This window comes from Arvicola amphibius, chromosome 1, assembly GCF_903992535.2.
Source record: "Arvicola amphibius chromosome 1, mArvAmp1.2, whole genome shotgun sequence".
NCBI lineage: Eukaryota > Metazoa > Chordata > Mammalia > Rodentia > Cricetidae > Arvicola > Arvicola amphibius.
Window position 1 is genome coordinate 184,930,324 of NC_052047.1, and position 71,287 is coordinate 185,001,610.

Here is a 71,287-nt window from a genome sequence, read left to right on the forward strand (position 1 = left end):
TAGACCAGGTTGGCCTCAAACTCACAAAGATCAGCCTGGTTTTGCCTCTCAGTTTTGGGATTGAAGGCATTTTAGTTTTTTTTTCTAACTCTCTCTCTCTCTCTCTCTCTCTCTCTCTCTCTCTCTCTCTCTCTCTGTGTGTGTGTGTGTGTCTGTGTCTCTGTGTGTCTGTGTCTCTGTGTGTCTGTGTGTCTGTGTGTCTGTGTGTCTGTTGTGGGGGTTTCTGTCCTGCCCAGTTCCCACAGTCATTAAGTTCCAAAGAAATCACACAGAGGTCTACATTAATTATAAACTGATTGGCCCATTAGCTGAGGCTTATTAACTCTTATAGCTTATATAGCCCATTATTAGCCCATTATTCTTATCTGTGTTAGCCATGTGGCTCAGTACCTTATGGAGAGAAACATCTTGTTTCTTCTGTGGTTGGATCAGGACTGCAGAATAAGCTTTCTTCTTCCCAGAATTCTTTTGTTCTCATTGACCCACCTCTACTTCCTGTCTGATTGTCCCGCCTATACTTCCTGCCTGGCTACTGGCCAATCAGTGTTTATTTAAAATATAATTGACAGAATACAGACCATTATCCCACACCATGTGTCTGTGTGTGTGTATGTGTGTGTGTGTCTGTGTGGTACACATGAATGCAGGTGCCCGCAGAGTCCAAAAGGGGGAGCTGGATCACATAAAACTGGACTCCAGGTGGTGGTGAGTCACCTGATGTGTGTGCTGGGGAGAAACTCTGGTCATCTGCAAGAAAAGCACACACTCCTAATCACTGGGCCCTCCCTCTAGTCTTCCTTTTTTTGTTTAAAAAGAAATGTAAGTTGACACATAATAGTTCTACATAATTCGAAGGAAGGTTCGATAGCTCAGTGCATGTTTGCAATATGTAAATGATCTTTGGCATTAATGACATTTCAGGTAAACTAAATAAAGAAATATTATTTAAACATTATGACTAATAAGCTCAGATGAATAGGTAAGTGTGAGAAAAATTAACTTCTCAATATTTGTGGAGCATTAGTACAATTTCATTGTACAGTATGTGACCAATGAGCTTGAATGAACTTCAAAGACCCAGGACCATTGAAAACCAGTTTCTGGCTCGGAGAGATGGCTCAACAGGTGTACACTCTAGTTTGACATTGTCTTGATGCACACTAAGGTGCTTTTGGAAGAGGGAACCTCAAGTGAGAAGATGTCGTTCCTACATTGGCCTATGGGCAAGTCTCTAGGGCATTTTCCTTTCTTTTTAAAGATTTTATTGATTTAATGTATATATGTGTGTCTGTGTGAATGCCCTGTGTTAATGCAGGAGGCCGTGATAGCCAGAAAAAGGCACTGGATCCCTTGGAGCTGAGTTACAGTGTGTTGTGAGCCACCTGATGTGGGTGCTGGAATCCAAACTCTGATTCTTTAGAAGTGCAACCAGTGCTCTTAACCACTGAGCCATCTCCTCAGTCCCCAAATAAATAATATTTTTTAAAGATTTATCTTATTTGGGGGGCTGGAAAGATGGCTAAACAAGTAAGAGCACTTACTTGTTTTGAATGACTTTCAAAAATTGCTAGGAGACCCGGGTTCAACTGCAGTTCCAGGAGATCCAGTGCCTTCATCTGACCTCATGGACACAAAGCATGCACATGGCATACATACATATCTTTGGGCAAAATAGTCACACATCAAATAAAAATGAAAAAAATCAAACATTTAAAACCACATTAAAAATATTTGTTTTGTTTTTATTCATGTGTGTATGTGTGTGTATATACCACATGTATGGGACACCCTTGGAGGTCAGGAGAGGTTATTGGGTTCCCTAGAGCTCGAGCTACAAGCAGCTATGAGCCTCCATGTAGATGCTAAGAACAGAACTCAGGTCCTCTGCAAGAGCAAGAAGAGTTCTTAACTTCTGGGCCATTTCTCTCCAACTCTTAAAGAAATAGCTATTCCTAAAAAGCTAGTTCTCCCCCTCACAGAGTGTGGCTTGAGCTTCTGAGATCTCAAAGCCCACCCCCTAGTGACACACCTCCTCCAACAAAGACACACCTACTCCAATAACGTCACACCTCCTATACTGCCACTCCCTATGGCCAAGCATTCAAGCACATAAGTCTATGACTTACTCCTATTCCTATTCAAACCACCACACCCCATCACTTGGCAACAAGCAGCCTAACCATGGAGGGAAGTTGGGGTGGAGGGAGGGCAGAACTAACGTGGTGCACAGGCAGATTAAAGGCTCAAAGTGGGGAAAAATAGCAGGATGCTTCCATTCAATGTGCTTTTGTATGATGAAAATGTGGTTGGTTCATGCGAAAGAAATTGCACCTGACAACATTGTACCATTAAAAAGGCAGTCATGGCTGAAGCAATGGCTCAGCGGCTAAGAGCACTGGCTGCTCTTCTAGAGTTCCATACCCAGCACCATATGGTGGATAAAACCATCTGTAACTCTGGTTCTAGGGGATCTGATGCCCTCTTCTGCCCTCCAGGGGCACTGTGTGCCTGTAGCACAATTTCTAATTGGTCTTAATAAATAAAGCCTGCAGTCAGTTATTAGGGGACAAAAGCTGAAGGATCAGAGAAGCAGAGCGACCAGTCACTAGAGAGACCTTTTAACTCTACTGAATCCTCAGACCAAAAGCGTGATCCTGTCCTCAGACCGTCTCCTCAGACTGATTGCTTCAGACTGCTGCCTCAGACTGCATCTCCAGACTTCACTGAACTCCTGTCTCCTCTCGCCTTATATTTATCTCTCTGCCCAGCCATATTCCTTCCTGTCTCCACCTCCCCAGTGTTGGTATTAAAGGTGTAGGACTCCCAAGTACTGGGATTAAAGGTGTGAGTCACCACCTCCTGACCTCTAGTGGCTTAGCTCTGCATTCTGATCTTCAGGAAATCTTTATTTGTTAAAACACAAACAAAATATCATTACAATACTGTATGTATATTTCTACTCTTGTTTACGATATTTTGTATACTGATACAAATTTAAGGTTACTTTGTTAGAACATGCTGTATATATGTTTCTACTCTTGTTTAAGGTATTGTACCTATGCAGCTCATTTAACAATGTAATGTAAATTTCTAGTCCTTGAAAGTTATCTTTACAAACTATTTAGCATAATTAAGAAATACAGGTTAATAGTCACCTATAACTAGAAAACTTAAAGACCTGTTAAGTTTTCAAGGTCATACAGAGGTATACTTCAGATAGCTAGGCAATCTTCAAACACTTCAAAGACCTACAGAATATATCATTTAAAATGTTTTAAGAACTTAGACTTCCCTTGACATAAAACATGTTTGCTCCTGACATCACTGATCTACTTCAAAAGATGATGATGGGCATTGAAGAAACTCCAAATGAAGTTTGCTTTCCTTGTGGCAAAAGCTAGTCATTAGGACAAGAAACTGCCCTTGCCTTGACTGCTGACAGTATGCATCCTAACTGGACAAGCAGGAGACAAAGAGAAGCAACTGCCTAATTTTGTCAAGACAGTCCTTCATAATTTCCTGCTTCTGAAAAAGTCAGATATTCTAGGCCTGTATGCCAAAGATGGGTGTCACAATGTTGCAGAGGAACTTTGAATGTCTGTCTAGGCAGCCAGCTATTTCTGTCATTTCTCATATTTTTTGGAAGTCACTTGCTATGCACTTCCTGCTTACTCAGGTAATGTTATTTCCTTCTCAGGTCTTTGATGGGGTTGAAGACTAGACAGTTACCATTGCAGTTCTCTTGAATCTTGGCAAAAGGTAAATTAGGAACAAAACTTTGTGTAAGCAAAGACTGTTAATTCGTCTCCTGGCGGCCCAGACCTGAATAATAACACAGCAACTATATTAATTACACTGTTTGGCCAATAGCTTAGGCATATTTCTAGCTAACTATTGCATCTTAAATTAACCCATTTCTATTCATTTATGTATCACCACAAGGCTTGTGGTTTACCAGTAAGGATCTCAGCATCTGTCTCCTTCAGCAATTACATGGTGTCTCCTTGACTCCACCTACTCTCCCTATATCTCTGTTCAGATTTCCCACCTGGCAATATTCTGCCCTGCTAAAGGACCAAAGGAGCTTCTTTATTAACCAATGGTAATAAAAAATATTCATAGGATACAGAGGGAAATCTCACATTAGTTTGGACTCTTCAGGAGAGGTAGCTAATGGAATAATCTCTATAAATTTTCCAATTACTTAGGAACTGGACATTAAGAATGTATTTCTTTTTTATACATTTTTATTGATATTTATTGAGCTCTACATTTTCCCTGCTCCCCTTTCTCCCTGCCTCTCTCCTCCCCCTTCAATCCTCCCCTAAGGTCCCGTGCTCCCAATTTACTCAGAAGATCTTGTCTTTTTCTACTTTCTACATCCTATGTAGATTCTATCTATGTAAGACTCTCTTAGTGTCCTCATTGTTGTCTAAGTTCTCTGGGATTGTGGTTTGTGCCTGGGTTACCTCACTCAAAATAATGTTTTCTAGCTCCATCCATTTTTCTGCAAAATTCAAGCTGTCATTATTTTTTTTCTGCTGGGTAGTACTCCATTGTGTAAATGTACCACATTTTCTTCGATAGAGGGGCATTTAGGTTGTTTCCAGGTTCTGACTATGCCAAACAAAGCTGCTATGAACATAGTTAAGCACGTGTCCCTGTGGCACGATTGAGCATCCTTTGGATATAAACACAAAAGTGGTATTACTGGCTCTTGAGGAAGGTTGCTTCCTAATTTTCTGAGAAATCACCACAGTGACATCCAAAGGGGTTGTACCATCTTGCATTCCCACCAGCAATGCAGAAGTGTTCCCTTTTCCCCACATCCTCTCCAGTTGTCATCAGTGTTTTTGATCTTGGCCATTCTTACAGGTGTAAGATGGAATCTCAGAGTTGTTTTGATTTGCATTTCTCTGATGACTAAGGATGTTGAACATTTCCTTAAGTGTCTTTCAACCATTTTAAATTCCTCTGTTGAGAGTTCTCTGTTTAGGTCTGTACTTCATTTTTTTATTGGATTTTGTGATTTTTTTTTTGGTGTCCAATTTCTTATGTTCTTTGTATATTTTGGAGATTCAGACCTCTGTCTGGTATGGGGTTAGTGAAGATCTTTTCCCATTCTGTAGGCTGTCGTTTTGTCTTGTTGACCATGTCCTTTGCTTTACAGAAGCTTTTCAGTTTCAGGAGGTCCCATTTATTAATTGTTTTTCTCAGTGTCTGTGCTGCACTGGTTCTATTTAGGAAGTGGTTCCCTGCACCAATGTGTTCAAGTATACTTCCCACTTTCTCTTCTATAAGATTCAGTGTGGCTGGATTTATGTTGAGGTCTTTGATCCATTTGGACTTGAGTTTTGTGCAAGGTGATAGATATGGGTCTATTTTCATTCTTCTACATGTTGATATCCAGTTATGCCAGAACCACTTGTTAAATATGCTTCCCTTATTCCATTTGATATTTTTTGCTTCTTTATCAACGATCAGGTGTTCAAAGATATGTGGATTGATATCTGGGTTTTCTATTTGGTTCCATTGGTCGCCCTGTCTGTTCTTATGGCAATACCAGGCTGTTTTCAGTACTGTAGCTCTGTAGTAGAGTTTGAACTCAGGGATTGTGATACCTACAGAAGTTCTTTTATTGTAGAGGATTGTTTTGGCTATCCTGGTTTTTTTGGTTTTCCATATAAAGTTGAGTACCATTTTTTCAAGGTCTTTGAAGATTTTTGCTGGGATTTTAATGGGAATTGCATTGAATCTGTTGATGATGTATTTCTTATTTGATAATTGTTCTTGTATGTAGTTTCAGTTTTGCTAAGTTTATTACCTTTCCTTTCTATTTGAACAATACTTGATAATCATTCTTATTGTACATAATTTTACTATATGTTAGAGTTAGAACCTTTCCCTTTATATTAGACAAAAAGGGGGAAATGTTACAGTTTCTGCTTCTGTCGCCTGTCCATTGTTCAACTGAAAAGAGGCAGAGTGTCCATTCAACTGTCCCAAGTGAACCAATGAATCTTGTAGGACTGAGACAAGAGAGAGTGACCCAAAGGGAAGAGGCAGACTTGAAGGTGATGCGGACTTTGTTGAGTCAGAAAGTGGTGGTGGCAGTGGGGTTTTTTTCTTTAGTTTTATAGTAAATAAACTTAAAAGAAATCAGTAACAGCTATGCAGAGAAATCCTGTCCCAAAAAGCTTTAATAATAATAATAATAATAATAATAATAATAATAATAATAATAATAGTGTTTTTAAATTAAAGTTTTTTAAAAGGTGGGCTGGAGAGGTAGTTCAGTGGGTAAAAGCACTTACTACACAAATGGAATTGATGCAAGTTTATGAACCAGCATGAATTTCATAGCAGCAAATCTCAAACAAGGTAGAAATGTGAGTGGATTGTCTTCTGATCTTTTCATGTGGTTGTGGCATGTACACCACATCTGCTGTGGGATAATGCTCTTATACACTCTAAAGATTTGTCACTCATCTTAGTTTAATAAAACACTGATTGGCCAGTAGCCAGGCAGGAAGCATAGGCAAGGCGATTAGGCTAAGAGAATTCTGGGAAGAGGAAAGGCGGAGAGTCAGTCACCAGCCAGACACAGAGGAAGCAAGATGAAAATGCCTCACTGAGAAAAGGTACCAAGGCACGTGGGTAAACATAGACAAGAATTATGGATTATTTTAAGTTGTAAGAGCTAGTTAGTAATAAGCCTAAGCAATAGGCCAAACAATTTATAATGAATAAAAGCCTCTGTTTCTTTGGGACTGAATGGCTATAGGACCAGGCAGGACAGAAAGTTCCATCAACACACATCCCCACACAAGAGCATGTACATGGCATCATACATTCACACCTGATACACAAATTTAAAACTGGAAAGAAGGGAAGGGAAGGGAAGGTGTGGGGCGTGTGGGGAGAGCAGTGGGTCTGGCTTTGCTCCTAGAAGAGAGAAAACTTGGATGGCAAAAATCTGGGTACTCCTGAACTAACCCACAGAGGCTATGGTCTTGAACCACACAGACATCGGTGTTAGGGGAGATTTGTGTTGATTGCTCCAAGACCATCAGCAGAGTCCAACCTCAGTGAGGAGGGCAGAGTCCATATTCAGCTGGCCGGAGTGGACCATAGAGTTCCCTGATGAACTCAGAGGGAGACTGAAGGACACACAAAAGAAAAAAAAGGAGTTAAGAGATTGGGCACCCTCTTTAATTCAGGAAGTAGGGAGAGGCAAGTGTTCATGGCTCCATTGCTCCATGGATCTCTCGAGTTTATTCCCAATATTTACTCCCAGGTTTTATTTCACTTTTTAAAAGATTTATTTATTTATGTGATTTAAGTATATGAATGCTCTACTTGCATGTATGCCCACATGCCAGAAGAGGGCACCAGATCTCATTACAGATGGTTGTGAGCCACCATGTGGTTGCTGGGAACCGAATTCAGGACCTCTGGAAGAGCAGTCAGTGCTCTTAACCACTGAGAAATCTTTCCAGTCTCTCATTTTATTCTTTTAATAAAATGAAAAAAGAAATCACTATATCTGGTGTCCAGCTGGGCAATACCATGTGGAGGCTTTTAAAGCTGTTGCTTCCCTGTGTGTCCCTGTGCCACCATGAGTCACTGGCTTTTCACACCAAGATCTTTTCCTGTTGCAATCTGTGCAACCAACCACCAGCTCTGCAGACACCTGAGTCAGACACTCATAGCAGACCCTGTCATTCAGGTGGCTTGGTGTCTCCCCCACACTGTGTCCTATCCAAGAGGGCTCTCCTGCCCATTTTCCCCTTGTGCCTGCTTCTCAGGCCACTCCCTCCCTCTCCCTGCATAGCTGGGACAAATACCTGGGCAGAGTGGAGCAAGCCAGCCACTCCCCTCCCAGGCCAGTCCTGTGTAGACAGAACAAGCACCAGACTTGAGTAACTAACTAGTCCAGCTGCCTGGCCACCCCACAGCCCCCACAGCCCCCACAGCCCTCAACTGCTGTGCCCCTGCTAGGGTTTGGGGTTTTGCTGTGGCTGCCATGACTGCAAGCTGCCATGATTGGACTTGTACCATCATGCTGAGCAGCAACAGCTAGCACTCACTAACAACAGGCAGGGTGGTCCTGTCCCATGCTGCTGTACCCCAGCCTTGTGGATTTATCCTACTGTTTTCCTTATCTTAGCTCTTCAGACAGCTCACCCCTTCCCTGCAGACTGAGAGAGCAACCGCAGTGCCCTTCCCATCCCTTCTCCAGTGCTTGCCCTCTATGTTGGCACCACCACAACATCACTGCCGCTGACTCCCCACCACCTCATCTCCATCTACGCTTTCAGCAAGATCAGAGCTGGTGAGACACTTGGGAACTTTTAAAGAGGGAATTAGTTTTTTTTTTTTTAAAAGAGGAAAATTTTTCCCATAGTAAGAATCAAAAATATCACAATGCAAGGAGTTAGGGCACTGTTTAATGCTACTATAGATGGCTTGCAAATGGAAAAAGTAAATGAGGGAATAAACAAACAGCTTGGGTTGACATGATGCTGGTCTTAATTATTATCAATTTGGTAATTCATATTTTATCCTAGAAAAGTGGTTTGATAACTGTGCCAAATATGATAATTTGACTAATAAGATACAAACCTTAAAAAGACTTAATATTGATAAGATACAAGGTGATGGAGGATGGTCATCTATGTGTTACTTTCATTGGTTAATAAAGAAACTGCCTTGGTCCTTTAATAGGACAGAAAATTAGGTAGGCGGAGTAGACAGAACAGAATTGTGGGAGAAAGAAAGGGAGTCAGGCAAACGCTTCAGGCAGACGCCATAGCTCTTCTCTCTGAGACAGATGCAGGCTAAGATCCTTCCCTCCCGGTAAGACACCAACCACCTCATGGTGCTACACAGATTACTAAATATGGGTTAAAGCAAGATATGAGAGTTAGCCAATAAGAGGCTGAAACTAATGGGCCAGGCAGTGTTTAAAAGAATACAGTTTCCGTGTAATTATTTCAGGGCATAAGCTAGCCAGGCAGCCGGGAACAGGGCGGCGGGAACACAGCCCACCCACCGCTCCTTCTACAACAAGGTTTAGAAGGGCTTACTACTGATAAGATAAAAGCAAATAAGAAAAATTTGGCTGATAAGATACAAGCCTTAAATGCCTTTAATCCCAGCACTTAGCAGACAGAGGCAGGTGGATCTCTGTGAGTTCGAGACCGGCCTGGTCTACAAGAGCTAGTTCCAGGTTAGGCTCCAAAGCTACAAAGAAACTCTGTCTCAAAAAATTAAAAACCAAAACCCAAAAAACAAACAAACAAAAAAGATACAGGCCTTAGAAAGACTTTCTATTGATAAGATACAAGACTTAGAAAGATTGTAACTGATAAGATACAAGTCTTAGAAAGACATACTAATGAAAATAAGAAATATATTCAAACACAGACAGAGGAAATTAGAGCAAAATATACTGCACCATTGCATTATAAAATTTAAAAGAAGTTGCCCAAGATTATTTAGAAAACTAATCTTAGCTTACAGTTACCATTCAAGAACAAGCACCAGATGACAGGCATCCCCAAGTCTTTGCAGAAGCTAACTGGCATCCTGTCAAAATGTGAGGTTTGAGGAGATTTAAGAAAACAGTAATTTCATCACCTTTTGTGAAGCATATGTTAAATTAATGGGCTATTTGGAATGGAATCATTCCTAAAAACAGTGCTCTTTCTAGAGATAATCCAATCAGAAGGCTCTAGCCTTCTGGAATGCAGAAAGTGCGGCAAAGACCAACACTGGGCTCATGACTGCATCAACAAGGGACAGGCAAGGTAACCTTTGCCATTGGGAACTGCCTTAGGGAACCTCTCGCATGCCCCAATGTCAAATTTGGTTCAACCACTCCCTGACAGGATTGGAGAAACTCCTCCACAGAATAATTAAAGTACATAATGCCTGTTGTTAAAAACCATACTGCGCTGAATGACAGAACAGCTTCAAAAGATAAAACAACATTTTCAGGAGAGACAATAAAACAAGTGTTTTGGCAAACCTCTATAAATGGCTAAAGACCAAAGCTAAAAATGTAGATAAATGCCACTGTAATTGAAGGTTTGGTTGACACAGGTGTAGATATAACAATAATTTCAATATCTTGGCATCCAGATTGGCCTCTTTAGGAGGTAAATGTTCAACTTCTTGGGTTTGGAACTTTATCTTAGGTAAAACAAAGTGCAAGATGCATTGAATATACAGAGCTAGAAGGACATGTAGGAAAATTAAAGCCATATGTGGCTAAATAGCAATGAATTTGTAAGGACATGATTTGTTATAGCAATGGAAAACACAGATTAATACTCCTATAGTCTCAGAAACAAACCATAAAATAAAGAGTGCTTCTGAAAGAAATATTTAAAGGTATTATAAAGAACAGTCACAGACTGTTCAGGTTGTACATAAGCAGGGCTCAACAGCTGGTGGCCTTTCAAAGATATTAATAACCCTGTCATTGAAATGGTCAACTAATGAGCCTGTCTGAGTGGAACAATGGTCTTTGACATCAAAAAATTTACAGGCACTAGAATGGTTGATACAGAAGCAGCTAAATATTCAACATATTGAAAAATCAACCAGAAATTCTCCTATGTTTGTCATTAAAAAGAAATTTGTAAAATGGAAAATTTTAAGAGATTTAAGAGCCATAAATAAGGTGATTCAGCCAATGGGCCCTTTACAGTGTGGAATTCCCTTGCCTCAAATGCTGACAGTATGTGGTTCAAATTGGACAAGCAGGACACAAAAGAAGACAACTGCAAACTTTGCCAAGACAAGGTGGGACAGTCCTTTGTAGGCCAAAGATGGATGCCTCAATGTTGCAAAGGAACCCTGGGATGACTTTCCAGGCAGTCAGATGTTTCTGTCATTTCTTAGTTTTGGAAGTTGCTTGCTCTGCATTTCCTGCTTACTCGGGTAATGTTATAATCCTCAGATCTTTGATGGAGTTAAAGACTAGATAGTTATAGTTACAGTTTTACTTAGTCATTATAGAAAGTAAATTATATACAAAACTTTGAACTCATCAAAGAGGATAGATATTGGAGTATTTTCTCTGAATTTGCCAATGCAAATGAACTTGATTTTGTGAATGTAATTCTTACTTGATAATCGTTTTACTGCATATAGTTTCATTTTGTTAAAGTTAATACCTTTCCTTTCTATTTAGACAATACCTGATAATTATTCTTATTGTATATAGTTTTATTATGTTAGAGTTAAAAAACCCTTCCTTTTTATTTAGATAAAAGGGGGTAAAATGTTGGGAGATATTTGTTTCTGTTGATTGCTCCAAGACCACCAATAGAGTTTGACCTAGGTTCAGAAGGCAGAGTCCCCATTCAGCTGACTGGAGTGGACCACAGAGTTTCCTAACAGACTCAGAGGGAGATAGAAGGGCACACAGAAGGGCCGGGAGATTTCATGCTCTCTTCAGCCCAGGAAGTGTGAGGAGGGCAAGTGTTGTGACTCCATCACTCTATGAACCTCTCAGGCTTATTCCCTAATATTTACTTCAAAGCTTTATTTTTTAGTTAAAAAAAAAAGAAATCGCAATGCATTTACATCCAACACCCCTGAGAAAACAGTTTCCCTTACCTGGACAAAAGACATGGACTCCAGATGACTTTCAATGACTTCACCATGCACTCAGACTTGGGAATATCTTGTTAAGACAAAGATTTGGGCTGGCAGATCCAGATGGGATCTACTCCTAGATGCTGCTGCTGCTGCTGGTCCCTGACCATACTCTGAGGTACAAGAAACTGGAAAGTTGTGGGCCGCCCATCACCTAAGAGGAGGGGAAAGATGCCGGTAAGTAGAGGCTGTGAGCTGGAAGTTGTACATCATCAGGTTTGGTGACTGAGGTGTGCAACATTATAACAGCACTGAGTAAAGAGAGCCAAACAAGTCTCCCAGCCTTGTAGAGCAGGTCCAGTTCTGATTGACCCCATGCAAATTATCACACTGGACAAATTCCACCCCCACCCCAAGTCTCACACTGCACAGTGGGCATTGTAACACCTGACACCCATGTTTCTGCCTTGTTCTGGATCTTGGACCCAGTGACCACATGCAACAGACTCCTCACACAATGGGGCTGCTTATTGAAATGTCCATAGCACCTGCCAAAGGATCTGCTGACTTACAAGGATTCTGTTTCTAGGAAATTTTTGGTTTGGGGACAGCATTGAATGTAGCCCTGGTTATCCTCCCATTCAGTATGTAGCTGGGGATGACCACATGGAAACTATTTTGTGTTATTTAGTCAGTCAGCGGACGGGTACAAGTGAGAGGCTTTGTGCTTCTAAGTGGACTGAAGAACAGCAGCTTTCTGGAAGAATTTGGACCTCAGAGAACTGGCTGCCTGATATTTTCTGTGTAGAATCCAGATGTGTAGAGGTCAGGAATGAGGGGAGGCCTGTATCTTACCTCCATCCCCTCAGACAAATTCCTCCTCTTTGCTATCCCTCCCTCCCCCACATCCTCCTCAACCCAGAGTCTGAGGAAGAGATACAGAAAATTCCCACACCCCACAGCTGCCTCTTCTTCCTAAGAGCCTCTTGAGGATGGCCACTTCAGTCCACAGCTCCTCCCTCCTACCTGATGATAGCCTTCTGCCCTGGCCACAGGGCTTCCATGCAGCCTCAACCACAAGTACCAGCTGTCCTGAGAGGGGCAAGGGACCAAGAAATTCCAGCTCACCCTTGGGCTGAACTTCTGGAGTTTAAAATAAAGTCTAAGTATTTTGTTTGTTTGTTTGTTTGTTTGTTTTCATAGAAGATGGGGAAAGAAAAGGGACAAGACTATACCCTTGACCTTCCCCAGGCCAGAGGCACTACTGATCTGGTAAAAAAGAGATGTCACTCCCCACAAAACTATGATTTATTACGTTTCCCCCAACTCTGCTCCAGGTACAAGGTATTTTAGATACCATCTGAGTCTGAAAGCTTCTTGGAACTAACAGCTATTTGAAAACACCACCAGAGAGCAGGGTAGGGTAAAGTCAGATGACGTCACTTCTGTATTGCAAAATGACCGGATGTGCTCCCCCTGGCAAGGGTCCCAGTTACCAGTGCCATCACTACTGTCTTTGGGCCCTCAGGTCCTCAGGGGCCATTCATTCTCATCCTCCTGGAATCCCTTGAACCATCTTCTTCCAGCTGTGGAAACCGAGTGGTCCAGGCTAGACACCACTAGCTCATTGTATCCTTGGCTGAGCTTCTTTCTCCCTAATGGTGGTGTCTGAACCAGGGACTCTGGGACCCACTCTCCCTGCTTGGAGCGCCCCCTAGTGTTACTCTCTTAAATCTTCATCTCAGGGTCCAGACCAAGATGAAAACAACTTTTCTCTCAGCATGGTCTAGAAGTGAGAGCAGGAGCTGGCGGCGCCACTTTGAGCTTGTTGGTGGGGATTATCATAAGCCTAGAACAATGACCATCCTTAACTAACTATGCTGAATAAATACTGGGGGACTTAATTTATCTAAATCCTGAGGCAGGTGCTATTACTACCCCTACACACACACACACACACACACACACACGCTTTAAGAAAAGGAACCTAAGACACAAAGAGGTTGAATAATTTCCATAAGGTTACCATGGGTGGGATTTGAACCCAGTGAGTTTGGATCCAAAGTCTATGTTCTTTATAATGGCAATGATAGAACAGAGATCTATATGCTGTATTGTCAGGGCGAGTAGATGCCTTCTCCAGTATACTTTTTAATTTGGAGGCTTCTTTGTTATAGCAGCTTGGATATATACCCCATCTCTTCCACCAGAGAAACCAGCCAGGTATTCCCACCTCCAGACCCAGAGTGTGAACCCCTCTGAGACCAGGGACTAAGCAGGAGGCTCCTGAGGAAGCTTCCTAGGGACAGAGAATTCCCATTGGCTCCATTTGTTTTCTGTTTGGGTTGTATATTATTAAAAGCCAGAAAGAGGCAGGCGGTAGTGGTGCATGTCTTTAACCCCAGCACTCAGGAGGCAGAGGCAGGCACAGCTCTATGAGTTCAAGGCCAGCCAATCTACAGATTGAGAGCAGGACAGCCGGGCTACACACAGAGAAATGCTGTCTCGAAAAACAAAACAAACAAAGCCAGAAAGTCTACATCCTAGTTGGCTGCCAGCCCCTACATCACCTCTGCTTACCCATAAGGGTCTCTGTCCTCCATGGGGTCCGCACAGACTCTCCCCATCCCAGCTCACACTCTGCCTTCAACCCAGTGAGAACAGGACCCTTCACCACAGTGTTCTGTGGTTAAGTTCTCATTCCAGGAGTCTGCCATGTAGCCACCAGACGGCTTTCTCCTGTGGGCACAGTGGGCGAGGGAGAAAAGGAGGAGCTGGGAGGCCGAGACACCCACACATGCCCACATGGAGAGATGAAAGCATGGACCTGCCTGTCCTCTAGCCTCAGGTGTGCCTGTTGTCCCCAGAACCCACTACTCAGGGCCAGAGGAGGCATTCCTGGGCTTCCCAGCTCCCCTGCATGTGGTGGTGGTTTTCCAAGTGGTCACCAGAACTGACATTGAACTGTGTTTTTGTAAAGCACCCCATGGGGACATGAGCCTTTTCGGCCCTACGCCTGTGATTTTAATTATTGTCCTTCTCTCACGGGTGAGGAACTGAGACTCAGGCTGGGCACTATGACACCAGACTGAAATCCAGCACTAGGGAAACTGAAGCAGAGACTGTGGCTCGGAGGCCAGCCTGGGCTACGCAGCAAGATCCTGTTTCTAATCAAGACCAAGAAACGGATCTGAGGCTTGGAGAGAAAAACTAGAGAGTTACAGACTTAACCCGAGTGGCAGAGTGGGGTGTAAGCCACAGTGACGGGGGGCGGGAAGGTTCACTGGTGTGCATAAGAGCTAGAAAAGCAGGAATTTGTAGGAACACGGAACAGTGAGTGAGCTTCCCAAGAAAATGGCCAAGAATGAACTAAAAAGCAGAGGTCCAGGGTGGTATTTCACACAGCCAAATAGAAAACCTTCCAGGCTAAAAACAAGGTGAAACTAGTTACGACTAGTCCTAACAAGATAAACCTGAGTGCTGAGAGAGTGCAGAAAGACCAGAGCTTTGGTAGATATCTGGAAGGAACTTGCAAACTTCTCAAAAAGTTTTTTTCCGACTGTGGAGAAAGAGCTGACTCCTCCGTGCACCGGGAAAGCGAACCAGCTAGTGCTGACCAAGCTACAGGATCGATGGCTCAGCTGTGAGAAAGCGACATATCAAACTCCTCCCAAAGAGCAATAAATCCAATGTTTTGTAAAAATAGTTTTTAAAAATTGGGAAAGAGGCCATATGTGGTGACCCATGTTTTTAATTCTAGAGCTAGAGAGGCAGAGGCAGGAAGATCTCTGTGAGTTCGAGGCCAGCCTGGTTTACTAAAGAGATATTTCCAGGACAGCTAGGGCTGTTGCACAGAGAAACCCTATCTTGAAAAAAAAAGTAAACAAAGAAAGAAAGAAAAGAAAAGAAAAATTGGTCACCATGAGTGGTGACCCATGTCTTTAAGGCAGAGGTAAGTGGACCTTTGTGAGTTCAAGGCCAGCCTGGTCTGTGTAGAATCCCCAGCCAGCCAGGGCTACACTGACAGACCTTGACTCATGAGTGGAAAAAACACTGGAAAAGGAGCCAGGGGTTATACGTGCCCATAATTCCAGCCTTCAGGAAATAGAAGCAAAGGGATCTGGAGTCCCAGGCCAGCCAGGACTACATAGACCCCGCCTAAAAGCAAAACCAAACAAAATAGAATTGGAAAATGGGTAAGGAAGGAACCTGTCTCCAACCACATCAGGGCATTTCTCGGTGTTATTCCCAGCGATTTCTTTCTGTGGCTCTGGAGTTGGGTCCTGGAGTCCAAAGTTTCTGTAGCTCAGATTAGCATTCGAATGGGCCTGTGTGCTGCTGTCTGCTTCTGTCTGCTGCTCATCCATGGTGGTGGAGGTGACAGGGTGTGTCTTATCTTCTGCTCCCCCATAGGGGAGGGGCTGAAGGTGTGTGCTGTCTCCTATGCTTCCATGGTGGGGGGACAAGGTGTGTGCTGTCTACTGTGCCCCCATGGTGGGGGGGGGGGCAAGGTGTGTCCTGTCTCCTGCGTCTCCATGGTGTGTGGGGGGCAAGGTGTGCACTGACTCCAAAGACACCAGGTCCACACCAATGAAACCATAGAAATGCATGGAAGGTCCTAAGAGGGAGGAGGAAACCGTGGAGGGAAGATGGAGAATCCTTTCATCGTTTTCTTTGCCTAAGGCCTGAGGCTCAGGACTTATTTCTGCTGGCTGAGAAGAACACAAGATGCCCACTACAATTTGATATTCTGGTCATCACCTTCTAGAACTTGGCTCTGAACACAGTGAGCGGGACCAAAGTGAACTGGTCCAGAGCTCTGGACCTATTCACAGGCATGGAGCATCAATCCTCATGGACGGTTGTCACAAGATCTTAGGTCACAGAGAAACTTGGAAGCCCAGTGCCCCTCCTGTCACACGCATGCACATACTGTCTTCCATCTCTCTTCAATAAGGACAGGCCCAGAAGGACAAAGACCCACAGTGACCTTAACGGACTACTTCATTCTTTACCTGCCCCAGGCATCCTGCCCACCCTGGAGCCCTTGTATCTCCTAATGCACAGGCCTGGAGAGTACCCTGCAATGCAGTGGGGCCAAATCTCAAGGGTGGAACCTTGGAGAGGGTAGCTGTGCAGGGACACTGGGGAAGTGTTAATGGATAGTGGCCCTCTGGGCCAGTATGTGTGGGGTGTGGTGTATAGGTTACTGAATACGTACATACATAATACATACACAATACATACATACATCATACATACATACTTGACAATAAAATTGTGTCTGTTCACGGTGTACAATATGTCGTATGGGAAGAAATTGCTAACCTTTCCAACCGTGCTGGCACACTTGTTAGTTGGGCATAGTAGGGACAGCAGTAGAAGATGAAAAGAGATATGGTGAATGACGGGTTGGCGCCGAACTCCGAGCCTTTGATTTCCTGCGCAAACTCATGAAGTCCGTGAAGCCTTTCTTTCTGTTTGGAAAAGGGTCCTCTTTCGTAAAATTAGAGGTGTGTCTAAGACCGCAGATCTGGACATTCACAGTCTTGTAGCGCGGTGGCCCAAGCAGTGCCAAATTATGACCAGCAGAGAGAGCTCTTGCCTAATCTTTCCAAGGCAGAGGCGGGCGCCAGGATCCGGATTTAGGGATTTAGGGTCTTTGTTACCGGAGCCGGGCCTGACTGAAGAAGGAACCAGTAAGAGAAGGGAACGTTATAAACAAAGAACTTTCCCTTTGGGCGCTCAACTGCAGGAGCGAGTTGTCTTTTCCCAGTGTCCAAGAAGGACCTTGCCTTTGTTGTTGTTTAGGGTTTTGTTGTTCGGGTGGACCCCTGACTCCAACTAATATTCAGTACTGAAAGTGAGTTCCCCACACCTGCGGGTTCCAAAGGAAGGCCCGCAGAAAGATCTAGTTGTTCCTTGCTTCAGTGCCTCTTAAAGTGCTAGGAGGAGGCAGCGACAGTTGCTCAAATAAGAGCTTTTATTTTGATCTTGGAGCCGCGACTACGTGGGCTCGCAGGTTCCAGAGGTACCGGAAAAGAGAGGGTGAAGGGTGCTTGCCGCTGAGTGTCTCCACAAATGCCGCTAGGTGGCACTCAAAGCCCGCGTCATGGCGAAGCGCGGGTTTTTAAAGGGGCGGGCTGGAGCGACTTCGAAACCCTAGAGGGACAGGAGCCAGGGTCCGAGGACACTGCCTTCCGAAACAGAAGGACCGCCTGGCTACATGGAGGACCAGTAAGCAGCCTTCGTCCGTTCAGCAGAGACTTTCACCGCCGAGGTGAAAGGGGGCTCAAGACATACAAGACTGGAGATGAGAGGCCCAGACTTCGCCTAGGACTGGATCCTTGGTCTGTCATCAAACCACCTGCCTCTTGGAATTTATGAATTCCATCCCAAGGCCCTGTCGAAAGAATTCTTCGGATCTCTGTCTGAATTTGAAGGGGGCGCAATGCATATACCCATCTGCTTTCTGCAGATTTGGTCTGTGACAGCCCCTGCAGCGAGGCTCTTCCGCCCCGCCCCTGCTTCTAAGGGAAAGTGAAAAAAGGTGGGACTCACCCAGCAGTCACTGGGACCCCTTCTTTGCACTTTCTTTGGACATCCTAGCATTGCCAATCCCAGGAAAGAATCTATTCCAAACTTAGAACTGCTCCCAGAATGAAGAAATGGACCCTAAATGTCTTCTGGGCCCTCCCAGGGCATCTGCCGGAGCTGGCCAATCTTTGCTCTTCCAGAGAGGACCCTGGATTCCAGGCAACCTGTAATTAGAGCGACCCTGCCTTCTAACTTCCTTCATTCAGGCTTTCCCCGTCTTCTGAGGCTTGACCCAAAAACGTTCCCCATCCCTTCCTACTCCTTCTCACTTTGTAATTTTTTTAGTTGGACTAGGGGCGGAAAGACAGCCAGAAACAACATAGCCTCGCGGTCATCGGGGCAAGTGTTAACCTCATGATCCATCTAAGAAATTCGGGTCCATTCTAAAAGCTGCTGACCTCACAGGTTTAAGTGACCATCTCCTTAGGGAGACTGGAACCTACCGCTTCTCCTCCAGAAACACAGTGGCAGTTACAGGGTGAATTCTCATGAAGAGAAAAAATAGACTTAAGTGGCCTGGGACGCTGGCAAGGTGCTTCCCTGGTGGCCCGTGCCCTGCTCTGGGGACCTTAGCAGCAATCCCCTGAACTCAAGAGCTGTCAGGTTCCTGGAAAGGGAATCTGTCAAAGTCTGGGTCTCCTGGGACTGAGGATCCATCCTCAAACCTGCTGACCACAGGTACCAGCTCCAAGATCTTGGGACCCAGCCTCTGCCCAGAAGGTGGCCCTGGAAGCAGAGTCCAAGGTGGATGAAGTGAGTGGTAGGGTGTCTGTCTCCCCGGGATGTCCCACTCACCTTGCAGCTTGGCACTGGCTTCCTCCAAGGCCTCCGGAGGAATGGAGCCCACCTTGGAAAGTCCCCACCTCCTCCCTTGAGGCCGGAGATATTAGTGCTGCTTGATCAGACCTCATTTCCTGCGAAAATGGAAACATATCCAGGGTCCTTAATAAAGTGAATGACGAGGCTTCGAGTGTAATTGGGCTTCTGCTTGGTGGCTATTTCCTTAAACTGACAGTGGAAAAAATAAAAACCCATGGCATCCAGATGTAATTATGCGGCTATCAGAAGTACAGGGTATGCCCAGTGAGGTGGCACAGAGCCCAGCCCTGGTATAGTGGAGGCAGGCATAGCTCTGTGAGTTTAAGGACAGTCAGGGTGACATAGTCTTTAAGAAAAAAATAATGAAGGAAATGGTAGCAAACGCCTTTAAACCCTGCACTTGGGAGGCAGAAGTGGATGGGTCTCTGAGTTCAAGGCCAGCCTGATCTACATAGTAAGTCCTAGGACAGCCAGGGCTACACAGAGAAACCCTGTCTTGAAAAAGAAGAGGAGGAGGAAGAAGAGGAGGAAGAAAAAGAAGAAAAGAGGAGGAAGAAGAAGAGAGGAGGAGGAGAAGGAGGAGGAGGAAGAGGAGGAGGAAGAGAAGGAGGAGGAGGAGGAGGGGGAGGGGGAGGGGGAGGAGGAGGAGGAGGAGGAGGAGGAGGAGGAGAAGGAGGAGGAGGAGGAGGAGGAGGAGGAGGAGGAGGAGGAAAGGCATACAGGGTACTGGGCTAATCTACCGGCTAGAAAATGGGCACAAACGCTTACCCAGAACAAGGGACTTAGGAGGCCCGAACCTCCACACCAACTCTGCAACCAAGCACGCACCTCTGAGACCTTCAGCCTCCTGTCCTAGCCTGAGATCACTGCCCTAGGATCATCAGAGATCTTTATTTATACGCTGGGGCGGGGGTGGATCGCTTTCTTCCCGAAAGAGGAGGAGTGTCCTCGAGGGCAGTGTAGGGCTGCCTGGTTTTGAGTCCCCCAGACTGCTCCCTGGAGCCTGCGCGCTGGCTGCATATTTCTATGTATAATCCAATTTTTTTCCGTGACTATCTAGTTAAACTCTTTAACAACAGCTACATAATTAGAATTTGGATTCCCATTAATTTTCCCTGGGCCTCGAACCATTTGCAGCTCACACTGGTAATTAATGCGATACATCACTAACTTTACCCAGCGTCGGCCAGCCAAACTCAGGTCGCTCGGCCCGCACCGGACGCCCCCGCGAGGATCCCTGACTCCGAACCCGGCTTCCAGAGTGGGGGCTGAGTGCCTCCCTCCAAAACCGAATGCTTCGGCCCGCGCACCCAAAGCCTTCTTTCCAGGAAATTTCACAATTAAAAATATTTATCGGGAGCAGATTTACGTTTCTGGGTTTCCAGTCTCGGGGCGTCTGGGTAGGCTATTAAGAGTAATTAGCATCTTTTGCGCATGCAGATTTACTTCGCTCATTGCCACATAACTCATCCCTAAAAGCCGGCGCTGGCGAACGCAGGCTCTGCCGCCAGAGCTGCAGCCGCCGCCCGGGTTGACTCCCAGGTTTCCAGTCTCTCTAGCCTTTTGGTTCGCTCCGGGGCGGGCAAGCGTTGCCAAGGAGTAGAAGGCTCTCACTCGGAAGACCAGTTTCGATCGAGCGACCTCAGACCAAGAAGAAAAGTCCCAGGCTAGGCTCTCCCAGTCCCTCCCTGGACCGCAGGCCGGCATCGTGGCAGGGCATGTGTATGCATGTACGAGTGGGAATCTCTATGTGCACGCGAGCATGAGAGACAATTCACATATTTGCCGTTGCTAGTGCGTGTTCTTCTGAAAGCCCAGGGTGTGTTCGGAAAACCACTCGACCCGCAACGCCCCCACCCCCACCACGAGGCCGTGCGACCAGTTTCTCTCCAGCCCACCAGTTCTCACGACGTATCAATTGCCTATCCTAGGCCACTTAGCTAGGAACCAAGTCTTGGGCCTCCATTTCCCTTTTACAGAGAGCCGGCCTTATCCAGCCAGAGCACCTGAAACACTGGACTAGCGCAGGCGCGCCAGGGGTGGGGAGTCGGAGGGGAGACACACTCTGTTGCTTGCCACGTTCTAGTGTACTGTGTCGCCTAAGGATGAGAGGCTGAGTAGACCGCTCAGGCCCGGCCTGGGTCGTTGAAAAAGGAAGTCCCTGGGGGCAACAGGAGAGGTTGGGGTCTGCTGGTCGGGGAGGAAGGGAGGTGAGGGGTGAGTCCCGTTAAGGGACAAAGTGGTGGGTGATAGAAGGGCTTTGGACGGAAGAGGCTGTGGCTCCTGCACTCTACTACGGCCTACGGCACCCACCCACCCCGGGTTCGGTATTACCGTAGCACTGGGAAGTCCGCAAGCCGCCCAACTTTCTTCTCTTTAATGAGCCCTAGAAGAAGAGGCTGCCCTGGAGGGGTTTGTTCATTAAAGATGTAGCTGGAGGAATATTGTCTCATTAATTATCTGGTTTTAATTACACTCCTACCCTTTGAATCTGGAGATGGGAAAAGTTGATTTGATAGCACCGCCCCCTTTAGCTTAAAGAGTCGGGACCAGGGAAGGGACCAGGAGGGGGCGTAGGGACTGTGTGTGCCCAAGAGTGTGTGTGTGATTGTCCTAAATATATCTGGTGAGAATCTAGCACATGGCAGGGTGGGGTGCTCTATGCCTTAGTTCATGTAGGGATGCAGCCTCTCTGTGAATCTGAAAATGTGCGTGACCACGTGTGCCTTCGAGGCTGTGTGGACGTGACTTGGATGTCTATGCGCGCTTCCATCCTGCGTGTGGTTCTGTGCGTTGGGGTGTGCATGTGCGTGGCTGAGTGTGTCTACAGACAGGCCTGAGCTCGGGTGTCTAAATGAGCAAGAATGTGACTGGAGGGCTGTGTCTGTGTGTGTCTCAGACAGTGGCCTCCTGCCCATGAGTTCAAGTGACAGTGTCTGGCAGTGTTTCTGGGACTCTGCTGGGCCTTCCACATATGAGTGATGTGGGGGGCCTCTGTGACTGAAATGTTCCATGAGGTCTACTGCTCCAAGGACGTTGCTTATTTTCCCAGGGTCCCTAGGGCTAGGGTGCCACCTGGAAATCATGGTCCTTTGGGGGGGTATTTAAGGGGGTGTTCCTCCCTGCCTTGTCCCTTGTCAGGCTGGTGTGGCACTAGAGTGGGGGCCGTTTTCCCTTTAAATCGAGGACACTTTGACAGGGGACATTAAGGACCCGGCTGCTCAGGCTGAGCAGATCATAAAACCGGACAGGCAATTTCTGCTCCCGCCAAATAGCCGGGCAAACTCGTTCTGCATCTTTGGTTTTAATGCACTAAACTGGCAGCTAAGCAGGGAGCGAGCAGAGGAGGGGGTGGGGAGGCCCCCACATACACCGGCACACACACACACCAGCACTCACACAAATGCCCCTTCACACCCTGTGCCCCGTGCCCAGCCCTGACCCCCCCACTGGCAGAATTATCAACTAGAATTTGATTAATATGCAAATCGCAGGCAAACAGCTCCATATAATTCTTTCAGTGGAGAGTAATTAATCACCAGTTAAAGCAAATTAATACATATATCAATTTTGTCAGAAACATGCTTAGTTCAATCGCCCGTAAAATTGAAGTTTGAAGTATTAAGAGGCTCTGCAGAAACGCCAGGACTAAAACTTTCAAATTGATCCTATTTAGTAATCAATCAGGCTCTCCCCTCAGGTTAATCTGCCTAATTTTTCATCTCAAATCATACACTTTACTGACACGCCATCTAGCAAACAGTCGATAAAAAGTTAACAAAAATGATAACGACTCCAGCCACAGTCATTGTGCAGGGCGGGTGGGCGGCAGGCGGCTTTGATTGCATTTCTAGGGTGGTTGGGGATTTGGTTTTTTCCTGGACCAAGGACTGGAAGCTCCCACCCCCCCCCCCAAGACAGCAGCCTCCCTGCCCCACCACCCTGTTGTGAGAGGCAGCCCTAGATGCACACTACAACACTGGCCACATTTCCACCAAAGTCACTCAGCAGCTCCCTCTCCACTCTTGTGCCTGCCAGAATTATCAGGAAGCCTGCCTTCCGTGCTTCCGGTAACTATGGCCCAAGCCTCTCCCCTGGCTTGTGTTGTGTGTAGAAGGGCTGAACAGTGGTGGTGTCGCGTGCACGCGCGTGTTAGCTGCAAAGGCTTATCTGTTTATCCCCTCTCCTCCCCACTTTCTTCCTTTTTTCATTTTGTTTTTGTTGTTTGGTTTGTTTGGAGACAAGGTCTTGCTCTGTCGCTCTAGTAGGCCTGAAACTCAATATTGAACCACAAGCTGGCTTCAGACTTGTGATCCTTCCTCGGCCTCTGCCTTCCAAGTGAGTCCTGGAATTACAGGCAAATACCACCAAGGACCCTGTGTGTTTAATTTGTGCATATGCTATTGGTTGTCTGAATTTGGATGGATGTGCCATCCTTTTCAGTGACACTTTGTGTCCAGAATCCTATGTGTCAGTATTGCTGGGTGCCTGTGTTGTATGTATTTTCATTGTTTTGGGGCTGTGAGTTACAGTATACCTGTTTGGGAGTACTCTGTCTTAGCTGTGGGACTGCTTGGCCCATTCTGCATAAACATGCAGAGACCTCAGGAAGCTGGGTGCAAAGGTTCCCTCACAGACCTCGGAGGCAGAGATAACCTGTAAAGACCCAGGCATTTAACCTTGGACACCTTGGAACAGATTGGAGGGTTACTTCTTGCCCCTAATCTGATCCTCTGTACTGGGCAGGGACATGGAAGAGGCGAGAAAAGCCCCTGTTGCTTGGCAGAAGGGACTCTCAGTCCTGACTCTTTCCCACTACACAGAGCCCTGGACCCACAAACCAGAGCTCCTGAGTGCTGGAAGGGCCAGAGAGCAGACATTCAGCCAGAGGTGCCTGTCTGCCCTGCACTCCGAGGTCACATCCACACAGAAGAGAACTGAGATCTTCCCCAGACTGAAGCCTTCTGGCCCCATCACCTGCTCCACGGCCATAGCCCTAGTACTGTGCTTCCCCTCAGCACACCAGGACATTGGCAGCATTTTCACCAGCGGCTCTCTTTGTAACCAACTTTCTTTTCCTGAAGTACCCGCTGAACTTACAAACAAGGAGAAGCATGTAGCTCTCCCTGGGACACCCTGTAGATGCTGTTATGTCTACAAACGCACAGCCACGCATACATGGCATACACCAGATTCCAAACTGAGTGCGGCTCACTTACATCGAGCCTTGTCAACAGCTCTGCCCTACCGCCTCTACACATATGTGGACACAATTGTCACGTGTGCTCCTCCAGTTTGGGCAGAGCTGAGCCCCTACAGGGAATCGGTGAATTGGAGGGGACCCGACCCTGTGCAGCTATATATACTTCTGGGACTTAGATTCAGCCTAGTAATCAAGTTGAACGGAAGGGGGGAGGTAGATAAGGAAGCCATTCCAGACAGCAGAGAATACCAGTCCCTCTTCATTCTGTTTTCAAAGAAGCAGAGCCCACACAGTGCTGTTCCTCAGTGGCCTCCACTGCCCTCAGAGTAGACTTACGACCCTTCGAAAGTTCTCTAGCCCACCATCTACCCAGCTGTTCACCACTTGTGGGCTATGTTTTACTTCAGGCTAGGTACCTTCTCCCCTTTCCCGTCATCTTGTACTTGTACATCTATCTGCGTGAGCCATGCTGGCCTAGCAGTTTTGAGCTGGGATTCTAGCTGTGTGTACTTCAGTTCCACCCCAGCGCTTTCCCTTGGCTCTCAGCTCACACCAGCTGTGTACACACCCTAGTGGTGCTCACCCATGGGTGCTACCCACCGCAAGGGTAGCTTCGCTCTTTTCCTCTCCTCAGCACCAATTCAGTCACACATAGTTGCATACACTAGTTCATGATGATTGGTTACACAGGCCATGGAGGTACACCCCCAGTCACCCCCAGTTGCACACGCTCCGCTGCCGTCAATCAGCTGTACATGTTCAGTTTCTGGTTGCACACTTGCGATGACACACTCAGAAATGCACCGTTGTTGGTCTCAGTGCAGTTCAACACACACACACACACACACACACACACCCCAGCACCAAGTATCTCTCAGGACTGGCAGCTGTGGGGAAGAGAAAGAATGGGTTGCCAAAAGCAGCCAGGAGCCTGGGAGGGTAAAGATGGGGCCCCAAGAGAAACTGAAGATGGGAGGTGCCTCCGTCCAGAATTTATTCTCCCACCCCCACAGGGAACAAAGCCCAGGAACTTCGGTTTCCTTCACTTCAGTACTAAGAGCCTGTTCCTTGGGAGGCTGGGTCTGTGGCTTCACCCTGGGGGACAGGCTCATAGGCCAGACTGCGATACCTGCACGGCAATATTCTAGAGATACAGCGTTTTACCCCCCTGCGTCCCAATCGCACCGCCTAGCTCAGCTAGCTTTTCCCTTTAGGAAGCCCATGGAATTCACTATTGTACGCTAGCAGTCGGCCCTCCTCACTTTTGCCCACTCAGGTCCCCTGTCCCCTTCCCCTCTGGCCTCGCATCTCTTGATCTCACTTACACTGGCCTCTTATCTGACTGTTTCTCTCACATCTTTGAGGCTCCCTGTGTCCCTTCTAAATGCATGTTTGGGGAGCAAACGTGCTTCCACCACAAATGTTTTCTGGGTCCCAAGAAGGGGGTGTTTGTTGGGGGGTAGGGAGAAAAGCCCCGGTGTCCCTGGGTTCTGGTGTCTGAGTGCCAGCAGGGCTGGGTGAATGAACTTTCTTGGACCCGTTGGCTCAAAAGGGTGGGGAGGAAGGGGGGGTCCCCGCGGCAACCGGCAGGGGCGGAGGGGAGACGGGCGGCCCCAGCCCGTCCCTTTCAGGGGGGACTCATGCATCAAACTTCAATTTTCCGGACGATTGAATTAGTGATTTTTTTTCTCCTGAACTAAAATACACTTAAGTCTTTGGGATTAATTACCACGTTCTGGTCCCTCAGACTGGAGTATTACTTATCGGAGCTGCGTCTGACACTGGCCCGACACCTCGTAAAATAAGGAACTGCGCCTCCCGGCCTCACCGGGCGCGCCGACCGCCAGGCCACCGCGCCGGGAAAGGCGGAACCGCAGGCGCAGAGGAGGCACGCTCCGGCCGCGCAGCTCGACCTGTCCGAGCAAGGAGGGGGCTCCAGTCCACAGAATCAGTCTCGTCCGGGTCTCAACAAGACTCGCCGAGGTCCGTGACGCAACCGAGAAAGAAGAGACAAATACTCTCCCTTGGTCATCCAGGAACTGAAAGTGGGTCCTCACAGGGCCGGGATTCCCAAGGAAACAAATTTGCGTTGGTCGCAAGCGGTAAGGGAACTCTAGGCGAAGGGTCGAGCCTTAACGAACTTCGCCTAGAGTGAGAGTAGAATCCGCGGCCCTACACACGACCCGTGTCACTTTCCCAAGAAGAAACAGATAGGCAAAGTCCACGACCAGCTCGCACAGAGCCCGCTCCTGAACGTGCTAACAGCACACAACCTCACTAGAGACAGGCACCCTGTGAGAGCCTCTGGGGTGTCACCTGGAGTTCAAGGCCCTCTTGCCTCATAGGTCCCAAAGGCAAGACTTGGGTGGTGGCCAAGGCCATTTGAGCTCCCCTGGACCGCATGCTGGCATCAGATAGCTAAGAATATGGCCGGCTAGAGTCCCCGGCCTCCCAGTATTGAATCCTATTAGCCCTTGCCCAAGATTAGAGGCTTCCCCACTGTCTGTTGTTTGCTTGACCCAGCCTAGAAGTCTGCAACTGGAGTCAGGCCTGGGTAAGCTCACCCTGGCGCGCCTCAGAAACCCAGGGTCAGCGGGCAGAAACACGCTCTGACAGCAGAGTGGCTCTGGTACTCCGATACGCCTCCCCCGCCACCCCTCCAACTCTGTTGATCAGAGCTCCCGTGCTGACCAGTGCTCACCAGCTGGGGGTCTGCCTGAAGTACACCTCTCTCTCTCCCTCCCTCCCTCCCTCCCCTCCACACGGTCACTCTTTTCTTCAACTCGATTTTCTTCTGCCTCCTCCTCCAAGAAGCCATCACCACCCTTGAGCCTGAAGCTGGGAACTGGGTCTCAGCCTTTGGCAAGCAGCCCTTCCCTTATGGTCGACGACGAAGATTTCCTAACAGCCACGTCTGCTTCCGAGCCGGCGGATTAGATTGGGAGCTACTTGAGGGCAGCGACCAGATCTACCTCGTTTCAATTTCCCTAGACACCTGCACACAATAAATACTTGCTGAATCGATTTCCCCCTTTATTTTATTAATCCTTTTTCTTCCGTCTTCCCTTCTTTCTTTTCCTCCTTCCTTCCTCCCTCGTTATTTTTTATTTCTTGGTTATATTCAATTGTCATGTTTTTCAGGCTCATTAAATCCATTTAGAGACAAAAGAATAAAAGGCAGAAGAGAAAGGGAGGGGGAGGAAGGAAGGGGGAGGGGAGGGGAGGAGGCCAGAGAAGCAAACAAATAACCCGCTTTAACTAGACGGGCGGATAAATGGCCCCGTTTCTCCTCAGCCCCGATGCGCCTGCTTAGCTGCGCGCCCCGCGGGCGCCGCAGCTCGGGTGGGCTCAGCCCTAGGGCCGCCGCCCCCAGCCCGAAGGGACCCAGCAGGGCCCAGCCCAGGGCCTGGACGCGCAGAGCGGCCGGAGGTGCCAGGGCCGCTTCATTGGGATTCATGGGCGTGTTGGGCGGGCGGCCCGGGGGCTCCGGGCGCGGGGTGGGGGCCGGGCGGGGGGAGGAGTGCGCGGCGGGCGCAGATGCCCGGGTGACCGCCGCGCCGCGGTCCCTGCGCCGCCTTTGTGCCGGGGAGGCGCGCGCGGGGACCTAATCCATCAAATTGTCTACAAATTGTGAAGAAAATTCAAAAACCATATGGTCGCCAGCGCTGGCGCGCTCTGGGCTGCGGAGGGCCGCGGCCATGCCCGCACCGGGAGCCGCGGGGGGCTGGGCCCGGCTATTGTCGCCTGTCAGCGGCCGCCCGGGCCCATTCGTCCCGGCCTTCATGGTCCGCGCTCCGAATTACAGACCCATCCATCCTAAGAGAGGGCGATTTATGTCGCCCGGAAGGAACCGGCCGCACGGTCGCGCGGCTGCCTGGCCTCCTCTTGCCTTCTCTCGTCCCTGTCGTCTCTTCTCTTTGCGTCTTCCCATTCTTTTTCTTCTTCGTCTCCGTCTCTGTGCCGGTTTCTCGGTGTCTATAAATGGTTCTCTCTCTACCCTGCCTCTCTGTCTCTCACATTCTCGCTCCGTTCTTAGTGTCTTTCTATGCTCCTTTCCCTGTTTCTGGCTGTCTCTTAGCTTCCTCCTTGGACACACACGTTCCTGACTCAGGCCCCGGGGCCCCATCGCCTGCCCGAGACCAGATGCGCGTTTCTCACATCAATTTTTCAGAGAAAGGGAGCCCAGCGGCCTGGAGGCGGGACCCAACTCTGGTAACAGCGGCCACTCGCCAGTCCGGCGACAACAAAAGCCCAGAGAGAACCCCCACCCCAGCTCAGGAAAGTGAAAGCCGCCTTAGCCCCCACTCCAGTCTCCCAAAGCCGCTAGGAAAGCAGGAAGTCCCTGAGATACCGATGGTTCTGCTGCTACCCAAGTTATGGGCCAGTGTTCACAAATGTTACTAGAAATGTACTACAACCCCCAGACGCTTTGGGTTTGCGTTCCCGGAAGCCCACAGGTGCAATTCTGCACGTCCTAGTTGCCTCCAGCCTTACACTCCTTTAAGGAATCCTAAACCAGGCTGAAGCCCTCAGGGCAAGACCAAAACTTGGGTGTCTCCAGGCTCCACCCTGATCTTCACTGAGTGACACCAGCCAGTGTCTCCGGGTTTAGCAGGTGTCCAGGAAGCACAGGTAGACTGCCATGCTCAGCGATGGAACACAAAACTGTAGGACAGTCTTGCCTCAGCTTGGTGCCTTCCATGTACAAACGAGTTTTCTGTCACTATCAACAAGACTAGTTTTTTTTTTTTTTTTTACCCCGGCCCGACGAAGCAGACTTCTCAGTCCATTTAGTAGCTGCTGCGTGCTTAGGGGCCTGGGGAAAAGGCCCTTCCTCCCATTGCTTCCCTGTTGTCCCGAGCCCCAAGCCTGCCCTGAAACCTCTCCCCTAATCTCCAAGGCAGGCGGGACATTCTTAACCTTCAGCTGCTTTGGGTAAATTCGGCCCATTCTTGCAAATGCGGTCGCGGCCCATTCTAGTAAAATGGCAAAGACTTTATTTATCGGAGAAAGAGGCCTTGGGTACAGTCGGAGAAAGAGGGGGCAGGGGGGCAGGAGCTGGGAAGGGGCATCCGGAACCCACCCTCAGCGGACCACCCTCGTTCATATGGCCAAGTGGAAACGGGAGAAAGATGTTGACAGACAAACCCAAAGCTGCAGAAAAGATGAGGGTGAGCCTTTGGGTCGCCCATCTTTAGGTCTCTGTCACATGCAAAAAGGAAAAAAATCTTAAAAGAGTAAAAAATAATCCCAGGGCTTTGGGTTCTGTTATTGACGGTTGCTTGGGTGCTCCCTTGCTTTTTCCCTAAGAGCCAGACTCCAGCAGTCAGTCCGAGAAAAATGCAAGAAGGTTTGGAGAAATTTTAAAAATAGTGTACATAGGGAGGCAGACACGCCATCGAAAACAGACTTCTCTGGCTAGGGAGAGAAAAGATCGATTTTGAAACTTGCAAGTCAAGGCTAGGCTGTTCCCCCCCACCCCATTCTCACGCAGGAAAAAAAAGGCAGAAGTAAATGAAAAGTCAACTGTAATAGGCCGAGGGAGTGAGCGAACCGGTGCATTCGCTACATGCAGAGAAAAATGAAAACAGCTTCTAGACCGCAGCTTCTAGACCGCTCTCATGTCCGCCTCACCGTCAGCCGACCTGGTAGCACTCGGGCTTTGACAAAATCGAAATATCTGCGATTAAAAAAATAATAATAAAATAAAATAAAGAAAAAGATCAGACTGCGTTGGGAGAAACCCTCTATATAGGCTTAAATATTTATACAGAAGCCATACAGAATTGCACGGCGAGGGCTTCCGGGGCGGCGGAGGCCGCGTGTGGCTGCCGGCCCCGCCGGCCGGCCCGGATTTATTGCTTCGAGAGGGAAGAGGTGGCTGTCAGGAGCCAAGTCCGGGGCCCCGGGCCCCGGGCCCCGGGTTGAGGCAGGAGATGCAGAGGAGGTCCCAGCTCCCCTTAGCGGTCCGGTCCGGGAGACGGCGGGCATGCGGGCGCTTGGGACCCGGGAGGCAGAAGGTCCAGGGCGCTGCTCAATCGTCCACGTCGATTTCTTCGTCTTCCTCGTCCTCTGAGCAGTCCTGGCTGCTGGCTCGCTGGTCCGTGAGTGGAGAGGCCGGCGAGAGCTGCAATGGCCCACCGCCCGGGGCTTGCGGGGCGCCTGGGGGGAGCGCGGGAGAACCAGGCCTAGACTTGGCCCTGCCGCAGCCGCCACCGCCGCCGCCCGAAGCCTCCGAGTTCTGCTCGAGTTCGGCCAGTGCCACGATGTCCATCTGCCCGCTGGGGCCCAGTTTCTTGGCGGACTCCACGTCGGCCTTCATCTCCTCCAGATCCCGCTTGAGCTTGGCGCGCCGATTCTGGAACCAGGTGATGACCTGTGCGTTGGTGAGGCCCAGCTGCTGCGCAATTTGGTCGCGATCTGCCGGGGACAGGTACTTCTGGTATAGAAAACGTTTCTCCAACTCGTATATCTGGTGGTTGGTAAAGGCCGTGCGTGATTTTCGTCGTTTCTTGGGCGTCTGTCGTTGCCCGAAAATGGTCATCCCATCGCGGCCTGGAAAGAAATGACAGTGTTCGCTCGCAACGGGAGAGTGAAGACCCCACCCAGACTCTATCCCATAACTCTCCACCAGACCCAGGCCCATCTCGCTGTTGTTTCCTCTTCAATTTGATTCCAGTCTCTATACCAAAGCAAGCTGGGCCATGGGAAACATCCTGTCTTTGATCTCCTGGAATTCCCTAGGAAAAATCGTTTTGATCTCTGCTCCCTAAGAGTTGATCTGAAAGACCTGAAGTCTCACAGAGTACAGAGAAGCCAAACAGAGACTCCCCAAATGTGTTCTGAACACGGATTTTCCGCCCCTTCCCAATGGCCCGACTCCAGCCTACCCAGAAGTTTCCTGGAAAAGATTATCTCTCTCACCCACTACAAGAGTAAAGTCAGGGAGCATCCAAGCCGATGGGGACTCTAAGAAGCCGGTCAGACTTCAGCGAGAGCTTGGGTTCCCCCCCACACACCTCTCTCAGATCACCCCTACTCAGGACGCAGAGGTCCCTAGGAAATAGGGTCCGGCTTCACTGATCTCTACACCCATTTTGGCTGCAGAAACTAGGACAGGAGAGACCTGACGGCCGGCGTGGGCAGAGGCAGGGGAGTTAAGAAGTACTGGGCACTGAGTGTGGGCGACTAGGCACAGGGCAATCTAGGTTGTGCCTACCTTCGGCTGCCTGCAGGACGCTGACCTCCAATCCCTTAAAGGTCTTGCTGGCGAGCTCCTCCAGCGCGCACAGCGGCGAGGTCTGCGAGAGCAGAGCGCGGCCGGCCAGGGGCAAGCCGCCTGGCGCGTGCTTGTCCGCGGCCGCCAGCAGGTGCGCCGCCCCACACAGCGAGTAACTTCTCCGCACTGACGGCTTGTTGAGGATGTCCTCAATGCTGAACGGCGTCAGGGGCTTGTTGGAGTTGGCGGGCGGCGGCAGGTGGTCCAGAGGGCTGCGCCGCCGCTCCTCCCCCGGCGCCGCCTTGCCGTCCTCCTTGGAAGTCATCTCGGCCTCGCTTGGGGGCCCGGCCGGGGAGGCTCGGGCCGCGGGGACCCAGCCCGCGGGCAACTCGGGCGCCCGACGGTGCGAAAGGAAGGCAGGAGGCCGCACCGGGCAGGGTACGGATGGGCAACGGGCCGATTAGCGCGGCGACCCTGGCAGGCGGAGCGGCGCGGGGCCCCGGGAGGAGAGCGCTGACGCGGACGCCGCCGCCGCCGGGGTTTCCAGCAAGCCCGGGCCGGAGCCGGGAAGCGCCGAGCCGGGCTCCAGTTTCGCCAGTCCCGGTGCTATTTAAAGGTGTCAGGTGGCTCCGTCGCGGCGGCTCCTGGCCCCGGGTCCTGGCGGCGGCAGTTGGAAGAGCCGAGACGAGGGCGCCGATCCCGGACTGCGAGGGGAGGCGGAGAGATGGGGCAATTGACTATTGCTAACAAGTTAGCCTTGATCGAGGAGTAATCAATTATCTGCAGCGGCACTTCTCTTTCTTTCTTCGCTCTCCCGTCTTTCCCCTCTCTCTTCTTTCTCTCTGTTCTCTCTCCCCCTGTCCTCCCTCTCTCTCTCCCTCCCTCCCTCTCTTCACTCCACTCTGCTCCCCCCGTCCGTCTCCTTCTCTACCTCTCCCTCGCCCTCTCTTTCACTCTCTGTCTGTCCAATGCAGGCGGCTCTAAGTTGGGAAGCTCATTAATTAGCGGGCCGAGGGTAGGAGGAGCCGGCTGGAATTAGCCTGCCTAATGCGCCTGTCAGTCCCGGCTCTCCGCCGTACTCGGCCCGAGATGTTTGTAAATTATATTAGAGGCGCCTTTAGTGCTCCCGAACCTGGGGTGACTAAAAAGCTACGCCCCCACCCCAAACTGAGAGCCGCACTCCAGTACACCGGTCTCCTGCCGGCCTGGCCGGACGCGATGGCAGGACCAGCCGGGAGGTCTCAGGCTCTGCAAGCCGCGGCTGTGGAGCTAGAGAAGGGTACCAGGAGCCCCAGTCGCCTAGTGACGCGGCCGCCGCGCGGGCCAGGTAAGAACTGGATCCCGGGCGGGCCCCCGCTACTGCCCAACGTGGACTTTGATGATTCCAAATCAAGAATCCAGCGCCCCTATTCCCAGACTCCCTTGTCACCCAACCGCAGCCCTGGGCCGTGTGCCTGGAAAAGGAGAAGCTGAAGACTCCCGGGGGCTGGCCCCTAGAAGGTCAGAGCGGGCTTCACAGCCCTGGGTGGGCGGCACGGGACAGAGGTGGGGAGCCTAAGGGTTGGGGGAGGGGAACAATTGGAGAGCTCAGTCTTCCCCACCCCGAGAGGCGGAGGGAGGAGTTGGCGGTTCTGCAAGCCTCTCCCCTGGCCTGAGCCTGAGGCGGGCGCCCTACCTCCTTCTGCAATCTTGCACACTCTTTCCTCCCGCCGCGGCTCTCGGGGCCAGCTAGGGCCACCTCACGTCTGATGAAAGGCGCCTGACGGAAACTCAGCCGGTGTCGGGGTTACTCCGACGGGTTGCGGGCTTTCCCGCTGCTGTTTGCCCCGGCCAGGGCCGGGGCCCCGCTGCCCGCCCCGCCCAGCCGGGCACAGGGCTTGAGCGTGTAGCACGGCCGACTCCAGCTGTTCCGGATGCGGGGTGGGGACCGGGAAGGGGCCTGGCCACGGCTAGGGCTGCGCACTCGGAAACTCGCAGCGAGGCCGGGGAACCAGTAAGGCTGGTTGGTGGCTGTGGGCCTGGAACGTCTCGATGTTAGGCGAGCATTTTGTGTGCACCGTTATTTGAAAGTGTTTTTCTCCAATGTGTGTGTTTGTGTTTCGTTCTCCGTGTGTCTTTCTTTAAACGTTTGTGAACCTCTGAGCATACAAGCAGGATTAAACCTCAGCTGCGCCTTTCTTTTCCCTTGAGGTACCGCAGTGGGGCTGTGCTGTGGGGCCCCTTTCTCTTGCTAGTCCATCTGGTTTGTGTTGGGCCCTAATTTTCCACTTCTTCCCTTGGAAAAAGGAGGGAAGGAAGAGCGTGAAAGAGGGTGTAGGAACCAGGTGGAAGAACTGTTCTCTCTCCACGAGCTGCACACAGCAGACTCGCTTTGTTTGTAAACTCCTGAGTGGCCTGTGTAGTCCAGAAGCAGAGTTTGGGTCAGAGAAGGGTTCCAAGAGCAGCTGGGGAATTGGTGGACCCCAGCGGGGAGTGGGGCTAAAAGAATGGGACCCTCCCTGTCGGAAGGGGGAGTGGGGAGAGAGAGAGAGAGAGAGAGAGAGAGAGAGAGAGAGAGAGAGAGAGAGAGAGAGAGAGAGAGAGAGAGAGAGAGAGAGAGAGAGAAACTTATCTTGCTCTGGCACCAAACAGGCTTTCTCTGTACAAGGTCCTCTGCACATCAGAGGTAGGCTTACTTGTCTCTAATTTAACTGATCGGGAATCAAGGTTTGTAACTCTCTGGCTTAAAGGGGATGGAGTAGAGAAAAAGAAGTCTTGCCTGGAGGCCCCATTGTGGTAAGGGACCAGTCTGCTTGGGAATGTTTGAAGCTGGCATTCTACTTCTTTCCCAGTCCTCATCTTGCATTTTCAGGAGATGGGGAGTGAGATGGGGGAGTACTCTGAGGCAGAAATAGTGATAACAGAGGTCCTACCCCCACATCCATCCCAGGTCCTGATGCCCTGATGCATCATCCACTGTCTCTCTCAAACAGCATCTGCCTCTGCCATCCCTGAAATCCTGGAAGCCAGGAGATGCTAAGCCAAGTATGTGAAGTCAAAGTCTAGGGACTGGTGGAGAGGAACCCGAGGGAGAGAAAGTCAGGAAAGACAACATACATCTGCTCTCTCTGGACTTCCTGCCCTCAGGATCCTGCTCCTGCCCCTTGCCAGTATAACACCAAGCCCTCGATAAAGACTAAACCTTAAGGTTAAGACCAGGGTCTGGGATGGTTCATCTCCCAGTTTCTGAAGACCAGTGGAGTTGAGGATTTCTGAGTAACTGCCAAGAGGGGTGAAATGTGACCCGGGAAGCAGAAAGACCCTGTTCTCTGGGATTTTTGTTCACAGCATCATGTCAAGGGAGGGCATTCTACTGTCATTTGCTCTTACCTCCACGCACCTCCCCTTCCTGCCTTGCCCTATCCTGTGGATTTATTTCCTTGGCCTAATTGGTTGGCCTCTCAGGGACGTGCTCGGGAGCACAGCCAGTTTGAGGGTGCAGGGAAGTGGGTACCACCTGGCATTTTGCCCAGATCACTTGTCCAGGCCACCTTGAAACCTGTTCAACTGCTGCAACCTGAATCCCCTAGCCCTCAAGAAAAAAAAAAGTGTGTGACAGGACCAGGATCTTCTAGAATCCTGGGAACCCAAGTTCACTGACCTCTGGTATTCCTCCTGAAGAGAAACTGAGTCTATTCTGGGTTGGTGATAGGATCCTTCCCCGCTGCCACCCCCCCCCCCCACAGAGTTTTAGACCCTTGAGTGCAGGAGCATGAGTCAGGAGTAGGACTACAGGCAACCTGGACCTACCCAATCCTAGGAAACATCCAGGTCTTACCCATCAAATAAGTCAGATGGGTTTTCATCCTGCAAATAAGGTCAAAATGATTCTACAGTGGGAGGGGAATGGCTCTGTGCCAGACTATGCCAGATTAGAGGAGTTAAGAGGTCCCAAGAATCAAAATGGAGCAGAAGTTTCTGAATCCAAAAGTTCAGAGGGACGGAGGAACCCAGCCATCAGAGCTCAGATTGTGCTTCCATCCAGATGCCTTCCTAGGACCCTTTGCCATGCAGTGGACACACACACGTGCACGCACGCACACACGCACACATGCATGCACGCTCCAGTCAGCTGGCCTGGGGATTTTCATTTGGTTTTCATTTGAAGCCGAGGCAGCTGGACCCTGGAGGCTTCTCCACCTCCTCTAGGAAGCACCTACTGTAATGCTGTTGTCTGTGTATCCATTACCACTGAATCATAGCTCACTGGCTCCAAGACCAGGGTCCAGCCTTACTCCATCCCCAACGGAAGGGATTATTCTGACAAAAATCACCCTCTAATTTAGAGAATATCCCAAACAAAGTGGGGGAATAAGCATTCCATGAACTGTCATGGATTTGTGTTCTAAGAGGACCTTATAGACCCAAATGAAACAAATTGTCTCTTAGTAAAGGATAACTGTTCACTTAACTCATTCCCAAGGCTCCATCAGATTCCACTCAGATTATTTGGGCAGCTCCATTCATTCCCATGTTCTGGTAAGTATCACCATCTGCTCTCGAGCCAGAGTTCCTTCCCAAGAAAGCGGTCTGGGGCTGGCACCACTCAGTATGACAAACTTGATCTCTAGTTCGAATGGCTTTTGTCCCGTGGGACTGGTACTCTGTCTGTCCCTGAACTTCAGAGAATGCTTCATTGTAGAAGAATCTTCCATAATCCCATCAACCTCGTTGAGCTAAGATTACTCATTGTGGGCTTTACATTCTGTCCTTGGCCAACATTTATTAAAATAGGAAAAATAACTATGACCATAAATACCATAAGCACGTACATTGCTTGGATCCTGGCTAAGCTCTAGTCATTTGATAATTTACAGCTTTTTGAGATAGTTATTACTAATATTCCTCATTTTACGATAAGAAAAATGGGGAATAGAGATGGTCAGGAGCCGATCTAAAGTCACACAGCTTGTCTGGGATTAATCGGGACTGGAACACTACTGTTTCCCCCCCACACACACTAAAATCTGTGCTCTTATTCTCAGATCTCTAAGACTCTTAGCCAGAGGTCTCCACAGGTTCTGTGAACAGGTTTCAGGAGTTCTAAAGATTCCAGACACTTTGTGTAAACTTTGTCTGCAAGTCCAAGTGAACACATTTTTTTTTCTGTGACTAATATTATATAACATAGTGGATTCTCCACCAAAGATCCAGAGAAGGCAAAAGGCAGAAGGCAGAAGGAGGCCGGTGGGGGAAGGGAGGTAGGCCAATGGGGAAGTGAAGAGGAGCTGCCTCCTCCCAAGCCTGGGAATTAAGAAGCCAGCTGCTCCAAAATATAGTCTGGGCTCCAAGCCTACTTCTGAACCTGCCTTGCTCTCCCCTTGCTAGGCACAGCTCTCCTGATCTCTGCCTGTGGTGGTGGGGGCAGGGTTTGTGTCTGGGGCATTCTTTGGGGAGCACACATTACTGTTCACTCCTTCCCTTCTTTGGTGGAATGAATTCCTTTAGACCACTGTGTCAAGGCACTTCGGCCTCATGAGGGGAGGGACTAAATGTCTTTTGGAAGTATGGAGGAAACACAGACACACCACCAAATGGCAGAAGCAGGCTGCGATGGAAGAGTTCCCCAGAGATGCTGAAGGTCTGTTTGTTGCCCAGTCTCTACGGCCTCCAGAACAGTCATCTCTTTTTGTTCCAAGCCTTTGCTGCCCTTATCCAGGGTCAGAATGGCCTCTGTCCCTTCTCTTCTTGGCAGCTCTTTCCCTGTAATAGTGCCCAACTCATCACCTTAGGGAAATCCTCCCAGCCCTATCGAGCTCTTCAGCAGACTCCCTGGGAGTCACTGTCACATTGCCAGACACGTGATGGCTTGTGTCAACCCTTATGCTTTCTCTCCATCTGGTCATGAACTTGAGGACAGGGCCTCTCTGTGTGCCCCGTGCCAGCCGGGCATATATCAAGAGCACCTCAGGCATTTGTTGAATAAATAAACCAAACAGATAAGAGACAAAGAGAGCCAATTAGAGAACTGGCTCCGTCTCTGCTTCTGAGAGAGGCCGAGGATCCAGGAGAGGGTAGGTCCATGGTTTTTGTCAGTTGCATGCAGATGTGTGAGGCGCTCTGTTGCTCACACTTGCAGAGGTGCACAAAGACGTCATTCTTTAACAGGCAAGGGCAAGGGGGTGCTGGGGGTGCTGGGGTCTGGATCCAGCTGTGGTCTAACTAATAATTGGATTTCCTTGTGTTGTTTTGTTTTTAACAGGATCGATTCGCTGCCACATTATGGGTTCAGAAATGGAGAGGAAGAAAGACTGAAGATTGGGTAGGAGTGAGGTGCAGAAAAGAGGGGCAGAAAACACACCCACTGCATCCCAATAGCCCTGGGGGGGTCACCTGTGCGCATCTGCAGGACTTGTTCTGTTCCAGGCGAAGTTGGTATTAGCACTGCCCTTGGACAAACCAGAAGCATTTGGGTAGGTGGTTAAGGGGGAACCGTTCAGAAGCAAGGAAAATAGACAAGATAGAGGTGTCGGCCCCGAAGGAGGGAATGCATCCTTCTGTTGCCCAGGCAAGTGAATTCCTGGCCTCGGTACAGGTCGAAACCCCAGTCCTTGGTTATTGGGATGCTGTTTAGTCCTTGAGAGAGGGGCTGAGCAGCTACACTCTGCCCTGGTGGATGGGCCAACAAGGTAGGTTCCCTTCTCCCCGTCACCTTCCAGTTTTCAAAGTCTCCTTTACTGACTTCGGGATCGCCGCCGTAAACATACTAATGGTAACGGCACTCTCCATTCCACCAAGGCCTCCCTGCCGTGGGGAGGTTGCTGGGTGCAGGACTCGCTTGAAGCCTGGGCTATGAGGCCTGGTGGAAAGACTGGGGCACAGAGCGGGAGAGACCAGGGTAAGTAAGAGCGGGTCTGCGCGGCTAGTCGGGTGCAGAAAAGGCCTGAGTCAGGCTTCTCATAATAAACGGCACGTGAATAATTCAGCAGCCTCTGAGGCTCATTGCATTAGCGCCTTGTGAGTGTGCCGAGCAGCGGGCTCACTAACCAGCAAAAGTAAGAGACCTAGGTGGAAGATGCCCCTGCCCCCCCCCCGCCCCCCAGGTATCCTGAATTATTCCCACCCGAATCCTACCAGTACCACTGCCCTAGATCCCTTTGGACTCTAGTGGTCAGAGACCACCTTTTGGACAGGGCTGCTCCACCTAAGGCTCTAGAGAGCTCCCAGACCCTGGGCTAGAGAGGCCGTCCGAGGCCAGGGTAGGAAAAGAGGACGCTAGTGTGTGCCCTGAGAAAGCCTGGCTGCTGATGAGCCCTACTGGGGGCGTGGGGGGATACCAACGTGACTCTAAGCAAAGCAGAAAACAGCCACTCCTTCTGAACTGCGAGCTCTGGCTCCCTCTAGGCTGCTTTGGGCCAGTGGGATTTCCCTTGAGATTGAAGTGAGTTATTGGCGAAGCAACAGGGCCCTCCATGGGCTCGAGGATCCGGGTTGGTTCCCTGGCGCTTGGCATCCACAGGTCGAATTTCCACCTGGTGTCCTAACCCAGCTGGCCCATTCAATCCCTGCAAGGAAGCGCTAGGTTATTGGGCATGGGAGGGAGGGTAGTATACTGAGTTCGGCCCCTTTGGCTTTGCCCGCTTTCTTCACACCCTGGGTTCCTGATCTGGAAGGATGCCAACATCCAGTCTTCTCCCCGCCCCCCACGTACACTCCCCTGACTCCACCACTTCCATGCGAGCACACCTTGCTTTTCGTTCACTTCTGTGAGGTCAACTCCTCTGGTTCTTCCGCTGTCTGCCTGCTCCCTTCTCCTCCTTTTTCCCTCTTAGTGAATCTTACGCCAAGACCCTCACTCTGGTTCCAGGGGTGTCTTCAAGGTACTCTGTGCCGCAGGATCCTAGATTGGACGCAGCTCGCTCAGCCTCTAGCCTGCTGCGCCTCCCTCCCTCCACCCCTGACACTACTTCTTCCCTCAGCAGTCCTTTCTAATTGATTTGGATTTGTTCTGAGGTTCTTGGTCTGCAGGCCTGGATCCCGGAAAAGCCTGGGTTTACTCTGCCGCTCCTGCAGAGGGATTCTCTCTAACTCCAGAGACAGCAGGGCAGTCCAGGCATGTCAGAAACAGGTGCACCTTAGCCTGAAGACCACGCCACATCTGGTGGGCTGGGCGGCCCTGGGTGAGTCTTAACCTCTCTGAGCCTTGGTTCCTCATAAGGTTTAGGAAAGGTGACAGAAGACTAAGCATTTTCTTTTGTTTAGGGAAATGTGCTGCTGCCTACCCTGAAGCCTAAATAGGGAAGCAAGGTTGCTAGATCAGAAAGGCGCGCCATTAGTTTTAACGGTATTTTGGAAACCATTGACAGTTGTTTCTCGTGTTTGTTGTCTGCAGTCGATGGGGTGCCAGGCATTTTGAATCCCCTCCAGTGTTTGCCACATCTCCTTTTACTGAAAAGAACTCCGCGGTTAAGCGCTGGACTGCACCACAAGCGTTGTCATTTCAATCAAGACCCTGATCTGAGCTCCTCTTGGGTTTAAGCTTCAACTATCTCCTTGGATGGGGAATGGAGTCCTGGAAGAGTAGACCTTGTTTCTGATTAGAAAGTTTTGAAAGCCTCGTTTTCTTTCTATTTCTTTCTTCTTCTTTTATTCTTTTTAATCTCCCCTCCCCCCCCCCCCCCCCGACAGGGTTTCTCTGTAGCTTTGGAGCCTGTCCTGGAACTCCGACAGGGTTTCTCTGTAGCTTTGGAGCCTGTCCTGGACCAGACTGGCCTCGAACTCAGAGATCCGCCTGCTTCTTCCTCCTGTGCTGAGATGAAAGGTTTGCACCATGCCATCACGCTCGGCTGAACACCTCATTTTCAAGTAAACGATTTTGGGGGCATCCAAGGGATGGAAGTTACAACCCACGGAGGGACTTGTGGCAAGTTATGGGAGAAACCCATGGGGGAAAGCAGTGGCTTCCCCGGCCACGCTAGAAACCATCATTCCTGAATTTGTCCTCTTTAGAGTCTGTCCATCAGCTCATCTGTCTGTCTTTTTATGCAGCCTGTGTGTATCCCTGCAGGAGCCCAGAGGACGCCTCCCTCCTCCCACTAATCACTATCTTTCTCTCTAGGGAGGCTTCTCAGAGAGCTAGGAAGTGGCAGAGGTAGGGCCGGCTGTAGGGAAGCAGAGTGGAAATTGGAACCTGAGACCCTCTGAACAGGCAGCGGTGAGCTAGAGCGCGGCTCCCCGGAACCAGGTCGGGGCCTGTGGTAGCCGGTACAGACCAAGCGTCTTGCGCCACAAGTCCCATTACATTGTATTTATGCTTCACTTTATTGTTTTTTTCCCTCTCTTATTATGGTCTCACTCTGGGGGAGGCAACAGATATAATATATTCATCTTTATTATACCAAATCTGTGTGAAGCATTTAATAAAACGCTGTTTCCCCACAGCCAGAGACATTAGTATGAGCCATTCTTAAGTTAATGCTCCTGGGCAGAGAGTGCTTGCGTCACAGCGCCTGCTGCTGGCAGACGGCGGGAAGCGCAGGCTAGTCTGCACCTTGGGGGCCTTATGTGTGGCTCCTGGGGCTCCAGTCGGGCAGCAGGCTCTCAGAAGAGCACAAACGCCCTCCGCGTTTCTAACCCTCGGTTTGCCCTGATGAAAACGGAGGGAATTTCATCGCTGACCCTTTTCATAAGATTTTTAGAGACTAAAGATCCTGAGGATAGAAGATCTCTGAGGAGGGGATGTATGGAGGCCAGAGAAATAAACCAGGGTTTCAGGAGTGCTTCTGGACAACTTAGACCAGGTTGTGCCACAAAGGAGCAGAGAGGGTAGCTCTGAGCTGAGGGGAACCAGGAGGTTTCTCCACAGACTCCTGGGTCTCATCTCCAAGAGTCAAGAACAAACCCTGTCTGCCATGCTTGACACTTGAGTACTCTTCCCTGGAAAGAAAAGTATCTCAGTCTCTCTCTGTCTCTCTCTCTCTCTGTGTGTATGCATGTGTGTGTGTGTGTGTGTGTGTGTGTGTGTGTGTGTGTGTGTGATCTCTAATCCAAGTCAAGCAAGGAACTAGATGGCACATAGCAGGTATGGAATAAATATGTACTGGAAACCCCCATGGAGACACCAATGTCTAAATGCTGTCTGTCTGCCTGGCTGTGTATTAGACTGTCATCTGCAGAGTCACTAAGGGGACTACAGGGGAGCCAATACTACTTCACCAGGTATTGCTTCTGCCTTTTCCACAGCTGAGCTGAGTACTACTGGGACCTCTGGGGCCTTCTCCGACATTCTGTGTCAAGCTGTATGCTGGCATGTGAGTTAAACAAGCCAGCTCAGGTTCTGCCTGGGAAGAAGGACCTGAAACATGAACTGCCGGGAGCTCTTGAGAAGCCGTGCTGATGGAGAAGGGTCTGTAGGAGATCAGAGCCTGGAAAGGTCCCAGAATCAAGAAATCTACGTGGCAGATCTGGGTCTGAGTTCTCTCTGAAGAACGGTAGGAGCAAGTGGTTGGAGGGGAGAAACAAGGAACTCAGAGCTGTAGTGAGGAGCAAGTACCAACAGTCAGAGTCAGGCATGTCCCTGATGGTTTGGGGGTGGCAGGCTGGTCTGGTTAAAGTGGTCTAGGATACATTTGTGGAATACATTGACTGTCTAGAGCTAGAGACCAGAAACAAGAAATCAGAAGACAGGGTAACCAAGGTCTGAAAATCAAGAACCCAAGACCAAAATTCAACACCTAGGCTCATCCACAGTTGGTCCCTTGGGTGGCTTACGAGATGGCTTTTGTTGGTGGTGGTAGTGGTGGTTTTTTGTTTGTTTTGTTTTGAGATGGGTCTCATGCAGTCCAGGCTGGCCTCGAACTTGCTATGTAGTAGAAGGTAACCTTAAGCTTCTGCTCCTCCTGCTGCAGACAGCTCAGTGCTGGATTACAGGTGTGCCCTGCCATGGCCAGTTTTATATGGTATGGGGGATTACACCTTTGCATCCGAGGCAATCATTCAGCCAACTGGGCTTCAACACCAATCTCAGTGTATTCCTGTCGGGAAGCAAGATTGACCCTGTAAAAGGTGTGGTGGTGCCAGGCAATAATTCTAGCACTAAGGAGATGGGAGGAAGAGGCTAGGTAGTCCAGTTATCCTCTGGTACCCAGGGAGTTTGAGGCCTTGTGATAAATAAGACATCATCTCAAAAGAAAATCAAATCAACCAAAAAACGGAATTCTTCGAATTGGTTGAGACAGAAAACCAAGCCAAGAGGCCAAGTTTGCTTGAAGCCTGACTCCCCGGACTAGAATGACTTAGCTGTCTGGCACTCCCCAAACCAGAGCTTGAAGTTGGGCCCTTCTGCCTCCCAGGCACCCTGGGACGGGGCAGGAGTCCATCGGTGGTGCTATATAACCACCAATCCTGAGTCTTCTTGTCGCCCTCTGATACAGGTGGGCTCCTAGCATCTAGCCGGACCCAGCTGTGCCATGCTGCTGGAAGGTGAAGTTGCGGTGCCTGCGGTGGTGCCAGTAGAGGCAGCATGTAGGCGTCGCTGCACCGGCCTGTGGCGGAGCGCGAGTCTGCCAAGGAGCCAGAGCGTTGTGCCGTGTGGAGGGTGTCAGGGGTGGTATTGTCGGCACACAAATGCTCAACTTTATGTACTTTTAACTAGAGGTGTAACAGATGGCCCCGTTTCTGTCCAAGCCAGGGAGACTGGTGCCCATTCCGGCTGTAGCCAATCAATCGCGCCACTCTGGGGGGAGCTACAAGCTGGGCTGGGAGGCCTGGAGCCAGCAGCCGCACAAGGCTGTCTGCTCGGGCTGCCTCCGCCAGCCGCTCATCCACAGGCCCGGAGGTAGGAGGGCAGGCGAGTGGCATTCCTGCCTGGAGCCTGGACAAGACCTGTCAGGGAGGGAGAGCCTGAACCCACATGCCAGGTTCCAAATGGTCAACGGAGATGGTCAAGTCCCCAGTTGACCTCACTTGCTCGTTGCTCTCTTGTGGTTTCTCCTCAACATCCAGCCCCACAAATATCAAGCCTTGAGACATTCCAGAACATGAATGTACAGTGCCCTGCACTGGGAACTTTATGCATTATGTGAGCCTGGGAGAAGACAACTCTACCATTGAGAGGAATAGTCATGGGGCCATGCAGGGCATTTAGAAATACCCAAGACAGTGAAAGAAAGGAGAGAAGACAGGCTCCAGTGGTCCCAGAGTTGGGAAAAACTCAAAAGTGATACATTATTTCATTTTGATTAACATTATGTACAGTTATCATTTTGGTTTTTTGAGACAGGGTTTCTCTGTGTAGCCCTGGCTGTCCTGAAACTCACTTTGTAGACCAGGCTGGCCTCAAACTCACAGAGATCCACCTGCCTCTACCTCCCAAGTATTAGGATTAAAGGTATGCAACACCACTGCCCAGCTTATATTTATATTTTTAATATAATATTTTATCAATTATTTGAGAATTTCATACTGGCGTTTGTTTTGTTTCTGAGGCAGTATGAAAGTACCATAGTCCAGGATGGACTCTAACTCCCCATGATGCTGAGAATGACCTTAAACTCCTGATTCTATCCTCCTGTCTTTACTTCCCCATTGCTGGATTACGGGCCCCTGCCATAATGTCTGGCTGAAGTAGTTGATTTTCATATTAATATAGTCAATCAGCAAACAGGCAATGGAACTTCTTGTGAGCCGATTCCTTTCTTAAAGATAAATAACGCATAATTAATTTTCTTGTGGACGGGGTGGGGGCAGACAAATGCACAGGTTAATTGGAGCAGTGAGCTCGGACTCATTCGTCTGCAGAAGAATGGCAGAAGCTCAGGACAGGCTCTGCATCCTGCCTGGGAGATCCAGGAAGATGCCAGCAACGGCTAATTCTGAGCTTGTGCAGGGGTTTTCATGAAGAAGGGCACCTGGCGGGGAAGAGCAGTGGTGTACCCCTTTAATCTCAGCCCTTGGGAGGCATAGGCAGGCAGATTTCTGAGTTCATGTCCGGCCTGGTCTGCAGAGAGAGTTCCAGGACAGCCAAGACTATACAGAGAAACCCTATCTCAAAACAAAACAAAACCAAAAAAAAAGCCAAAATAACAAGATTACTGTCTTTAAATGAGGTAGTGGAAGCCAGGTGGTGGTGGTACACACCTTTAATCCCAGCACTCAGAGGCAGAAGCAGGCAGATCTCTGTGAGTTTGAGGCCAGCCTGGTCTACAGAGTGAGTTCCAGGACAGCCAGGGCAGCACAGAAGAACCCTGTCTAAACCCACCTACCAACCCTGTCCCCTGCCAACCACAACAGAAACTGCCTGGCGATGGTCAAAGTCTGGATCAGTGTGGATGGGACGGGTTTGGAGTATGGAAAGAGGAGCAGTGGACATGGAACTTGACAGGAGAGGGGACCGATCCTGACCCTCTGTCAAAGCCTGGCAAGCCTGACAGGGTTCATCTTCCAGCTGCCCTCTTGTTACCCTTACACTGCACCCTAGGACTAGAGTGAAGGAGGAAGGGGAGGAGTGAGATAGCATCGCAGAGGCTAGGCTAGAATTCAGGAGCAAAGCCTGACCTGTCAGTCCTTCAGGGGCATCTTCGTCCTGGCCATTCTTCTTTCCTGGGCTGAAAGACAGGGCTGTGACACAGCAGACCACTGTCCCCTAACCATGTACCTGTGACTTCTCAGTATTATACAGTCAGCCCTTCCAAAGGTCTCTGAGGAAGGGCATGGTTGACATTCAGTCACCAAGCAGTAAGCATCAGCCCAACAGGAGAACGGTGCAGCCAGGCCAGTATCCTTGACTATGAGGGCTATAAGCCCAAATGCTAGAGGGTAACAGTAGTCTGGGCAGGTCTCTTCCATTGTAAGACCTAGGGGTCCATCCAAGCAACAACAAAAAGAGGGCTGTTGGTGGCTGAGCCTAAGGTTTGTCATTGGAATTGGGTGTGGAAGGCATGCAGGGACAGAGAGGGCTCTGGGAAACAAGTCTCCTCTGGTGAGACTCAGGCACTCCATGGGACCTCGTTTTTTCTAAGTGTGTCTCCCCTCATTGGTTTTATCAATTATTGTTATCATTAAGTAATTAATAATTGACTATACTAATTAAATATAATTAATTAGATACCAATAATTATTACTATTGTTATGTGAGGAGAAGGAATCATTCTTTTCATGCTCTGAGTCAGACCCAAGTGTCCATGTTCTACTCAGTTAATTCCCTTACTGTGAGGTTAGCTAATTTTGCTATCCCCATTTTACATACAAGAACACAAAGGCTCATGGATGTTCGGTCACCTGCTCTGTATTCAAGCCAGGAAATGGTAAAGTCAGGATTCCCCCTCAGGTCGGCCTCCAGAGCCCCAGCTCATAACTACTTCTGACCCCTGTGCAGCAGCAAAAGCTTCCCGGGTTTTCTCATAATTTCTCATAACTGTGACTTGCATTTGACCAGCCGGCCTCTTTGAGTCTCTCTCTACATCACCTCTGCTAACTGCTCCAGTCTCTCAGTATTTCACAGTTCAAATTCCCAGGAGAGGGAATTGGATTGGCCCAGCTCATCTTTTAATGCCAGGCTACATGGTAAGCAGCTGCCCAGCTGAGTAGAGCCCTGTTACACTCACTGTTTGCGCTAAAGGTGAAAGCAAACTTACTAAGGAAATGCAAGGTGCCCCAAAAGGATGAGGACGCCTTCGTGGAGGACAGGCTATGGCTTGGGTCTTGAGAGAAGGGTGGGGTTTGGGAGGCAGAGTGGGAGACAATGAGCTCTGAAGGAAGAGCCAGCCAGCGGGAATACAGGATGGAGGGGCTGGTGTGAGTCGCGGTGGCTTGCTCGGCCAGGGAACACAGGGGAACAGTGCGAACAGGCTGAGAAGGTAGGACCTGAAGGTCAGTGGAGAACAGCAGGGATGTGGTAGCACACACCTTTAATCTCAGCAGTCAGGAGGCAGAACTCCGTGAGTTCAAGGCTAGCCTGGTCTACAACCCAGACTACATACAGGAAAAAAGAAGAGCTAGAATGTAGTTGAGTGGGAGTCACAGGAGGTCTCTGAACAAGTAGGAGATATGATTTGTGTTCCATGACCTTATGGGACTCCTAGGAGTGGCATTCCCAGAGCCCTGGGCAGTTCCAGCTTATACCTTTGTCTCACTGCAACTGTGTATTTTAATCTGGAATTATTATTATTATTATTATTGCAGAGGTTTTTCTTGCAAAACACATGCTGGTTTAAACAGACATGGTGTAACAGACACCTGTAACTCCAGCACTCAGGAGGTTGAGACAGGAGGATTATAAATTCTAGGAGGGTCTGGGCTATGTAGCGAGTTCAAGGTCAGACTGTGTTACACTGTGAGGCTATCTGTCTGAATGTACCCAGATGTAGTAGTGCATGCCTGTAACCCGAGCACTTGGGAAGTGGGAACGGGATATGAACAATTCAAGACCATTCTTGGCTATGTAGTGGGTTTGAGGCCAACCTGAGCTACATGAGACCCTGTTTTGGTGGTGGTGGTGGTGGTGGTGGGTTTATAATCAAGAAGTATCCTGGCCAGGCAGTGGTGGTGCACACCTTTAATCCCAGTACTCAGGAAGCAGAGATAGGCAAATCTCTGTGAGTTTAAAGCCAGCCGGGTCTACAGAGCCAGTTCCAGGATAGTCAGGTCTACACAGAAAAACCTTGTCTCAAAACAAACAAAAAACCAAAACAATAAACAATAAAATAAAACAAAAAAAGAAGCACCCTGGTTTAAATACTAAAGTTTGTGGTCACACTGGCCTTGGGGCTCATGGGCTGTTGCTACAGTCGGATCTGGCAATGGTTGAATGTGGCAAGAAAGAGGCAGAATGAGGAAGTTGCCATAGTCTGGGAAAGGATAGATCAGAAGGGCAGGAAGGACAGAACACAGAGCAGGTAGGCAAGAGACAGAGCCAATGTAGAGCTGGTAGCTATGGTCTGGGGACTAGCTGGGGAAGAGGTAGAGTCTACTAGCTCCTAAGGGCTGAGCTTGATTGGAAATGTGGTGGGATCTGAGATGGGGCTTGCTAGAGACAGGGAATGGAGGTGGTTATGGTAGTTAGAGACGCTTCTGGGCTATCATAGATGTTTGGCAGGCAGTTGGACATTCCAGACTAGGACTTGGAGCTGATTCTTCCAAGCAGATGGCTAGTTATAACTAGGGAAGTGGTTAGCATGCTAGGGAGGGGGACTTAGATGAGAACTGAGCCCAGGTCCCAGGAGATGCCTGTATGCAGCAAGCAGGAGGAAGAACAGAAGTCAGTGGAGATGGCGAAGGAGTAATAGAGAACTGGAGAGGAATACCAGGGGACCAACGGCCTAGAGACTGTACAAGGGGATTGCAAAGTTATTGGTGACCGAGAAGAGAATGACCAGTGCGTTGGGGTCATTTGCAGAGCACAGTGGCTATGATAAGCCCGAGGACGAGTGCTGGGTGACAAGTGGCAAACAGCCAGCGGTGGGCAGAATTGCTTCCTCATTCAAGAACTTTATCCAGGGTCTGGAGAGATGGCTCAGGAGTTAAGAGTGCTTGCTGTTCTTGCAAAGGATCAGAATTTGGTTCCCAGGACCTTCATCAGGTGGCTCACCTGTAAGTCCAGCTCCAGGAGATCTGATGCTCTCTCTTCTGGACTCCAAGGGCACCAGCACTCACGTGCACATCCCCCATCCCTCCCATACATATAAAACTCAAATGTAATAAAAGCCAACTTTGTCAAGGAGGAGGGAGAGGGAAGAGAGACAGGACACAGATGGTGCTGATGGAAAAAGTTCCTCCACAAGTTCTCTCCGAAACAGGAGAGAAGGCTAGGAGAAGATGCAGGGGAATTCTGAGGTGGCTTGGCAGATTTGGGGAGAGGAAAAGGGGACATGATGCATAAAGAGAAAGCTTTAATTTTCCTGTCAAATATGGATTGAGGATGCATTAAGGCCACAAGAATAGGATATTTTATTCGCCTGCTCCAGTGTGCCCAGGAGGAAGAGCCAGAAGACGGAGTGGCTGCACGGCTTCCGGCTGGAGCTGGGTAGACGGACTGACAGAAGCACAGGGCTAAACTGACTGGCGCAGGAAGGAAAGAAGTCAGAAGCAGAAGGGGTTGGGCAGGAAGAAGGCAAGGGTACCTACTGAGGAAATAAACAAGGAGAGAGAATAGTGGACTGGACGCAAAGATGATTACAGACCCTGGGATTTCCAGAGCTGAGGCTAAGTTGTGTGGTTTGGGGCTACACAGGGTGAAAGGCTGATCTCAAGACCCACAGGACCTCAGCAGTCCCAGCATGGGGACAGCTACAGACCTCATTGCTCTCCACATCCCCTGGGACACAGGTTTTGAGCTTTTTGTTTTGTTTTGTTTTTTGAGACAGGGCTTCTCTATGTATCTCTGGCTGTCCTGGAACTCATTCTACAGACCAGACTGGTCTCAAACTCACAGAGATCCGCCTGCCTCTGTCTCCCGAGTTCTGGGATTAAAGGCATGTACTATTACATCCGTCTTTCCCACATCTTCACACACACACACACACACACACACACACACACACACACACACACACACTTGCACTTTGCATGTCTTTTTCCTTACCTTATAAGCAACAGAAATTTCTTTCTTTCTTGTCTGGGAACATGGGCAGATTTTGCATCTTATGAGGCTTCCTTCCTCATAGACAATGCCTTCAGCGTTTCATATGAGAAAGAACTATGTAGATGTTGTAAGAGCCAAAATAGGGAGTCCCATTAAGTATACACAACGGTTTTAGAAATAAAATGCAGTACTGGACTATTTTAAATTTACCACTTGTAAAGCTGCTTCAGGGGTGTCCACATCTGCCTTTCACAGTCTCCCCTACTCTTGAAATCTTAGACTATCTTGGGGCATTTGTCAGAGCTAGGGAATCAGCATTGGTTCAGTCCATAGCCGAACTCTATGCTTTCATTTGGCTGTGCTGCTTTTTCCGCACAAACCCTTCTCTTCATCCAGGATCCCGTCCAGGACACCGCATTGCCTTTAGTGTACACACTGCTTTGCAACCTGCTTGTTCATTCGGCATTATGTGGGGAATGTCGTTCAATGATGTAGACATTCTTCCACACCATTGTTTTAATGGCTACCCAATATTCTGTAGATGACTGTACCATTGCCAATCCCTACTGTGGGAGAGGTTTAGGTTGTTTCCAATTTTTCATTCTTATAAACGAGGCTGGGATGAGCCCTTGAAGCCAAATTTTCTGGACTCTCCTGGTCTGCGCTCTCACAATAATTCTTAAACGTGGCAGTGTTGGGGCAAAGGAACACACCCTATGAGCCGTCGGGTGCCTCTGACACAGCCTTCCTCCTGAAAGTTTATGCCTGGTCACCCTCATGCCAGCCCTTTTTGGGACTTCTTTATCTGTGCTGCTTTTGTAATGCTGGAGATTGAACCCAGGGTCCTGAATATGTTGAACTTTAAAAAAAAATGACAAAATGGGGTGTGGCTGCACAGACCCTAAGAGAGGCTGTCCTCCAAGGCCAGACCCACTCTTTGTAGCCCCAACTTTTCTCCTTGCCAATGGCTACTCTGGTCCTGAATGGAGGTTGCAGTCAGAATGGGGGCTGGGTAAGCTATGGCTCCTGGGCTCTAGGGACACCTCTTGACTTGAAGGCTGCAGAGGGGGCCAGGGCAGTTTCCTGGGCTTTGTTCTTTTGCCAGGAGCTGAGCTTGCAGGGAGAGAAGGGATGAGGAGAAGCTGTAAGGGGAGAGGGAGGCTCTGTTCCCCCCATGAAAACCGAGAAGCAGGAGGGCAGGTCCCTGGGGTGGGGGGAAGCAGTAGACAGATTGGGAGAAGCGTAACCTCCTGGAGACGCATGCTCCAGTTCAAGCAGGAGGCATTAAGGATGAAATATCCCCCGAGCAACAATTCATCTCTAACTGGGAGGAGAGGGACTCACTGACATTTAGCTATGATCGGGGGCTCCACATGCTTGTCTCTAGAAGTCTAACAGGAGCATGGTTGTTGTGTTCAAGCAACTACATGGTGTGTGCACAGAGTGTGAGGTGCTGTGTGCGGCGGCAGTGAGGTGGTGGCTATGGGAGTGGCATCCCGCATGGGATCTAGTGATGGGTGGGATATAACGGGTCTAGTGTTATGAGGTTTGTGTGCCCACACTTAACAGGACATTTGTGAGAATATTTGTGTGATCGAGCCTTTGAAAGTCATGTCTATAAGGTAGTGTTATAGTTTATGTGAGTCTGTGTGTGATGCCGATTGCACAAGGCAATTGTGCGCATGTATGGCAGGGCATTGTGTACGTAACCTTGGATGGTGACAATGAGACAGAAGCAAAAATTGGGCTTTGGCCAGTGGATTGGGTATAAAAGACGGCAGATAGGAAACTAGCCCCTGGAGTAGGCTGAGTAAGCTATTGCCAGCCCACAAGGAGCCTTTGTGGATTTGGAAAGATACCCCAGGGACTGGGGATGTAGCTAAACTGGTACGGTGCTTGCCTGGCATGCATGAAGCCCTGGTTTTGATCCCTGGTATCACATAAACCAAATACAGTGGCTCACATCTGCAATCCTAGGATTGGAGGAGGTCGAGGCATGAGCTTCAGGAAGTTAAATATCATTATTGGCTATAGAGCAAGTTAGAGGCCAGCCTGGGTTGCACAAAGTCCTGTCTATAAAGAAAGAGAAAAGAAGGAAAGAAAGAAAAGGCAAATGAAGGGGAAGGAAGATGGGACAAGACCATCCTGCCATAAAGCCCTAGCCCTCAGCATGTCCTCCCAGGTCTCTGTGCCTTCAAGGAACTCCCTGTGCAGTAGCAGCCTGCATGATGCCAAGAAGAGCCTGCCTGGCCCCCACTCTGTTTCTTTACGATCTTTATCATGGGACTTAAAATTTTAATATCTCTGATGATTTTGCATCAATAAAGCATCATGGTGGCTAAGAACCCTTGTCTGGGTTTGTCTTCCATGGGATAGCAACACCAACAGCTAAACAAGGGTCTAGGAAATCAGGAGAGTGGCTTCATATATATTTATTGGATGACTGTCTGTTGAGCCACACAGGGAGCCTGTGCTTCAGTGTGAGCACACAGACATGTACCAGTGTGGACCTGAGCTGGGAGTCTATGTGGACTCCCAGATGTTGGATGTGCATGTCAGGAGTATCAATGTCATCCCAAAGACACTTGTGCCTTCTTCTCCCCAGCCTTCTACCCTTTGATTTGTTCAAAGACAGAAAGCTAGCGGGATCAGGCTGAGGCCAGTTCCACCTTTTCACTGGGGTAAGTCAGGGTGGAGGGCGTGGTAGGGTTAAACTTGCAGGATGAAGGGACAACCAAGGTACCTGTCAAGCCCTGACAGCTTTGTCCCTAACACACAGGGACTCTAATCTTTTGTCCTCTCTCCTCAGCTCCGCAGACTTTCTCCCATCCCTTCTTTGTTAGCTTGCTATTTGTTTTGGAATCTGTCCTCTGGAGTAGGTGACTGCCTCTGACCTGTGTTCATTCTCTCTCTCTCTCTCTCTCTCTCTCTCTCTCTCTCTCTCTCTCTCTCTCTCTCTCTCTCTCTCTCTCTTTCTGTCTGTCTCTCGTTCACAGAATGCAGCCTGTATAGAAACACACCAAGGGCAGTAGAACTGGATCAGTGGTTAAGAACACAGTCAGTTCTTGCAGAGGCTCCAACTTTGTGTTCCCAGCACCCACGTCTGGTGGCTCACAACCACTTGTAACTCCAGGGGAATCTGATGCCTCTTGCTTCATGTACACATTTACACACACACACACACACACACACACACACACACACTAAAATAAATCTTATGGAAAAAAAGAAACCCACCCACACAAAACAAAACCAAAAACAAATAAACAAAAACAATAAAAGACAAAAAACAAACCCAAAAGATGTTGGTTCTGTTCTTGGCCTTTCTGCTCCTAAGAGGATTAAGACAGGGTCCTAGGCTCAGATGGTATTGGAGGGCCCAGGTCTGCAAGCCTCTTCGTTACCCTCCCCCAACTCTCAAAGCTTCTTGATTCCACATATGACTGGAGCCAGTTGCAGGTAATGTCCCTGTCAGGGCAGAGCTGGGCTCATCCATCATCGGCTAGGATCTTGCCCATTGCCCCCTCTTGGGATGAGCCTAAGCATCTTTTCCTTTCTCACGGTGACAACTTGATCAGACTCCATGCTCCTTAAGGATAAGCAGCAAGCCTTATTCATCTAGTGCCTCCACGGTCCAGCTCAGTGCCCTGTACTTGGTAGTCCTTCAGCGCAAGCTGAAAGAAGTAAACGAGTGAGTGGAGGGGTCTGGGGATGCAACTTGGTTGGCAGAGTGCTGGCCTACCATGCATGGGGGCCCTGGTTTGATCTTCAGCTCAGTGAAAACTGAGCATGGTGTCCAATGTCTATAGTCCCAGCATTTTCATGGTAGAGGCAGGAGGATCATTCTTGACTACATAGTAAGTTCAAGACCAGCCTGGGTGGGCTCAAGAGACTACCTAAAAAAATCCAATAAATAAATAGATAAAGTTAATGAGGAACGAGGGCTAGTATCTCCCTGCTCTGGCAGAGGGTGAGTCTTGTTAACTAGTGCATCTATGGCAATGAGATCTCCTGGGACTGGTCAGGAGAAGTTGCCCCCTTCCTTCCCACCTGGCCTTCTGAGTTTCTTCATAGCTCATCTGGCCAGCACTGGATGGGGTCTCTACTAATGAGCCACAGGCTCTATCTAATGTTCAGGAAGTCTAGGCACATTTAGAGTCAACCCACACATCCTCTCTACAGATAGATCTTGTCTAGGGTAGAACATAATGCCAGGAACTGGGAAGGGATCTGGTCTCAAAATGTATAAAACTGGGACCTAGCTCCCTTCTTCCTCTTAGCCCCTGGCCCTCCGTCAATTTTTAAAAAATGGTTTCCATTCTTTATTTTATGTATATGGGTGTTTTGTCTGCATGTACGTATGTGTGTGCGGTATCTGCGGAGGCCAGAAGAAGGTGATGGATCCTCTGGGTCCAGAATTTTAGTTGAAAACTGCCATGCGGTTTAGGGAATCGAACCCAGACCCACTGCAAACAACAGCTTCTGTGGGACAATGGTCTGAACCCTGTCAATTGTATTTTAATAAACGCTGACTAGCCAGTAGCCAGGCAGGAAGTAGAGATGGGGCAATGAGAATTCTGGGAAGAGGGAAGTTTCAGTCTGCAGTCATCACCCAAACAGAGAGGAAGTCAGACACAGAGCAAGCAAGATGTCACTGCCTCGCCGAAAAAGGTACCAAGTCACGTGGCTAACACAGACAAAAATTATGGGCTATTATAAGTTATAAGAGTTAATAAGAAGCCTGAGCTAATAGGCCAGTTTATGATTAATGCAGACCTCTGTGTGTTTATTTGGGACTAAATGGTTGCAGGACCAGGCAGGACAGAAACCTTGGTCAACAAACAGCCAGCTCTTAACCACCGAACCATCTTTCCAGACCCTGTCAATTTTATCTAAATGAAATCAAGATCCGTTCCTATAGGTTATAGGATCAGGCTAGGGATCTGAACCCAATTCATGTACACACCCTGGAACACGTTTGGATCTTTTCCCTTTCCATGAAGAAAACCACATGTGAATGGAGGGCTGGACTATTTGAAGAAAAAAAACCAACAACCCAGAAGCCTGTGTACTCCATGTGGTAGGAGTGCAGGGGAGAGATAATGACACAGTGGAGGGGACCCTCTCCCCAATTCAGACCCCAAGATCTCACTGCCTGCATAGGACCTTAGTCTAGGCAGGATCGGTCTCTATGGTAAGCCTTCTAGGACAGAGCTAAGGGTCCTCATTCTTCCTAGAAGTCCTGGGAGACTAGCCAGAGTGAGGTCACCATATGAGGTGCTTCAGTCAGGCGAAGGGTGTGACTCTGAACCCTGCACAGCCCAGGCTATGCAACTTGAAGTGCCCCTGCCTTCAGCACCTACATGGTGGCCACACACACGTGCTAACATGTCTGACTCTGGACAAAACACTCCTCCTCTCCAGGTTTTCTCCTTCCTCTATGCTTCCCGAGCACCCAGTAGTCTACACCGGGAAGTCTTGCCAGGAAATACCATTTGCTAGCCTGCACGGGGCTTGAGAGTTCCACATCAGCCTTCGGAGACCAACTATCCAAACTTTGCTTGGTTTGCTCAGCAAAAGTCTGAGAAAAGATGTTGGCAGTATATTAGTCCTGGAAAGGGCGAGGCACTGCCAAGCTTCCCCACTTAGCCAGGCAACTGATGGCAGAGTAGTCAAGGCAGAGGTCTTGAAAGTGAGATATCAACCAGGGATCTATAAGCTACTATGTCCAAGCAGGCAGGGAATTTTAAAAAGATTTTACTTTGCATTTATTTATTTTTTTTATATTTTTATTCTATGTGTTTGAGTACTTTGCCTCATGGTATCTCTGAGCACTTACTGCACATGCCTGATACCCTCAGAGGCCAGAAGAGGGCGTCACATCCCCTGGAATTAGAGTTGCAGACAGTTGTGAGCCACTGCATGGGTGCTAGAACTTGAAACCGTGTCCTCTGGAAAAGCAGCCAGTGCTCTTAAGCATTGGACTGTCTCTCCAGCTCCTATCTTTGCTTTTAAATGTGTGTATTTCTATTTGAGCATGCACATGTGAGCACAAATGCCTGACAAGGCCAGAGGCATCAGAGTCGCTGGAGCTGGAATCACATGTTGTAATCTAACATGAGTGCTGGGAACGGAACTCAGTCAGGTCCTCTGCGGTAGCAGTGTGCGCCCTTACCCACTACGCCATCTCCCAGCCCCTCTACAGAATTTTTTGAGACAAGATCTCTCGCGGAACCTGGAGCTAGACCATTTTGCCTAGATGGGCTGCCATCAAGATCCCCAGGATCAGCCTGTTCCCACACCACCCCCACGAGCCGGGCCTGGAATTACTGTGGAGTCGGGGTTCCTAACTGAGGACCACATGCCTGCACAGAAAGTGCTTTACCCATGAAACCATTCTCCAGCCCCAGGAAGTTATTTGACCAGGAAATGAGGGAAATATTCTGAGATTTCTAGACAGAAGAAGGGGAACTGGGTGGAGGGCAGGGTGTCTCCTTACAATATGGAGACGGTAGGGATATTGGAATTTATAGTATTTCTTATTATGGGATAATGAGAATGGTTGTTATAGTAAGGTTGAAATTGAAGCTATTGGGCTGATTATGGTAATAGCAGGAGTGGGGTGATGAGTGGTCTTTGTAAATGAGTGTTGCCATGGTGATAAAGGGAGTAAGTGGTGTTGGCTATTGTCATGGCGAGGGGTGTGGTGATATGCAATCTCAGAGTAACAGGGGACAGTCATTTCCGGAGTTGAGGTAGCGTCAGTGGGTGATCCTGAAGATAATTATAGTCACAAATGAAGGCAGCTGTGAGGGGATCATCGTTGAGGCGCTGAATTGCTATCCAGGTGTGTAGGAAACCTGACTATGTTGGTAAGTAAGAGTTCTTTGCATGGTATTCTTCTTCCTTTAACCCCATCACTGTATGAGGTAGGCCTGACACACTAGATGAGCTTCAGAGGAACACCCCATAGCCTTGGGTCCCCTGAGCCTTCCATGATCACACATGACCTTTCCTGGTCTACTTGTTGGGATTAAAGGCAAAGGGGAAATGGAAATAGCCCGTATTCCAGCATCCCTGCTCTGCCTCCATCTTCCTGGGGGTCTACTTGCTTCCTGAGATAGTCCTGCCCCAGGGTCCAATACAGGAAGCCGAGGCTTAGAAGCCAGAGCCTACTCCGTGTGCCAAGCATCTGGCTGGAAATGGGATGACGCTGCCAAAAGGCCCTCCTTGCAGCAGTAGGAGCAGTGGTTACCGTAGCTGCTATTCTCTACTCAGGGCTAGTCCTCAATCCCTAATTGGTTTTCAGCCTCCAGCAATTCCCTTAGATCTGTGCTGGCCAATCCTACCACTACTAGCCAAATGTGGCTCCTGAGCGCTGGAAATGGCTGCTCCAACTGAGATGTTAGTCTGAAGACCTAGCGTGAGAGAAAGGGTGTAAACGATCTACTTAATAATTTTATATGTTGCTCACATGCTGAAATACTGTGTAAATAGTGAGTCGGGTAAAACTGTCACTAAAATCAAGCTTGCATGTTTGTTTGCTCTTATTGTAGGGCTGCCTTTGCTCACTTGCTCTTCCTTCATCTGGGGATGATAAAGAAGAAATGAAGCAAAGTCCAACGTAATGGTGAGTAGTTGCTCTCTTCTACAAAGAAGCAGAAGCATGCAGCGGCAGATATAGCAGCCACACCCCAGTGTCAGAGCCTCAGGAGCCTTCTTCACTACGTGTCTACTGTCTGCAACTGAACTTTTATCTTGAGGTCTAAGTGGCTGCTCCAGCTCCCTACCCATTTTAAACCCAGTGAGAACAGGTGGATGGTGAGCTCCTTCTCTTTGGAGAAGAATCATGAGCTCCTTCAATGGTTCTGAGGGTAAAGGTGCTTACTGAGAAGTCGAAACAGCGTGAGTTCAGTCTCTGGGACCCACATAGAGGAAAGGGGAAAGCCAATTGTTCCAAATTGTCTTCTGACCTACAAACACACACACGCACATACACACACATGCACATACACACACACACACCATGGAGCATGTGTGCTTACATGCCTATATACATATACAACTAAGTACATAAATAAATGTAATAATTAATGTTTTAAAACTCACCCAGGAAATATTCGTTACTACTTTTTTTGGGGGGTTTTGGTATTTATTTATTTATTTATTTTTGGTTTTTCGAGACAGGGTTCCTCTGTAGCTTTGACGCCTGTCCTGGAACTAGCTCTTGTAGACCAGGCTGGCCTCGAACTCACAGGGTCCTGTCTCTGCCTCCCGAGTGCTGGGATTAAAGGCGTGCGCCACCACCACCTGGTCATTACTTCTTTTTATATCTCATTAGCCAGAATCTAGTTGCTTGGAAAAATCTGGCTGCAAGGTAATCTAGGAAATACAGTCATAAACTCAGTGGCCATTGTCCAGCCGACTCTTGAGGATTTTAAGCATTCAGGAAAACAAAGGAGAATAATATTGGGGTACAATGGAAGTCTTCACAACACTCAAAGAAGGGCTGTTACCCAAGGCCCCTCTCTCCTCCAAGTCTGAGATGCTGTGCAGCCGGGAGCAGAGGAGTAGAGAGATGGTCTCCTAGCAAAGCCTTCTCCTTTTCCTCTTTTTTTTTTTTTTTTGTCTTGTTTTTGTTTTTCAAGACAGGTGGCCCTGGCTATCTTGGAACTTGCTCTGTAGACCAAACTGGCCTTGAACTCAGAGATTCTGCCTGCCTCTGCTACAGAGTAGAAAGACCTCTTTAGGCTGAAGGTCCTATTCCAGTTGCTTCCCAGCCTGCTGCCCCGTCACACGTATGTAGTCCTGTTTTTGAACTTGCTATGTAGACCAGGCTGGCCTCAAACTCAGAGAATGCTGGCCTCTGCCTCCCACATGCTGGAATTAAAGAAGTGAGCCACCATGCCCAGCTTCAGCTTGCTGCCCTTTTGTGTACTGAATAAATTATTTTTCCTATAAAAAGGGGTTTGGGAGTATTACTCGGTTAGCAAAGTGAGCAATTATTTGAAATCCAAGTTCTCTTCCTGGGACACAGACCATAGCTGCAATATTTTGGAATTTATAGTCAGAGTCTTCACTGATCACATGGTACAGTAACCATGGCTTCCAAGCATTGGGTAAACTCTAGCTGCTTCCTTTCTGTCCTTCCTTCTGCAACTTTCTTTACCTCTATCAGGTGCCCAGCACTGGCAGGGACCCTCATAGACCCAAGTGACACAAAAGACCTATATATACTTCAGGGAGTGTATCACTGGGAAATCAGTTTAAAAAAAAATCAAGAACCATCGTCCAAGTCCCCACAGAGTGGATAGTGGCTGGGCCAGGCATCCGTAGGCTTGCTCTTCTCTTTGATCCAGGTCTTCACAACAGAAAGACTGAGAAGAGTAAAACCTGGCCATGAATATAGGACTCACACCTGTCCTGTTCACTGCCGCAATCCTTTTCTGCGTAGATAGCAAGTGTGAGGGACATTTGTTGAATGAATGAATGGGCCTACGTGTATTCTGGAGTCCTGTTCAGAGTTGAGTGATGAGGAAGGCCTATTTAGGAGATTGCTCGAGTTTTTAGCAGGGAAGTGGTGGGTCCCCCACTCCTTCTCAGTGATTTAATACTGTGGACCTACAAGCCTGTCTTTCCCAACACCTTCTCCTCCACTGGTGTGGTTGGTCTCCTAAACTCAGGTGAACTGCTTATGGGGAACATGGCACATTGGCAGAGAGATGGGGTGAGTGTAGGCACCTCTGAAGAGGTTACCTTTCATCAGGGCTCCTGGCTCCTTTGTTCTTCCCTGGGTTGCTGCGGGCTCCAGCAGCGCCTTCTCTTTCAGCCAGGGTCAGATAAGGCGACCACAATCAGCTTTAGGAGAAGGCCTGGCCTGGTAGTGGAGCCCACACCCTAGACTTCCCCCTCTCCCATACATCTTGGTGTCAAACACATTTTATTTCCTCACGTCTGGGGACCCAGGGGCTTCCCCTTCAGGATTACTTCCTCCTCCGGTTTGTTTTCCAGCTGGAGACTCCAGGAGCCCCACTGCAGGGGGTGGCTCCTCCTCTGTGGCCCACAGGCTTCAAAGGGCAGTGGAATGCCAGCTGGGAGACTGCTGGCCTGGGAGGAGGGGGCATTACCCTCCAAGGTGTGGGGGCTTTAGATGGGGTTCCCCACTCGGTTTCAAGCTGCCCTCCTCACCGAATTTGCTGAAGCCCTCTATCTATGGACAGAAGGAGACTTCAAAAGTCAGAAATAAGGGACTCTCTGCCACCCCATCCCCCAGGGCTCAGAGGGGGCCAGGAAATGCCCCTCCATGATGGATTAGGTGTCTAAGAGCCATGGCAAGCTCAAGGGTGGGGAGACCTTCTCCCTTTTCATGGGGCTCAGATTTCACGATTTTGGGAGGAAGGAGGGGGTGAAATAATTAGTAATTTGTGATTAAGTCTTTTCATGGATATTTTGTTTCTTTGTTCTGTGATGTCGCCTGGAGCCATTTAAAAAATGACTTAATGACAAAAAGAAAATAATTGCTCTTTGTAACTAATGACTGTGTCAGAACTTAGAAATCACCAAAGCCTCAGAAAGTAGAAGCCAAGACAAGGACTAGATGGGGGTGCTGCTTGCTGAGGAATCCGATCAGCAGTTGGAAAAGTGGCCAAGATCCACTTGCATCCCTTGACACTCAGCCTTCCCCTGTGGCCAGCCAGCATGGCCATTCCTGCTCTCAGCCTTAGCATACAGGCCCCCAGTCCCTGAGGAGCCTCTAGACCTGAGTGGCAGGTTATGGGTAGATCGCCCAAGGCCAGCTAGAGGGTCTCATCTTGGCCTAACCTTGGGATTGCTCTCCCTCTGTACTTGTCTCCTTGAGAAAGAGCACTCTACTCTAGCAGGGGTGCAGGTAGGGGGCTTCTGCAGCCTAACAGGGTGCCACAGTTGTCCTGGGATTCTAGATTATTCTGAGACTTTTAAGACATGGCAAATTGTCAAATAAGACTGAGTAAACTTACCACACTTGTAATCTGAACAGGCAGGAGACGGAGGCAGGAAGATTTTCTGTGAGATCGGGCCCATCTGGTTTACATTGCCAATTTTAGGTCTACAAGGTAAGATTGTATCCTCCCAAACAAAAGATTGAGTATATTCAAGGTGTTCGACATGATGGTTCTGTAGCCTTTTCTGGATCATCAGGGCTTTCATCTCTCCTGCTAGACTAGAGGACAGTCCTGGACACACACACAAAAAAGTCTCCTGCTTGCCAGCATCCTCTTTTTACCCTCCAGGGAGAGGCCAGTTGACTAACCTCCAGCTTCACCGTGGGCCTCCTGCAGGGAGCTGCTAGGGCCTACACCCCAAGGACTCCATGCAGCCCCCACCTCCTGCCAGCACCTCTGCAGCCTCTGGGGAATGGGCTGGAGATGGGGAATTGCTCACGCAGCAGATTCCACTCCTGTTCCCTCCCAGCCCTCGCTCTGATCTCTCCCAGGGGGGAACGCTGGGGGGAAAAACCCGTTAACTTGTGCCTTCTATTTGGTTTTCCTCTGGTTATTGTTTAAAATGCAGAGATTATGAGGTCAAACTCTCCCAGCCAATATTTTTCTAATGAAAAATGTAGTAAGGCACGATTGAGTAATCTAATCTATAAGTTAAGCGTTCCACACAGCAGCGATTTTCACCGACAGAACTTCAATAAATCTTGTTTTGAGAAAAATGATATGAGGCTGATGTTCTATTTTTGTCAATTTGAATGGACTCCCTGCCCCCCGTCCCCAGGAACACTGCATTGCACCCAGCTAGTCTCTCCCTTCCATCCCCCAGAGCTGGCAAGATGAAGGGGGACAAGAGTGATGGGTTATGAGCTTGGGTTCTGATCCGGCTGTGCTCCGGAGGGTCTGGGGCCAGGAGTGTGTGCTCCAAACAGGCACAGTCTCTGCAGCTCTCATCCTGGGCAGAGAGTCAGTGAAAGATTAGGTCCTGCCTACTTACCTAGCCATGGGGTCAGGGTGAACAGGCAAGCCTGTCTCCCCCAGCTGTCCCAAGGCTGACTGAAGAACAAGCAGCAAGCCTCCAACCTCCCCTCAACTTTCAACAAGCCATTGATAGATTTGGCAGGAAAGGCCTTACCTCGGGCAGAATTATGTAAATCCACCCTTAAAAATGCTGCTCCCCACTGTCTAACTTAAATATGACTGTCTAACTTAAACAGGAGGAGGCAAATGTGGTGAAACCTGCCACAAAATGTGTGTGTGTGTTGTGTGTGTGCGTGTATGCGTGCGTGTGTGTGGTGTGTGTGTGCATGTGTGTGTACATGTGTGTGTGGTGTGTGTGTGTGTGCGTGTGTGCATGTGTGCTCTGAGAAGGAGGCAGGGTTCTTATGACGATACACAGGGTATAAGGCCCTCATGGGCAACGGCTGCCAAGACTAAATACAGAATGGTGTTTCCAGCCCAGGTTACACGCTGGAGGGCGGGATGCCTGAAGACGCTAGAGATGCTCTAAGGGCAGCCAGGAAGAATTAAGACCCTCATCAGAGAGAAATCAATTAGAGGAGGTTTGAAAATGAGGCCCTCCTGGCCCTTCCTTCCAACAGCAAGCCACTGAGCTGGAGCCATTGGCAGGCAAAAATGCTCAGGAGAGGTGGGGGAGGAGCGTTGGGGAAGCAAGTGGCAGCATCTGAGTTGGGAAGAACTGAGAATGCCTCTGTGTGAAGCATACAGGCCTGGAAAACCAAGGAAGGAGGTACCTTGACTTTTGGGGGTTCAGGAGAGCTAAGGCTAAAGGAAGGAAGGGCTGGAGTTGGGCCACAGACTGCAAGACCTAGGCATGACATTGCCAACCATCTGACATCAGGGCCTCAGCTTCTTCTGCTTGTAAAACGAGGACCGTCAGAACAGCCCTGCTTGCTTGCTAGTGATGTGAGCAGGCCAGAAAAGAAGGCCTATGTGTTCAGGCGCTGCCGAAAGCACCACAAAGATGTGGCCATCAGCCTGTGACTGTATCCTGTTGGGAAGCAGACCTGGAGCGATGCTCAAGCCCCCTTCTTTTTCTAGAAGTCAAGTCATGTTGGGTGGTGGATGGGGTTGGGTGTAGAGACTTCTTTTTCTTTTTTTAAAATTTAATTTAAATTTTTTGTTTGTTTGTTTTTGTTTTTTTTGAGACAGGTTTTCTCTGTGTAGCCCTGGCTGTCCTAGAATTCCTTGCTCTGTAGAGCAGGCTGGCCTTGAACTCAGAGATCTGCCTGTCTCTGCCTCCTGAGTTCTGGGATCAAAGGCCTGCGCCACCACTGCCCAGCTAAAGACTTCTTACTTCTTATAAGGAAATAAGGAGTTTGCACACTTCTGTGTCTTTCCAAGTGTACGGGGGTCTGCAGCAGTGGAAGTGACCTTGGAAAACGCTTGAAGGTGAACAATCCAGACAAGGACCTGGGAGGTAAGAAGAGGGTTTGTGACAAGAGAAGTTCTTGACAGGGGAGGGGAAGAGTCGGAGAAGGGGTAGCAGTTCCTGGGTTATGACAGGGTGTGTCTCTTTCTTCCTTGGCAGGTCAATCCTTCCTTGCCCAGGTGTCACTGCGGGGCCCATTCTGAGCCCTTCATCTGCTTTCCAGATGGGAAAGGATGGGCTTTTAAATCTGTACACATCAAACATTGGTTCTGGGGATGGAGGGCTGGCTCAGTGGTTAATAGCATTGACTATTCCAGAAGACCCAGGTTCAATTCCCAACACCCACATAATGGCTCACAACCATCTATAACTCCAGTTCCTGGGGATCTGACTCTCTTTCTAGACTCTGAGGGCACCAGGCTTTCAGGCAAAAGACACAAAACTATTTAAAATAAACAAATCATAATAATTAAAATTAAACAAGCAAGATAAATAAAACATTGGTTCCAAGCCACCTTTTATTTTTTTGTCCCCCCTTTTCCACTCTCCACCACTTGCCACGAACCTACTCTTCCCAGAAATGGTTCCAAGAGCCAAAGGAAATCTGAGAGATGGTGGGGATGGCTTGGGCCTGCAGATGCTCCAATAGCCTCAGAAATTCTACAGATCCATTCCCCCTCCCCCCAAAGGAAAGGAAGCAAGAGAAAACGAGAAGATGATCTCATGCAAGACTAGGGTGAGAGGATGAAGTCAAAGGCGAGGTTCCTCTTGAATTTCTTTCATGTCTGGATGTAGGAAACAGATCCAGCAGGATCTAACCAGATAAAGGAGTCTATCCCAACGTGACTTGGAGAGTTTCAGTGTCCTGGCCTAGGCTCTCTTCTTGTACTTAAAGAGATCCCAAGACTATTAAATATAACAACCTTGGAGACCTGCAATAGGAATCATCAGAAACAGTAGCACTGTGGAGGAGAAGGGAGCTTTGGAGATCTTAGGGGAACCCATACCCACTACAAATTAGATTTTCAAGGAGCTTCTAATCACATGGTACTATCAGGACTGGGGAAGTGGCTCAGTGGTTAAGAGCACTGGCTACTCTTCCAGAGGACCCAGGTTTGATTCCCAGCTCCCACATGGTAGCTCATGGCTGTCTGCAACTCCCTTTCCAGGAGATCTTACACCCTCACACAGACATACATGCAGGCAAAAGACCAATGCACATAAAAATAAATCTTTTTAAAAAAAGGAGTATTTTCAGGATATGTTAAAAATATCATAGTTAATACAAATACAAAAATATAGTAGTTGATATCAAGTAGTTGACACAGAATGAGCCCATTTAAAGCAGGGTGTGTTAGTATAGACCTATAACTCTGGGACTTGTGGCAGGACTGAGTTAAAGGCCAGTCTAGGATACATAGAGAGATTCTGTTTTAAAAATCTGGAGCAGGAGAGATGGCTCAGCATTTAAGAGCACTGGTCATCTTCCTCCAGAAGACCTGAGTTCAATTTTCAGCACCTACATGGTGCTTACAATCATCTGTAACTCTATTTCCGGGGACCCTGACTCTTCCTTGGTGACCAGGCACACATGTGGCGCACACACATAACACTCACACACATAAAATAAAAATAAATAAATATGTTTTTAAATTTCATGCATGGAGCAAAAATAAATCCACATACTAAAAAAAGAAGAAAACTAGCAAAGTACAAACAATGATTGGACTGTATGTGGCTTCCTTTATTTTATTTTAGTTTTTTTGTTTGTTTGTGTTTTTTGGGTTTTGTTTTTTTTTTTTTTGTTTTGTTTTGTTTTGTTTTCTCTGTGTAGCTCTGGTTGTTCTGGAATTCACTATGTAGACCAGGCTGGCCTCAGACTCACAGGGTTCCACCTACCTCTGCTTCCCAAGTGCTGGGATTAAAGTGATGCATCATCACATTAAAGATATATTTTAAAAGTCATGAGTATGAGAGAGAGCATACATGCACACCCACACACATGCACTCATTCACGTTGGAATGTAAATGACCATGGAGGCCAGAGGGGTTGGATTCTCCACTGGAGCTGTAGTTACACACAGCAGCAAGCCATCAGATACCGGTGCTGGGAACTGAACTCAAGTCCTCTGGAAGAGGATACACTCTTACCCATTGAGCCGTCTCTCCAGCCTTGTTTACTTATTTAGTGTGTGCATGTTGTCCGTGTTGCACACGAAAGGAGGTCATAGAGAAACTTTCGGGAGATGGTTCTTTCCTTCCACCATGGGCAAATCTTCCAGGAATCTAGTTCAAGTCATCGGCCCTGACGGCAAGTGCCTTTACTCACAGAGCCTTCTTGACAGTGGCAGTCAGTTTATTTACTTCTGAGACAGGGTCTCTATGTGCTGTCCAGGCTGGCTCAAAGTCATGATCCTTTTCCTGCCTCAGCTTCCAAGCACTCAGATTACTGGGGCAAGTCAGCATGCCCAGGTTGATTTTATTTTTAATTCTCTGGCTATTAAAATTTCTACGACTAGCTTTTATATTTAGAATTTAAAAATTATAGGCAGGGAGTGGTGGCACAGGCCTTTAATCCCAGCACTCAGGAGGCAGAGGCAGGTGGATCACTGAGTTTGAAACCAGTCTTGTCTACAGAGTGAGTTCCTGGACAGCCAGGGCCACAAAGAAAAACCAAAAGGAAGGAAACTAGAACTTCTGCAGATTCCAGGCACACATAGCCTATGACCTAGTCAGCTTTAGTGATCTCTGGCTGGCCCCTCACTACCAGCCCATGTGGGAGGGGAGACTAGCAGCTGGGAGTCAGCTGTGTCTAGAGACAGTCCGTGTCCAATGGGAGGTGGGGCTCATTTCTGAGCTGGATGGAAGCCAGGCTTAGGGATGGGGACCGGTGGTCACTGCTGTTCCCTACCTTCTATCCTGAGGGGACAGAGATCCTGAGTCAGACTCTGGTCAAAGGATGTATATATACCTTCTGCCTAGTGACAGATTCTGTCTACAGCTGCAGGAGACAAGTGAAGTGGCCTCGTGGCCAGTTCTGGGTTCAGTGAAGATTTATGGGGCTGGATCCAGGCCTGCAAGGCCCCCTTCCACTCTTTCCAGGACTCTGAGGACCATGAACTCTATCAGGAGTAGAAAGTAACTGATCCAAGCTGGCGTGGTGCCACATAGGGTTTGGACCAAAAAGTCTCCATTAAACCTAGTTGTGGGTTAGTAAAAGCCTAGCTACAAAATTCTAGCCCAACTTCAACTATTCAGTTACGTTAAAGTGGAGAAGAAAAGAGAAACACACAGAAGAAAGGCTTTTAGACTTTTTATTTGTGAGCACGTGTCGGAGTTTATTTCAATGAGGAACCTCTATGAGGACTAATTAAGATTATCTCCCGGGAGAGGTGTTTTCGGAGATCATTGCTGCCATGGACAAAAATAAGGACTGAGAACGCTCCTTCAAACACTTGCTCTCAGCAGAACAGACAGGGAACTGGTTTCTGAGAACAAATCTGGATCCCATCATGAGTTTGTACCAATGAGTTCCACAGTAGCCCGGAATGGAGTATAACAAAAGTTTGTTTATTTGTGGACAGACTCACAGTAAGAGAAGTGATCCACAGTCCTCTGTGTGCGCTGGGAACTGAAACTGAATCCCACAGAAAAGAGGGCCGTGAATGCTTTTGTCTTCACTTATCATACATGAGACCAAAGTGGGCTGGTATCCTAAAGACTATTGGCTGAAGGAGTTCCCACAACACCATCAGAAGTTTATCAGAGAACCTGCTTCAGCGCTGTTGTCAAAGAGACGGTTTTGAGGCTGTGATGGCTCAGTTGGTAATCAATGTGCTTACCTTGCAAACACCAGGACCTAAATCGGATCCCTAGAACCTACATCAAAAGTCCGGGTTTTGGGCTGGAGAGATGGCTCCAAGGTTAAGAGCATTACCTACTCTTCCAAATGTCCTGAGTTCAATTCCCAGCAACCACATGGTGGCTCACAACCATCTGTGATGGGGTCTGGTGCCTCTTCTGGTCTGCAGGCATACACACAGACAGAATATTGTATACATAATAAATGAATAAATATTAAAAAAAAAAAAGTCCGGGTGTGGTGGCACATGCTTGTAATTTTAACTGTGAAAGGCCTTGACCCTTAGGCTTACCGCCATGCCTGGTTTATGCTGGAGATTGAATTAAGGGATTCGCACATAGTAGGCAAACACTCTCCTAACTGACTTATACCTCCAGTCTTGCTGTTTTGTCTTCAGATGAAAACTCTGCCTTGGTTCCTGCTCCAGAGTGTCATCTCAAACATGAAGCATATCATAAACAAATTGCAGGGTCATGTATGTCTAGGCCTGTGCTGGGCAGGGAAGTGAGAGCAAATCAAAGGGCAGAAGATGCAGGCTGAGTATCTCAGTGCAGAGTCAAAAAGTTCCCTCATATTGGAGGGAAGATTGCTGATGGGGCAGGCGCCCTCTAGCTTATGGCTTTGTAACTGCTTGGGGAGCGTGGTCCTTTTGCAGAACGCCAGGTGATTTGGAATGTGATGTTAAGATACTCTAAATCAACAGTAAGAAAGCATTTGTCTGTTCTCTCTTTCACTCCACTGAAACTTGGTCTCAAGAAAATGAATAATCATATTTTTTAAAAATAATTTATTTATTTTTATTTTATGTGGTGTTTTGCCTGCATGTATGTCTGTGTGAGGGTGTCAGACATATAGACAGTTGTTAGCTGCCATGTGAGTGTTGAAACTTGAACCGGGTCCTCTGGAAGAGCAGCCAGTTCTCTTAACCACTGAGCTATCTCTACAGCACATAATTGTAGATGAAAGTTTCTGCTTCACCCAGTCCTGCAGCTGTTCAGTACCAAAGAAACACACAGAGGCTTCTATTAATTATAAACTGTTTGGACTATTAGCTCAGGCTTATTATTAACTATCCCTTACTACTTAAATTTACACATAATTCTTATCTATATTTAGCCACCTGGCTTAGGACCTTATTCAGTGGGGCATTCTCATCTTGCTTCCTCTCTGCCTGGCTGGTGACTGCAGACTGAGCCTTTCCTTTTCCCAGAAATCTCCTAGTCTGGTTGCCCCACTTATACTTCCTGCCTACTACTGGCCAATCAGCATTTTATTAAACCAATATGAGTGACAAATCTTTACAGTTTATAAAAGCCTTATACCACAGCATTTCCCTTTTTCTTTTTGAAACAAGACCTTGGATCTAACCTACTTTGTTTAGCTTTTTTTTCCTGACCATTGTCCATGACAACTTGTAACCAATATTCTAAACAAAGACAAACATCCATAATCCATATTTTGGGAATGTGGGCATAGTTTTCTAGGCTACTTCCTGCTGATTGGGGGCACTGATAATCTTGTTGGGACCCAAAGAAAATTTAAGATTATGGTCAAGTCCTGACTGGAGTATTCATTGAGGCTTGGTCATCTCAGTCAGAAGCCTTGAGACTATTTTGGATGTAGAATTCAGAAGAAACTGCAATAGAGGTGCTCTGAATCATTGGATCATCTGGGCCATCTGCCCCTGTCAGAGATTTTTCAGGGGGTCTTCCTCCATCAAACCTGATTTTTCTTAACCAGGAGTGAATCCACAACCTCTCATTTCCTGTAGAATCAAAAGCAAAACCTCTTCTCCAAAGTAACATATCTTTTTACTTAAATTTTGAATTCAAAGCATTTTCAAAATATATAGGTTGGATTAATTCAACAGCAATTATAATCAAATGTCTTTTAGCAGCTGTTGTTCCTTCCTCAACAGTCAAACAACTTAAATATAACACAATAACATAGAATATCCAGGCTCTCTGTGTATTTTCCATCTTTACATGGCTTTAACTTTATTTCTTTTATTTTTATTTTTATTTTTGATTTTTGGTTTTTTGAGTTAGGGTTTCTCTGTTTTCTTGGCTTTCCTGGATCTCACTTTGTAGACCAGTCTGGCCTGAAACTCACAGAGATCCACTTGCCTCTGCCTCCCAAGTGCTGGGGTTAAAGGCATGCGCCACCACATATAACCATATTTCTTGCATCTCATGATGCTCAGGCTAGCCTCAGACTCACACTGTAGTCAAGGATAGCCTCGAATGCCTGATCCTCCAGCCTCTATCTCCCAAGTGTTGGGATTACAGATATTTTTCTGTTTATTTGTTTTGGTTTTTGAAACAGGATTCTGATTGGCAGGCCTAGAGCCCATGGTCCTCCTGCCTGATGCTTCTGAGTGTTGGGATTAGGAACGCGCACACTGTTACCTAAACCTCGTCACTGGTTTCTTCCCTGGAATGTTTTTATTACACATAAGCTTTCTTTCTTGGTTGCTTATTCATTTGTTTAATTTTGTTTTTTGAGACAGCATTTCTCTGTGTGTCCTTGGCTGTCCTGGAACTCCCTCTGTAGATCAGCCTAGCCTTGAACTCAGAGATCCACCTGCCTCTGCCTCCTGAGTGCTGGGATTAAAGGTGTGCGCCACCACTGCCTAGCTCCTTAGCTGTTTAAAAACAATAGTAAATGTGACTAGGTACACTCATTAATCCCAGCAATTGCCCATAATCCCAGAAGTATCTTGAGTTCAAATTCAACACAGGCTATATGGTGAGATCCTGTCTCTAAAACTAAATAATAATCGTAAATACATCCCATGAATTAAAAATCTCAGGCCCAGAGATGGCTCCTTCTGGGAAGGCTCTTGCCACCAAGTCAGGCAGTCTAAACTTGATCCCAGGAATCCACACGGTAGAAGGAAAGAACCAACTTTAGCAAGTTGTCCTCTGACCTCCACACTCATGCCATGAACTTACAGTTCCCTACAAGACACAAAAACCTCAAACCTTGCCAGGACTGTGACACATGTCTTTATCCTAGCACTCGAGAGGCAGAGGCAGATGGATGGCTGGGGCACACTGAGTTCCAGCACAGCCAGGGCTACACAGAAAGACCTTGGTCTCGAGAGAGAAAAGTCAGACCTTGACAGTAACCGGGTAGCTGATAACTAACCAAATAGTCCTCCGTGTGTTCTTGCTTTTCAGGTAGTTGTACTAGTTAGTTCTTTGTCGTTTTGACACAGACTAGAGTTGTTTGGAAAGAAGCAACCTTAACTGAGGTATTGCCGCCATCAGACTGGCCTAGAGGCAAGTCTATGGGGGTGATTTCTTGATAAATCATTAATCCCAGAGGGCCCAGCCCGCTGTATGTGGTGCCACCTCTGGGCAGGTGGTCCTGGGGTGAGTGAGAGCACACTGAGCAAGCCAACAAGTAGCATGGCTCCACGGCTTCTGCTTCCACTGCTGTCTTGAGTTACCGCCCTGACTTCCCTCAGTGATGGGCCTGGAAGTACAAAATGAAATACACCCTTTCCTCCACATGGGGGTTGCTTTTGGCCATGATGTTTGTTGAAGCAATGGAATACAAATCGTGACCATAGCTGACATCCTGAATCCCATATTCAGCATCCCCTGGCTTTCATTTCAATGTAGTTTTCCTATGTAGCCCAGGCTGGCCTGGAACTCACAGAGATCCGCCTGCCTCTGCCTCCCGCAGACTGGGATTAAAGGTGTATACTGTACCACCCTGTCTATGTTTATTTTTAATTGTATATGCAAGTAGTCTTTCGAGACTGGATCAAATAGCTTAGGCTAGCCCCGAACTTGCAATCCTAATTCAGCTCCCAAGTGCAAATGTGCCTTCATCACCTGTGCTTTGTACTTCACAGTTTAACTGTTTCAGCTGAAGGTGCTGATACACGTGTATAATCCCAGCACTTAACTATCAAAACAGAGCTGCTGAGGCTGGAGCAGGAGGGTTGCAGGCTTAAGGTCAATCCGAGATACACAGTAAGACCCTGCCTCCCCCCAAATTTAACTGCTCTTAATTTTATTTACAATGGTATCATATCACAAATAACTTTTTTTTTTTTTTTTGGTTTTTCGAGACAGGGTTTCTCTGCAGCTTTTTTTAGAGCCTGTCCTGGACCTAGCTCTTATAGACCAGGCTGGCCTCGAACTCACAGAGATCCGCCTGCCTCTGTCTCCCAAGTGCTGGGATTAAAGGCGTGCGCCACCACCGCCCGGCTTATCACAAATAACTTTTAAAAAAAACTTTCTAAGATTATTTTATGTGTATGAGGTTTTGCCTCCATGCATGTTCCTGCCTGTTGCCCTCAAAGGTCAGAAGATGGTGTTGGATTCCCTGGGACAGGAGTTACAGATGGTTATGAGCTATCACGAGTGTGCTAGGAACTGAATTCAAGTCTTCTACAAAAGCAACAAGGGCTCTTGGCCACTCATCTAACTCTCTAGCTGACTTTGTTGTTGTTATTTTGAGACAGGGTTTATCTGTGTAGCCCTGAATGTCCTGGAACTCACTCTGCAGACCAGGCTGGCCCCAACTTCAGAGTTTCACTTGTCTCTGCCTCCTGAGTGCTGGAATTAAAGGTGTGTGCTACTGTACCTGGCCCTATAAAGTATTTTTTTCCTATGAGGTATTTTTAATGATGAACATATTGGAGTGAAAACAGCACATTGATTTATAGAAAACTATCAAGGAAATACTATTCTAGAAAGAATATGGATGTGACATGAACCGTGAAGCTGTTGCCTGATGTTAGCATTTGGGAAGCATGTTCTTAGCAGTTGCTCGGATGCTGGCTGAACCAGCAGTCACTGTGATTCTTCAAGGTCAACAGCCCTTGGGCTGAGAATGTAACTAGTTCAACTCTACTGCAGAACAAGCAAGGTTAGTAGTGTCTGATATTCTGAACAAAGCACAGGTCACAAGAGCTCAGCAAGTGTCCGATGAGAGGAACAGCTCTGTGTAAGAGCTGGGGCCAAATCCTGGCCCCGGAGGATGAGTACGGACTATAAAGGAAGATAAACAGGAAATGAGAGTCCTTCCAGGTAG

The 71,287-nt window shown here is 48.5% G+C and overlaps 1 protein-coding gene and 1 pseudogene across 1 annotated transcript; one reads left to right on the plus strand and one right to left on the minus strand.

Moving 5' to 3' along the window:
• Positions 1-14,964: 14,964 nt before the first annotated feature.
• Positions 14,965-15,257, plus strand: LOC119806992 (annotated as a pseudogene).
• Positions 15,258-30,263: 15,006 nt separating this feature from the next.
• Lbx1 (ladybird homeobox 1) lies at positions 30,264-31,773 on the minus strand. The gene is made up of 2 exons (XM_038317545.1): positions 31,449-31,773; positions 30,264-30,784 (listed from the first exon to the last, which is right to left on the minus strand). Exons 1-2 carry the CDS (start codon positions 31,771-31,773, stop codon positions 30,264-30,266), a joined length of 846 nt encoding a protein of 281 aa, XP_038173473.1.
• Positions 31,774-71,287: the final 39,514 nt, after the last annotated feature.

What these genes read in the sequence shown, in the direction of transcription:
- Lbx1 (XM_038317545.1), bottom strand. Translation starts at nt 31,773, where the DNA reads ATGACTTCCAAGGAGGACGGCAAGGCGGCGCCGGGGGAGGAGCGGCGG. An exon ending in CGTCCTGCAGGCAGCCGAAG is followed by an intron (nt 30,785 to 31,448) that starts GTAGGCACAACC and finishes ATTTCTTTCCAG; the next exon opens with GCCGCGATGGGATGACCATT.